Source organism: Pagrus major, chromosome 17 (genome assembly GCF_040436345.1).
Source record: "Pagrus major chromosome 17, Pma_NU_1.0".
Taxonomy (NCBI): Eukaryota; Metazoa; Chordata; class Actinopteri; order Spariformes; family Sparidae; genus Pagrus; species Pagrus major.
Window position 1 is genome coordinate 9,650,527 of NC_133231.1, and position 57,409 is coordinate 9,707,935.

At 40.8% G+C, this 57,409-nt stretch overlaps 1 protein-coding gene across 2 annotated transcripts; it reads right to left on the reverse strand.

Moving 5' to 3' along the window:
- Positions 1-7,957: 7,957 nt before the first annotated feature.
- On the reverse strand, positions 7,958-40,710 carry trak1a (trafficking protein, kinesin binding 1a). 2 transcript variants are annotated; one of them, XM_073484937.1, is made up of 16 exons: positions 40,564-40,710; positions 35,761-35,955; positions 22,499-22,575; positions 21,482-21,598; positions 21,153-21,253; positions 20,757-20,865; positions 20,289-20,367; positions 20,017-20,147; positions 19,789-19,863; positions 19,183-19,320; positions 19,013-19,089; positions 18,660-18,896; positions 18,186-18,514; positions 15,220-15,696; positions 13,767-13,869; positions 7,958-11,724 (listed from the first exon to the last, which is right to left on the reverse strand). In XM_073484937.1, the coding sequence occupies exons 1-16, from the start codon at positions 40,565-40,567 to the stop codon at positions 10,686-10,688; spliced, it is 3,288 nt and encodes a 1,095-aa protein (XP_073341038.1). In that variant the 5' UTR covers positions 40,568-40,710; the 3' UTR covers positions 7,958-10,685. The 2 variants fall into 2 exon arrangements, with proteins under 2 accessions (XP_073341038.1, XP_073341037.1); XM_073484936.1 differs by lacking the exons at positions 35,761-35,955; positions 40,564-40,710 and adding an exon at positions 26,673-27,201.
- Positions 40,711-57,409: the final 16,699 nt, after the last annotated feature.

Genomic DNA, 57,409 nt, shown 5'->3' on the forward strand with positions numbered 1-57,409 from the left:
TCGAGCAAATGAAAGTGCGGGATGTAAACTTTAATGGTGTCTTGCTTGGCTTAGTTGTAAAGTTAGCTATGTACATAATGTTAGTTAGCTTAGTTAACTAGCCTCTTGATGCATGCTTTCTTGGCGCTGCCATATGGTTGACAGGCATAGCTGGGTAGAAAAATATAGTTTAGGTGTTTGGATTATCTTGAGTGAACGGGGCATGTTTTCTGGAAAGAGACATTGCAATTGAGTTATTCAACACACTGAGCACTACGAGCTGAATGCCATCTGACCTGGAATACTTATCATTGCTGGGTTTTGTGACTTCTGGGGATGTCAAATAAAGGTCGTGGATATGCAAAGATGCCATGTTGACTCATTACACAACACATGACAGACCTGCTACAGAGGCAGACATCGTTTGGCAGCACATTGATTGGCAGCCACTGAAGAATCCTACTAATCCTAAATGCTAATTTCTCTGTTACACTGCAGAAGGAGATTATCATACCACATCAGGAGGTGTCCTCTGTGTTCTACTTTTTACTTGCTTCTATGCTGCTCACATTCAAGTTAATTAACCAGAATTTCAAAGTGGCTGGAAGTTATTCTACTTCTTTTCCATGTATAATTTAATTCAATTATTCCACAGTGTAGTGGAGGAGAAAAGCTGCAACATGGCACAAATGGTGCCGTTTTATCATGCTTTAAATTTTTTGTTTCTGTGTGTCATGTGGTTGTTTGGTTGTCACTTAGATTAGTATTAGTAAGTAAACAAAATGGTTTTACTCGGAGAAGGCTGGTGTTGTCTGGTGTCGTGTTTGTTTCCCAGGCAGACTGAGAGAAATGCAATTCTGCTTCATTTGACTTGATTCAATTTTCCGTCTCACAAATTCTAATAATCGGATGTAAATATTGTTAAAAATGTCACAATGAAATTGTAATGAGTGGAGCGGGGGAGGAGGAGAGGAGGAAGAAGATCGGCTGTACACGGTGGAATACATTAACTCTCATTTAGTTGTTCCTGCAGGACCTGCTGCTAATGGATAAATTGAAGATGCTTATCCTGTGCTCGTATTGTCTCAATACAATACAATATTACAGTGATTACATAAAAGCGTGAGAAATGCTCTCCAAAGATGCAGCAGTATTTTGGATAATGGCTTATGTTTCACTTCACACAATAGGCAACTGATGCACATTTTCATATTGAAGTCACAATTTATAAAACACAAGTGAACTGGTGGATCTATGACACAGATGTGTGTCATGGCTGAACTGTCAAGATGCAAAAATATGCAGAATATTATTATGACTTTATGTAAACACAGTGGCGTAATACACAATAATAATTTCACAGTTGAACAACGAAAACCAGACTTAATTAAAAAGCTACATGTGATTATGGGGGAATGCTAAGTGATGCTGCACAGCAATACCAAAGAGGTGCTGACTTTGGACTGGAATTGAAAATAAAGGAGTTGCAAACCAGCAACCACAATTTCCTGTAACAGACATGTTAATTCATTAACAGTAAAACACATCATTGCCCAGTTTATTATACTCTAGTCTGGTACAAACAAAACTAAAACAGAATGTGTCTACTGGCAATGGGAAAAGGACTCAACCAAAGTTGTCAACGAAACGCAAAAGTCTCACATATATGCACTGGTTTTAGTATTGAAATGGTGTTACTGGTGGCCACAGTGGCTGCTGTTCAGCTAAAGTTACACTGCATAAGCACCCAATTACAGCAACAAGTACAAACCAATTATCCAGTTATATTCCAGATAATCACCAGTGTGATGACAGCACCTGTAAATAATTGTTGTTCTATGTCTCCTTACTGTGTAGTTCATGATTTTAAAATACATGTTTATCAAATCAAATCAATTTTATTTATACAGCCCAAAATCACAATCACATCGCCTCAGTGGGCTTTACAATCTGTACAGTGAACGACATCCTCTGTCCTTAGACCCTCGACTCGAGTGAGGAAAAACTTGCCATATCATCAGCTACTGTTCATAATCAATGGTAATTATAGGCAGCAGATAAAGAGATGCGTGATAGCAGCAGCATATAGCAGAAGTGTCTTTTTAAAGAGGACAGGGATGAACAGCAGGTGTGTCACACTCAGCTGATGGCTTGACAAGTGCCTGGAGGACCCTCATCTTTTAACACGATTCAGGCTATTTGAAGGTGAAAGAGAGTATTAGTCAGTTTTACTTCTTTTTTTCTCATGTTATTGTGAGATTACATGAAAGTTTGGGCCCTGTAATCAGGGTTTCACTGCAGGTTTTAGGCCCTTTTCCCTTGACATTTTTACCACAATATTTGATGAGTAAAAACTCATTTGTATTTATAGTGGTTGGGATGTCCCTTCCACTGTGGTGGGAGAGTTGTTCTGATATGTCAATCAGGGGGCTTTAAAAAGCTTTATAAAGCCCCCTGATTGACCAATCATTTTTAAAGCTTTAAAAGCTGACCCATCAGCACATTCACTCTCTTTTACCAGCTGGCATCGATCCTTCATTTACTTTTCATTTTGCATCACCACAACTACACACAATGTTTTCATCCCGAGCATTACCTATTTCCACACCCTATAGTTTATTAGGTTTAGCTTTAGTTCAAATAACAGATTTTTGGTTTATTAGTGTAGAGTCTCAAACATTAAACCAGTTTAGAAAAGAGGAAGAGAATGGAATAAATGTTGATTTTGTGTCCAAAAATACTGTTTTTGTGTGTAAACCCACATGTAGGTACGTGCATAGGCATTTGTGTTTGTGTGTTAGACCTTTTTAAACAAGTTAATAAACATAAACAAGCTTGGAAATCATATAAGTATTGATTTATGGAGAGTAAATGTACAATATTCAGCAGTGAAGAGGCACTGTTTGCTTTGAGCTGATCTCAAAGATGATTCATAATTCTTCCCTCAATGCAACTGCAACCACCTTTAGGGATACAGCTAGAGTTGATGCCTGGATTAAAGAAAAGAACTAATGACCTCACTGACTTTTTGTAATCACTGTTTGTATCCTCTCCAGTAGCTTCCTCCCAAATCAATCCCACATCTTGAGATCACCCATGGTCTGCTGTGTATTCAAGACGTTTCCTGTTGTTGTAACCAAACTAAATCATTGGTTATGCTGTGCAGGATATTCATAATAAATGGCTGCCAAGGGGGAAATAAACAACTCATAAACATGAAACTTTTTCCAGCTGTTTGCTGCAGAAAACTTACAGAGTGAGAAACATAAAAGATTCATATCCTTACTATGCCAATATAAATATGAATGAGACAGAAGCTCTGAGTGAGGTTAACAAACATGAGATCTCATTATATTACGTGTGGATATGCATGGTGAGTAGAAGCGCTTTCGGGCAACAATATAAGAAGCAATATAAAATAATAATATAAAAGAATAATTGGTGTTGACCCTGTAGTCCAGCACAGTCAAAGTAAATGCATGTATTCATTTAAAACGTACTTATTTCAATTCAGAATTGTAGAAACTATCTCAGACTTCTTATGATCCAGTTTGTCATCACAAAGTCAGAAGCCGCATTTAGTGAGACAGGCTGAAAGTCCTCAAAGTCACTGATAAATATTGAGTCAGTCTATGCAGAGATGAGCAGATTTCTGTGTTTTCTTTAGAAGTAGCAGGAGGATGAGGATGTGTGTTTGTGTGCCATCTTCAAAATGTTAAAATCGGTGAATGTATAATGGAATTTCACTGACATAGACGTACAGATAGATACCATGAGAAGTAAAATGTGTGATCAACACTTAAACGTTAAAACTTCAGATTAAGTAAAATAATCTAACTTGATATATGAATATGTAAGAATTGACTATGTGTGAATGATATGTATGAACTCTGCAAGTTGACTGAATCATTAATGTCACCTAAAGAAACACTGAGTATCTTAAACATTCACTCAGATTTATTACTTCTGATTGTCCCGAGAACATGTTTCATTTGTTTACACAGGAGTAGAAAACCTGCACTTTAAACCCTACAGCTGGTGTGTGTGTGTGTGTGTGTGTGTGTGTGTGTGTGTGTGTGTGTGTGTGTGTGTGTGTGTGTGTGTGTGTGTGTGTCAAACAGAATGAGTGACCAAGTCAATCGATCAAGTAAACCTCCGAAGGCAGAACTTGCTTCACAGTTCAGAGCCACTGTCAGGAGACTGACGTCAGTCAGGAAAAAATAACAACAGCAAAACCCTAAAAAAAAACACAGTTCAGTGTGGAATGAATTCTCCAGAAATGTGTGAATTTGGAAAATCGAAAGCCTGTGCAGTGACTGTAGAGGTGAACAGTGCCGCACTAAAACAAGAGGAAAATGTCTCCTACATGCAGCATGTCGGGGACGGCCTTCCATTCCGAAACCCCTCCACTCCGAAACACCGCTGTTACGAATCCGACTTTCAAGTTCCAATTACTTCCCAATAGGGTCAGGGGTTCCCCAATAGCCTTTTCGGAATAGCGGGGTCTTTAGAAAAAATGGGAAGCCACGCCATTACGAAGAATGGAAGTCTATTTTCGGAACAGTGGGGTTTCGGAAAGGCGGGGTGTAACCCAGCATGTCTTGGTCTAGCTTTAAGCCTCTTTGGTGAACATAAATGCTAAGCTAACAGCGGTGTAACAACAGTCTTCTGCCATACTTGCAGCTCTGTGAAGCTTCAATTAGTCACAGCAGTGCTTTGAACTAAATGCAAACGCACACAAAAAAATCTAAATTGCATACTAACATGCTGCCGTCTACATATTCAGTCAGAATGTACTGCATACTTAAGCATGCCATTACCAGCAGACTGTTCACACTGAAGTTTACTCAAGTAAGAGTCATGTGACTGTATCGTTCACAACATTACCACTGTGAGCTACCATTGAATGAAAACATAATGTATTTTAGGGCAGTGAGCATGTGCAGACACAAAATCTACGTACATACTACGTACTATCATTACTTTGGTGTGTTAGCATGCTAACATTTCCTACTTAGCACTAGGCAGATCTTACAGATCAGACTGGCATTTCATTAGTTTTTTTTCAGTTATTTGGTCAGAAAGTATTTGAAAAATAAAATACATTTGTGACAAGCTCAGGAATGATCGACATCAAGGCATCAACATGTCACCTCCTGGAGAAAGACAGTTGATTGTTGAGTAATACCTAGATTTGGGCTTTGACGCTTTGGGTTGGCAGCTCAGGTCGGACACGTCAGTATTTTGACGACCTCATCCATCCTGTAGCTCAAGGCCTGAAACCAATGTCATGGTTATCCAAAAGTTGTTGAGCAATGTCACTTAAAACCATATATGGCAAACTCTAGGTCGTGCAGATTAGCAGATGTTGAGAATCTTCATAGAATAAGTGGAAACTTTTACTTGCAGGTGACGCTAAATGAAAAGTCAAAATAATTTCTCCTACATCATGGCCTCATCCCACCAGTTGGATTTATTTTCTCCAAATGATCAGTTGGCAGAGGAGCAGATGAATCTAAATCAGCCTTTCTTCAGAAATAACAGAAACAAAGCTATGAATTCAGCAGATTATCACAAAAGATGGGCACTGCCAAAAATGCAGAACGCGTTCAGTCTCCAAAGGCTGTGTCTGAGGTCTTGGCAGCATTTGGCCCAATTGCACAAGCTGAAAACCAGTTGAAGGATCGCCGCTGAAGGATGTTTGCTCTGCAGCCCATCATGCCTCAGCCTCTTGAGGACATGATTCCACATCCCACCAGTGAAGTGGAGCTGCTGTTTACTATTGCGTGCCCAAGAGTCTCCTCAGTGATCCAAGCCTATAAGCATGCACAGCGGCTGAAGTAGATGAGCCCAGGAAACATATCAGTTTAAAGGGCATATTCTGTCGATATGGTTCCTCTATGATGCCCACTCACTTGGTAGCAACAATCGTCTACAGAACTTTGTGGACTCATCGCAGCTATAATCTTCAAGTGTGCTGCATTCTTGTTGCTCCATCTGACCTTCCTCCACGGATCACAACATGTAACAGACGGACCAATATTAATCTGTACAGAAAATAACATCAGTAAACAAGCTGACCAAGAAATGCCAAGGGGAAAAACAAAAAGTTTCCTCTTCTATCATCTCATTCATCCTGCTCGTCTTCACTGTTCTGTCCTGACTCAACCGTGCAGAATGTTCTCATTTCCCCTGTGGGACCACACACACCTGCTGGTCCTCCACTCAGCATCGAAAACCATTTCACAACCACCCAGTGCTGCCTGCATCCATCTGTCCTCCCTTTTCATTTTTAACATCATTTAGAGTGAGAGCAGCAGTCTTGATGTCTGTCTGTACTTTTAAAACTTCTGATTTGGGAAGCAATTTTTACTGAAGAGGACATACTAATCCCTTTAATTTGATTTATAATGTATTTCCTTCGCATCATTAATATTAGTTTATGATTAGGCAGAGTGCTGGTCCCCACAGAGTGTCGTCTTCAGTGAGAAACCCTGCAGAAGAGACAGGATGGAGGGGCCCAAGAGAAAGATCTACTGAGCTTCATCCTGTGGCACATATGGGTTTGTTAGACCAACACTGGACATTTCATAATCTTTTTTGTGCTGGTTTGCTTTCTTTTCTCTTCTAGACTTTGAGTTGGCTGTGGTTAGTGTTTACACCAGCTGTCAGTTCTTTTCTCTGTGACACACTGCCTCCCTGTGGAATAGAGACGTAAGTGGAATCGCTGGAGCTCAAAAGTGCAGCAGCACTCTTTAAGTCTCCTGAGCCATTCAAAGAAGCCAACAACCACAACCAAAAAATACTTTGTGCAGTAACAGACATAAGTATTTTTTATGTGGCAGCCTTTATGTCCACTAAACTTCCCTCGGGACAAATAAATAAGTAATCTTGAATTTTAGCTCTTAGTCCTCATATAGTATTGATCAATCAAAATGTGGACAACTGACTTGCATAATATATGGTGCATATTTATAACAGTAGCCTACTTTACATTTTTAGTTTATTTTTTACCATGAAATGTCATTGTATACAATGTAACAAGTGTATAATTTCTAGTCATGGAGTACATCACATCACTGCTAAAAGAAAAGAAAGCAGACTCACCACCAGTGTCTTATTTTGATTTGCAGACTGTTATTTTTTGTCTCAATGATTGTCATTATTACTACTTTAATGAATATAAATCACTGAATATAAAAACGATTCATCAAAATCAGTTAAATGTAAAGGTTAATGCTTTTTAGTCAGTGTCTGTATCATGAGAATGAACCTGTGTACTGCTTATTTGGATCCAAAAGGAGAATAATGTAGCAGAGGCAAAGCAATTTCAGAGTGTAGGGTTTGACAATGGCTTGGAGGTTGGAAGGAGCAGTTCAGTTCACTGCACTGTATACTTGAATGTAAGCTCTCACAGGGAGACGGTGTTGTGATTGGAGAAGCACAGTGGTGGGGACTAACCAAGAAGGTTTCAGTGAATTTTATTCTGTATCTACTGTAACAGCTTGGAATCAAGTGTTTTTGGTGAATGTTTTTGTCAATGGAGTCTGGTAGCTTTGAGGAGAGAGGCTGTTTCTGGCTTTGGGAAGGTGCAGCGTTTCGCCCAATTGTTTTGGTCTGAGGTCCTGGTGCTCTAGAGCAACATCTAGTGGCAGTGAATGTCTCATAGGAGTCTTTAAAGGAGACCTATGATGCTTTTTTCCTTTCCTTTGGTATTTTAGGTTCTTGTGCATGTAAAAGACCTCAAAAGTTACAAAAAGTCAAAGTCCGCACCAACAGAAGCCCCACCCTCCAGTTGAAAACACTGCTCCTGAATAGTCAGTAGTCCCGCCTTTAATTCTGTGACTTTGTGACATCACACTGTCACCATGACAGGCATGTAAGAACTGGTTTAGCACAGCTGCTCTGTTGTTAGTGGAGCTGGCTCAGGCTTGTGTGAGCTGACCAATCAACACTGAATAAGGCAAACCAGTCAGTCTTCATGTATTTATTTTTTATTGACAGTACAGCCTGTTCTGTAGAATAGAACACTTCAGTCTCTGAACAGAAAAGTTTCTTTCCCGCTTTACTAAAAATAAACAACTTAATTCCCTGTATTTGTCTTCTACTGTTACAGTTTCTCTTTTTTCTTTAAAAAAGTTAGCATGACCATATGTGTTGTATACATTTACAATGTAATAATAGCACTCCTTCTGAGGTTAACACAAACTGATGAAGATAAATCAACATACTGTACACAAATATATGGCCCTACAGCAGGATTACTGTTTGTAATAACTTACATTCAGATAATTCAGTTAACACACAAAAAACAAGCGCACACACACACAAACACACACACCACTGCCTTCGGTCTCAGCACTTGGTATGGTTCATAAATACTGCAAATTGTTGACTGATTTTTTTTCTCCCAAATCTACAACTGTTATGAATTAATGGTTTTAAAATGGAAATGTTTCTGTGAAACCAGATAAACGTTTATCAGTTAATCATAATAATGAGAAATGATTCAAAATGTCCGTGTGACAGTTCAAAGTATAAATACAATCTGCACTCAAACATGTACAATGGACAATCAGTTATAAGCGTGCTTCTAATAATCACAAGTATTCAATAAATATATTTAATGATTATTAATCATCCCACTCAGTAACATTGCTAGTTTAGCCCCTTAATCATTAAGGATTTCATCAGATCACTGCCAGCAACACAGCCAGCCACTTCTATTCATTCACTGTCAGTCAGAAAAGCAGTCAGTGGCCCAGTCCCAACATCCACCTTCAGACTTTCATAGAAATGCTGTAGGAGGAATCACTTCACAAGGACATAGGTGTTTCCGTTGCCAGTAAAGTCATGTATTATGTATATATGGGAACTGTACAAGATGTCTCATGGGTGTTCCCGAGGATGGACACTGGAACTGGGTCAGTGATACTAAAAACTTCCCTTCAGCAACAAACTGTGATAAAAGTTCAGTCTCTTGCTCTAAAAACCAACATTCGAGTCTTTGACATTTACATTCAGAAACATACATGTTTTATAATGCCTTATATTGCTATTTTTTCACCCACACGCTTGATTTCCTATAAATTAAATTATATGGTGACAGTATGTATGCATGATCCAGGTTTACGTTGGCACAGCAGTCTTGCTTCAATAGGTGCAGGTGTCGTGTTCCCACCCACTCTTTACTAGGATGCAACTTTGGTTTTGAGTGACAGTTCAGGATGGCAGACTCTACTTCTGATGTTACAGCTCCCATTTACATTTTAGTTGAATTAGGATGTCATGCCTCATACACAATAGAATCAAATGACACTACATTGTTGTTTTCCACAGGTCTGCCTCTGGCATTCTCGTCACAGTGTTTTAACAGGTGTCTGTGTAGCTGGACCTGCTTTGTACTACTGTTTATGTGCTACATGTGGATTATAAATGAAGGGAACTCATTGACAGATGAAAACAAAAGCCATAGACACAAATGACCATGTGTGGGGACCCTCAGCAGGTTCAGATGCAAATACATGAATTTGTGCAATTATTCAGATTTACTCTCTCTACTGCATCTAAATAATAAAGTAATTCAACAAAACATATTCCAATGAGATACAGTATGTTAGCTGTTTTTAGGCACATAAGAACAGTAAGTCACAGCAGGATAACACATTTAAGCCACAATCTGGATTCTTTTTGTAAATGCAGATGACACACAAAGAGATGGGAAAAAAAAGAGAGTTGCTGGTGGAAACAAATCTCTAATGCCAACATCATAACTTCCATTTACTTTCAGTGCAATACAATGCAGAAACAAAAACGAGTAAGGGGTTAAGAATACTATAGCGGCCTGAATATAAGAGCACAATGTTTTGCACTTTGAATGAAACAAGGCAGACAAATTTATCATGTTTGCATAAAAATATAGTAAAATATGGGTAAATTTTTTTTTTTTTAGCTAAATAAAGGCTCTGGTAATAAGTCTGCCTAGTTCAGAACCAGCAGCCACCTTTACTATGGCTGTATCTTTCCAATGGAAGAGATTTTCTTCTTTTGCTACAGTTAGCAGCAATTAGTGGATACTCGGGTGATATCCTTCCCCCTATTGGTTGGCCAATTCTTACATACTGCACCTTTAAAGTAACATCTGCTGTAGTGAATGTGTAACTGTGTAGTTTGGAAATATATGAACCCCATTTTTTTTTTCATACATAATGTGAATTAAAAAAAACAGTCTTATATTCGGGCCAATACAGTACATTTGAAATTAATGTGTTGCCTTTTTTCATTAAGGCTGAGAAGCAAAATGAGACCAAAAGAGGATTGTGAGAAATCTTTGCAGTACTTTTACCAAATTGGGCCTTTTGATATTACACTATGTATGACACAGTATATTGCATATACATCATATACAATATAGTTATGATGGACACTGAGGAAGGCCACATACTCCATCATCATCATCATTAGTCTGGTGTGACAGTATATGGGTATAACACAGTGTAACAGTGTCAGCCACTTCTGGTTTATTCCATTTCATTCACTTATATTGATCAAACTCATGATTATCTAAATAAATCAGCTGAAGTCTGGACTGGACTGTCTGTACTCCACAGCTGAAGGATGTCTGTATAGTTATTATGATGGGGTATTTGGCTCTGTAAATAAATTTGTATGTGTATTGTATATCACATGTGTCATAATATCCTCCATTATGTCCCGGTGTCATGTTGGTCATCGCTTGTTGAATCCTGCTGTCCGCTGTTTGGCCTGGTGTGTCTCTGTACTATCGTGTGTGGTGTGACTGTTTCCAGTGCATGTAGAGTCTGTGGTATGTGTATGGCCTTCGAGACCAGTGTGTTGTTTGTTTGCATTTTGCCCATTTCCTGTGTGTGCGCTGCGTGTTGCATCGTATGCGGTATGAGTATCTCTGTGTTGGGGGGCCCCCCTGGGTCTTTCATGGCCATACTAGCTCCTACCATGGCAGGATAGCTACGATTCCTTCTCAGCCCTGCGTTCAAACCTGGTAGGCCCCCACCCAGTGTACTGTTTCCCAGTCCGGTAGATCCAAAGGGGGCCAATAGAGTACTCCCAGATGAAGCAGAGGCGGCATTAGGGGGCAGGGTTCGGAAACATTTTAGTTTGTCCACAAGTCGCAGCTTCAGCATCTCTGTTTGACTGTCATCATCTGTTTGCCCCCCTCGCTCCCTCTCTGCCTCCCCCAGCACTTCCCTCAGGATGGTACGAGCTGGCTTAGAGGCAAGAAAGGTATCGTGAAACGGCGGGTCTTCGTCGGAGGGGCTGAACTGAAAGACTGGACGGGTGCTGGAAGAGGAGGCCGATTTGGAACGAGGCGAGTTGGGCGGGGTGGAGGGCTGGAGGAGGAGGGTGTCCGGGCGTTTCCTCAGTCGTGTGGGTTCGGTCTCCAGTGGCATTTCGCTGATTCTCTGCGCTACAGGTGTTGAAGCTCCACTGGCATCCAACCCTCGGTCCCAGCTGAGTGGGTCATACACTGAGGCAGAAATCCCATGCTCTAGCAGCAGGCGCACCAGGCCTAGAGAGGTGCTGGTGGTCTTGGTGGAGTCCCTAAGGTTGGTGGAGGACTCTGCTAGTGAAAGTGAGAGGGACAGGCGGCGTGGGGTGCAGCTGGGAGTGTAGGAAGGTGTAGGTGGGGAAGAGAAGGGTATAGGAGAGGAAATGGGGGTATGGGTGCCGATGTAAGCACTGCTCTGACAAGAAGCTAGAGCTGGGCTGGAGACGGAGAGAAGGATGGAGGAGGAGAAAGTGAAAAGGGAAAGAGAAGAGGATCGGGGGGTAATGGGTGTGCAGGAAGCATGAAAAATAGCAGGGGTGTAAGGACAGAAATTAATATACATGATTTATCAAGTCTTCATACTTTGCTTTTACCAACTGCTCTGTTGTCTGTCACATATAACTTAGCATATTTTACGTGATAATTGCCGTCAGGAGGAGCATTAAGGCATTCTGACACATTTTTACAAACATTAGACTATTTACCACACAATAGGTTAATTATTAGCGCCCTGAGTAGGTAAACAGTGAAAAGTCCACTTTCTGGTCTTCATTAAGCAAATGGAGCTGAATCAGGTGTCAACAAGACCTTTATCTGGTCCATGGATCACATTGGCAAAGTGGTCATATACAAGAAGGATATCGTAACCCCTCTTTTGATTTAAAGCAGACCTTTGGTGTCAGATGTAACTGATCTCTTGCCAGTGCTGAGAACAGTTTTGGATCTGGTGTTGAGACAGCTGCTGTTGTCTGCTTCAGGGGTTTGTTCAGTCTCTGGATTTGTAAACAGTGAGGACTCAGGACTAGTCTGTTGAACAGCTTGTTGTAGATGCTGAATCCCTGGCATCGGATGCCAAAGACCAAATTCAGACAGGGGTTACAGTACGATCTCCCCCTGTATAAGACCACTTGTTAAATACACAAATCAGCAACAGCATTAAAAGGACTAACAGCAGGTGAAGTTATTAACATTGATCATCTTGCAATGCAATGCTCCACTGGAAAACCTTTGGTCCTGGCAGTCAAACACTGTCACAGACCAAGTATACCCCTTCATTACAACAGCACTACCCCATGGCAGTGCCTCCCTAGCAGGACAATACACCCTGCCACACTGCAAAAACTGCTCAGGAGAGGCCCGAGGAACATGACTCAAAGCTCAAGGCATCGACATGGCCTACAACTCCACAGATCCCAATTGGATTGAGCATCTGTGGGACATGCCATAACAAGTCTGATCCATGGAGGTCCTGTGTCAATGCATCTATGTCAGAGCCATGTAAGATCATCAGGTGGGCCTTCATGGATCAGACCTACGGCACATCTCATGGATGCTCAATCTAACTGGGATCAGGGGTATTTGGAGGCTAGATTGCTGCTGAGGTCTTTGTCATGTTCTTTGGACCAGTCCTGAGCAGTTTTTGGGCTGTGGCAGGGTGCATTATCATGGTGTCTGATCCACTGCCCTCAGGGAATGCCTTTGCTATGAGGGGGTGTACTCATTACATTGCATTGTAACAAGATGATCAATATCATGTTGTGGCTGATCGGTGTATACTCTTCTCAATGCAAGAATTAACACCCATGCTCAAACCCTAAAAGTTAGATTTGATGAGTGCTTGGAGACACATCATTGTGTCAGATGTTGGATTGTTAGTCAGGAACATGTCAACAAGGAACATTAGAGACAAACTGCTGACGTTATTCTTGTTTACACACACCCACAGTCTTCAGGATTGCACCCCCATGCAGTGCCTCACCCCACTGGGAGCACTCAATGGCTCTGCTCTACTCCGGCCATGACAACCATATGATACAACTCCACTTCATCTTCCTCATCACTTGACCTGCCAAGGCCAATCAGACAGCAGGGACTTAGAGAGACGGACGTCAGCCAGGTGCTGTGGTATCAAAGTGGCCCTGATTCAAAATCTATTAGAGGGGAATTTGCTCATTGGCTGAGAAACAGCTATTTGATTTATGGTTCACAATACATTTTTGTGCAAGTTATGATCAAGTTACACCATCTGTTACTACAGTAGGTGGTTTTTATGTAAGGCTAAAGCAGCTCCCTCCCCTTATTGTGCCGTTTGATAAAGCTTCAATGCAAAAATGGACTCCAAGAAGACAAATGACTCCATCTTGTGTTCATAACAGTGCACTACAGTCACATTGAGGACTAAACAATATTGCTAAAGACATTTAAAAATGAAATGCAGTAAAATGGTTACAAAAAGAAGTCAGATGTTTAAGATGTTTACCTTGGAGACACAGAGGTCAGCTGATCAGAGGGGTGGAGGATCCTGCAGGTGGTGAAGGTGTATGTAGAGCTTGTATGGGACATACACTTCCCCGGGAAATTAACTAGAGCAGAGGAGAGGAGGAGGAGAATAGAACAGACGACAACAGAATGTGAGTACCGAGACAAAATACCAGAAAACACTGTAGACAACAAAGTGGAGGAATTTAAGCCCCAAGCAGAAGCACCAGCATATGAGCGCCCTGATTTTAGAGATACTGCAGTAATACTGATACTGAAGGGTGTGCTCATACCATGAAACGGAAAGATTATTATATCACATTCACAGTGCTTGGATTCACTCTGAAAGCATGTGTTTTGGTCATTGCTATAGTATTTGTTCACATTTGTCAAGTTTCTAAAAACCACAGTCAGGTGCCAACATGAACATTGGCACAGCTTTGATCATTCCTGTTCATACTGGTCATTGAGAGATCTCTCCCTGTTTCCAAACACAATACACCAACACACTGAACTATTGTCTTTTATTTCTTTACTTAATATTGTGGGACTGTTCTGCTTGGTATGGTGGTTTGACATCTAAATTTAAGAGCAGACACAGGTGATGCAAAATATTATTCACTATTAATTAAATGCACTCCCTTGAACTCATGTTTAAGTGAGGAATCCAAAGTGTAGGAAATGGTTAAAGTGTTGGAAATAAGTGTTTGACATGTTTCTATTATGTCTGCAGTCCATAACTAAATATAACATCATGTGTGGAAGAAGCTACAGGTCAGCTCCACTATTAACCAGCAGTGGGTGTCATGTGTTCATGTGACTTGGACAGCTGCACTAGTAACACCTGATATGCTTGTACGTGCCCTCATACTAGATCCGAGCCAGGATATTTCTGCATGCGTTTGTGTGGTGCGAGTGTTGAGTGTCCAAATATTTTCTAAATTTCTATGAATCGCACTAAAACAAGATACAATTCTGTGCTGCAGGTCACCCTTTGAGATTGAGATTATTAGAATGAATTTATAATCATTTAACCAAAAGTTATAGACTGGAGAAGATGTGATGAAGAGGATAGGCATCACTGAAGAGTAAAAAATGAGTATGATTGGTTGAAATAAAGCAAAGTGCCGCAGTGAAAGAAGGCGTGAACTTAGAAGGGAGATGTAAGTGAATGAACAAAAATAAAAGATGTACTCTGTTCGGTTGGGGTTCGATGGCTGCACACATGAGGACTGTCTGCCGGTGGGACGGGTGGGTGTGCAGGTGTGTGCACATGAGCGTGATGGTGCAGGAAGGGACGTCACATTGGGGTTGTGAGATGTCCTGTGAATGCCCTCCCTAATCCCGCACCCTCCCACCCCTCCTCTTCACCCCCCCTCCCCTTTATCCCCATGCTCCAGGGTTACAAGGGATGGTGGATGCAGTGCAGTGACCTCAGCTAAGTGCTCCCTCACCAGGCTTACGGTCCATTGCGGCGGCCTGTAAGGCCTGGAGCTCCTTGAGGTCCACGTGCCCGTTCATCTCTGAAGATGAGGGGAGAGGAGAGGAAGAAGGGGAGGGTGTGGAGAAGGAAAGGGGCATGTTTGCAACATGTCCATCTTTAACTTGAATCCCTTCTCTAGCCATGCACATTTCTCCTTGCAGTGTTTCTGACTGGCTGTTGTCATCGACGTCTCCGATTTTGTTGCAGCAGACAGAGGGAGAAGAGGTAGACCGAGGCAGATCTGTGGGAGCAGGGCTCTCTCCTGACAGGCCAGTGAATGAGTCACATGAAAGTTCATCCTCCTCTGGTTGGTCCAGCTGCCAGCCGTCTTCCTGTTCCTCGTGCGCTAAAGTGCGGAAGCCCTTTGTGACCACACCGGGCCGATGATCCAGCAGAGCGCCCATGTGGGGTTGAGCCAGCTGCTGCCAAGCATGGAGAGTAGCAGAGCCTGGAAAAAAAAAGTCAGAGAAATGTTAGATGTTTGCATCTCATGAAGTTAGTGTAATGCCCTCAGAGGTGTCGTTAAATCTACCTATTCACGTTTTTCATACTAACATATAAGGACATTTGTTTATAATGCCTTTCGTGATTTCAAGGGCATATTGACAGTGTTAGTGAGTACAATCACTGAAACTTAAAAAGTCGAGTTCTACACTGTTATCTTTGGTTAGATCATATCTAAAACTTAATATGTAGTACTTAAGGTACAATTTGTCTGTGGTGTCAAATACAGCTTAACATGCCAACTCACAATAAGCTTTACATTCTATTACATTATTATATGCTGTATCGTCTATGTATGTAGACATTCGGACATAATATCTGTTCAGTAAATGTCATTCTATGTTTAAACATTTAAAAATAGATCAAAATAAAGTTCAGCTGTTTACTGGCAGACATTATATCATTGGGCACACTCACATACACAGTCACACAATCCATGTCACACATTCATGCACTTACACAGACAGGACGACAGGCAAAGGCATATTCTCAGATTGTCACTTCATGCAGCACATACAGACATGTCACATATACTGCAATGTCTTTCTGTTTTGTCCTTGCACTTAGTAAATTGTCTAATTTCAAGTCCAATGGTTGTTTTCTCATGACACATGAAGGGTCTCTAAGAGATGTCAGCGCACACACAAACCCATAAGACGAACACCAAAAGAATGAGAGAAAAGGGGAAGGTGAGAAAATTAGTATGATTTTATTCCAGAATTAATCAACAAAGAAAACAGACATGTTGAACAGAAAAATAAGTAAAGTGCAAAGACGACAAAACCAAAATGAAGAAAATTAAAAGTTGAACAAAAGAGGAGTGAAAGGGATGAACAGTACATTCTGTATGAGACTTTAGTGTAGAGACAGATTATATTACTGCCATACAACTGTAAGAATACTATTAAAATTCAGAATTTTATCATTTCTGGACTGTTGCATTTTTAAAAAGTACAGTATAGTCATCTGACGGTGCCCAGAATTATTAAATCTAATCAAGAAGGCAGAACACTATCACAGATAATCTGAGGTTACCAATAAATAAATAATAGTACAACAACCATCATTAGACTTGAAATTAAACATTGCCAGGAGTTTTTTTGTCAAGCAACAGGGGATGTTAACATTTCACATGCTCATTTTTTTTGTCTGTAACTTTAAAACATATTATCTGGGGCCAGATGCATACAATGCAGACTCATAATCACGAGCAAGGAAGTAATGGCTCCAATGAAAATTTAAAAGATTTTTTATAAATACTAGTTTATGTGTATTAAAAGGTGCCTGCCTAGTTTTAGTATGTACACCTCATTTATACGTCAGTTACAAGTTAGTTACAGTACAAGTGGTGCAACTGAAATTGAACACTAGGTGGCGCCACGAAACAGAAAATGTCTCTGTGATGCAACAGTTTTAATATTACATCCACTTGAGAAGCTATAGCTTTGAAAAAGTGATGAATGCTTTAAAGGCCACATTTCTCACATGTTCAATTTGGGAAAAAACATCAGGTTTAAGGCTGTTGTTTCTTTTTTGGCCGACCTATTAATGTTGAGATTCTTAACTGCTATGTACTTGCTTTGTATCCGTAAAAGTAGCATAGTGTGGATAAATATCTGACAGCAAACATTCACAATCCAACTCTACAAACTCCGCTACCAATACAGAAATAATAAAAACTTATAGTATAGTATCCTCTATTTAAAAAAAACAACAAAAACAATCGGTGTGGCATTTAAAATACCACAGACTGACTAATTTGCTGCAAAAAATAGAAGTGCAAAGTGCTCATCATTTGTGAAGTACTTGGGATAAATGTAACACTGGAAACATGTAATGTCTGTCTCTCCTAAACTAAAGTTGACATTAAGGCATTTTATGCAATAATCCTTTATGGTATGGTATATATTTTCATACCTGTTTAATCAGCTTTGAATAAAATATACAGCACAAATCTATATGTAACATAGTCGAGGTGTCTTTTTGACAAACTATATGCTTCAAACGAGCAGCACACCGCAGACTGTCAGGTGTTCTATAATTCAAACCAGCAGCGTGGCTGTGTGTGTCTGAAGTAAAAGGAGTGCTGCAGATTCAAACCGCCCTCCTGTTGTTCCAACACCTCCAGCAGGCCCGTGACTAACGTCAGCGGAGCTCTGAGGTGAGACTGTGAGCTCAGCTCCAACAAACTGGAGCTCCTCTGCAGGGTCTTAGGACCCTGTGAGGCACTCAGCCAGATTCTGGCCGGACTGTGGTTATGAAAAAACAGATACTGATTCTGCTGCTGGTTCTGGTGAGTGTACCTTTGGGGAGTATGTAGAAATAAAGGTTTTGAATTTCTCTGATTCTGCTGATGTTTCTGAGAACTTTCATTTTCATTGTGTGAGGCATTCTGAGGATCAGAGGACTCATGTCTCTGAGAGGAATAATCACCTTCTAGCGGCTTTACAATTTGCAGCTTCTCCGGCAGGTACGATCTGGCTGTGAATGAGTATCCCGACCAGATGCTTCCAAGGGAGGGATGCGAACACAGCGACAGCAGGCTTTCCGTCGGCGTCCCTGGGCCTCCGCTACTCCCTTCACCTCCCTTTTCATCCTCTTTGGCCAGGTAAGCCAGCTTCCTCTCCCTCTCCTCCTCGAAGAAGCGTTTTTCTGAGAGGTAGTTGTCGCGGCGGAGGGACAGACGCCGCAGGGCTGCCTCCAGGTCCCTGCTGCCCGGGGTTCCTGGGGTACCAGGGGGGCGCCTGTTTGAGTCTTCCGACCTGCGGACATTGATTTTTAAAAGCAGAATGCATCTCTTTCTCAGTTTTGTTATTTTGTGAAGCTCGGTTGGTAGATTCTAATAAAAAGGCAGCAGCTAATGTATAAAAATCTAAAATGTGTGTTGCAGAGTGGATCTGTCCGTACCCATCGTCTGGACTCTCCATGATACTGCTGGTCCTGTTGTCCAGGAAGATCCCACTTCCTTTCTCGCTACCATATATGGAGTTGCAGCGTGGCGTGCCCACCCTGCTGGAGCGCCCTGAGGTGAAGCATGATGTCTGGTTGGAGCCTGGGATGTTGAGGGGGGAGGGGGCCTGCGATGAACGCTGACGCATCAGGTTCAGGTTTTTCACTGTCTGGAACACTCGCTTTGGTTGTAGTCTGGAGAAACATGGTGATATAAATATCCCATTGACCATCAACCGGAACATTTCAATATGACGTTAGACCAAATGATTAACAACACTTTATCTCTGTTTTCTATTAAAGCCTGATACCTCTGCTCCTCTACGTCCGGATCATCCATCTGCAGTTCCTTCCTCATGGTGCCCTCTATTTCTGCTGCCAGAGAGTCCTGGAGAAGAAGGCAAAAAAAAAGTGTAAATGGATTTTGCAGCTGATGGAAGCATGGAAATGCTGACTGATATGTTCATGAATATTAGCTCACCATCGGGAACAGACCCAGAGAATGGAAACGCCTTGATGTGCCGAGTGGTAGGGTTTTATTTCTCAGGTTCTTGAGCTCTTCCTGAGCCTCATGAAGCATCTCCATGCACTCTGCGTACTTGTCCTGTAACTCTCTCAGCTGGAGGAAGGGAAAAGAAAGATCAGGAGACAAGGATAAGATGGAAAGAAATTGAGAAAAAAAAAAAGAAAAAAAAAAACCCAAAACTGCTACAACATGCACATGAAGCTCTGTTTTCATTAAGTTTCCATTAGGAGATTATACTTCTGAAGCAGCACATAACACGAAGGATCCTCAACATGCTGCTCGGTTTTTAACTATGTGTTTTATTTATTATAGGTTTTAGGAAATGTAGTTACTATAGGGTCTATTTTAGTTATTACACTGTTATTTATTCTGTACGCTGCTGGACCTGGGTAACGAATTTCGTTCCTTCATGTTTTTGACATGTCGAATGACAATAAACTAATCTGAATCTGAAACAGGATTTGGTCCAAGGCAAACTCTCTTGGCAACGTATTTATTGAGAAGAAGCTACCACTCCAGAAAATGATGAAGTCACGGTCAGTGGGTTGTGGATCACCTCACCTCAGCAGTGAGTTGTCGCTGGGCGTCCTTGGCTGCACCCAAGTGCTGAGTCAGCTCCTCATTCTCCACGGCATACTACAAACACGCCAGAAAAACAGGACAGATATGAAAACATTGTATCCAATGTGCTCTGGTAGCATATGCTATGTTGCACTGAACGTAGGCATTAATTAGACAAACAGAAGATATTTGAAAACAGTATGAGAGATGTCAGGGGGTGTTTCTTACCAGCTTGGCCTTCTTCTGGAGGTCTACTATCTGTGAGAGGAGGTGTGTGATCTCCTCCTGCTGTCTGGAGGCGTCGTCACTTTTTCTGGCCAGCTCTTCTGCCAGAGTGGAAATCTGCAGGTTGGAATTACCTGGAAACATCAACAGGACAGGTGTTCATCAAAAGTGGGAATCTGTCCCCAAAAAACCTGCCTCTCTACTTAAGAGAGTGAGACAGCAGGTGACAGATACGACATAGAGCATAACATGACTCCAGTCGGTCCAATACTCACGTAGTTCTTTGACACAGTCATTGACAAGTTGCTGCTCTTTTTCCTCATAGGAGATAGTTTCTGTCTCCAAATGACTTGCCTGACAAAACAAAACAAAAATAGACATTACTAATCAATAGACCAGTACAAACCCCAAAGCAAAGCTTCTTCTAAAAAATAACCAGAAGGTCATGTTCACAGTGGAAGACATTCTAATGAAAACAAATTAGCTGTCATGCTAAGCTAACCTCGGCACATTTACATTGATTTTGTTAACATCAGTGTTGATTAATGAGCACTGTCTCATATAAATAAACCAATAAATAAATGCGACAAATTAGATTTAGATTCTTATTCTCGGTTTGAACTTTAACATCTCTAACTATTACATGGGTTTTTAATCCTTTTTGGATAAAATATTTACATGCTACATTGACTGTAAAAATATTGTACGTGTATGTTGGCTTATGTGCATGTGTGTGTGTGTACCTCAAATCGCAACGATTTGTTTTCTTCCTCAAGATCTTTGAGTTTCTTCTGCAAGGAGTCCAAGGGGAAAAAAGTGGGCGTTGATACACTGGTTTCAGTGGGACGCACACTGTTAACACACACACATTAGAGAAACTTGTCCATCAGTAGGTCAATCAATCAGCCATTACTATGCTATGAAACAGTGTGAAATATATTATTAGTCTACTACTCTGTCACACTTTACAAATACTAGAAATAGAGATTCATTAAAACAGCAATGAAAAGATTGTTTTTTTCTAAGGAAAGGAGATTTCATTATCAGCTCCAGTATAAAACTGCACTGCATAATTTTCACCTAGAATGGGGGAAAAGGTGATGAAGATGAGGAGAGGAGGTGAATGAAAGGAGACTTACGGTGTGGAGGTGGTCGACTCCCCCTCACTCTCCTCAGCAGCGCTGGTATAGAACTGTAACAGCTCATCTTTCATGGACAAGTCATGACGCAGCTGAGAAACCTACATGTAGAAAATGTGAAGAAGAGTTAAAGAGGACAGAGACAATAACAATGACTTTGCACATTCTGAGACAAACCCATCCACCAGTATGGTCCTATAAAGATGACAACGACAGATATACTTTATTTATAAAGATATCTTCCAAACACTGTCACATTTAATTACCATCAAGCGCACACACATACACACACACACACACACACACACACACACAAACACACTGTGTACCTCCTCTCGTATGTGCTCTACTTGCTCCTCCAGCAGTTCGTTCCTCTCACTGAGGGTTTTGTTTTTCTTCAGCAGTGACTGTCCGATGCGAGCTGCTAACTCCAGGTCACGCTCTTTCTGCACAGACACAAAGGGTTTTTTTTAGTCTTTTAACAGCAAAACAGCTGAAACATGACAGATGTTAAAATAATTATACCCTTATTTGCTGTCTTGTCGTGAGTTGAGAAGATAAGATTGATACCACTCTTGCCCAAGGAAAGAGCCAGGCTAGCAGTTTCCCCCAGTCTTTATGCTAAGCTAACTGGCTTCTGACTCCCATCTTATATTTAACAGACAGATATGGGAGTAGTATAGCTCTTTCCATCACCCTGTGCAAGAAAGTAGGTAAGTGTTGTTCCCAAACTGTTGAACTATTCCTTTAGCATGTTAAGTGCTAATTTGTCCTCTATGCAGCAGAGGCACATTTTAATCAACGAGGAAGGAAAACGTGGATGTGTGTAGGCAACACAAAGTCCACACATATTTAGACCAGGCGGTTCAGCTTAGTGTGAACTAAGAGAGAATATTGATGAATTGTCAACCAAAGGAAGTAACATCTTCACAGAAATGGAGGTCAGCACAATGATGTCTCATATGGTGACAACAGTTATCCGGTCTGTTTGTTAATGGTGTGATATTTTTTTACACCATCATTAGTCAAGAATTGGATGGCTGGCTGGCTGGCTGTTAAGTTTAATGATTCATTTAACAATGAATGGCAGCATTCTATCTTCACAGTTTTTGTATTCATGCTTGGAGAGAGCTGGCTGATCTGATGTGGTGGATGACTTATATTTGAATATCAGCTGCATAATAAGTTTTATGATGTGGTTCCATCAAACTTCATGAAACAACCTCTGTTTATACAGTCAGACCACATAATACCATTTGACCAAAGTGCCTCACAGCACTTTGAGCATGTACTGTGGTCCTTTGTGTTTTTTCTACTTTAGCTGATTTTACTCGTCACGATCTTACCTCTTCAAGTAGTCGAGTGACGGCATCAATGTCACTGTAGGTCTTCGTCATCTGGCCCACTCTGTCAGCACACAGTACTGCACAGAAACAAAGAAAGAAAGAAAGAGTCTTTAAGTCTCAATATTTAATTCTAGAGTGAAGATAACAGTCCATGCGCTCAATTTTAAATCACAGGAGCTGGGTAATATGGCCTGAAAGTGATGTGGCAATACTTTTAGACTGTATTGTGATACACGATATACGGTATGTGTTAAAATTTTGAAATCAAAAGTACTTCATAAATGCGAGGACTGGGCGACAAAATCAAATATGACAATATTTTTAGACCAAATCCTTCAGTATCGATATTGCGACATTGGTGTAAGGATGACTATTCATACTTTCACAAAATATGAACACAATGAGATTCCTGATAAATAATCATCAGTTATATTGATATAATGACTAAGTGGGCAAATGCAACTATTAGAACAAGTAGAACAGCCTGCTAAGTTGAGAAAATGACATCACTTCAATGCAGCCTTTAAAACCAGGAAAACACAACACTTTTGCCATATCAAGATATCCAAAATACATTTTGGTGAGCTTTCAACTATAGATGGCTGAGAATATGTTGCAAGAGCTTACAATGTGTTTCATGCTCAGACTTCTGTAATTTGCAATGTCTGTAGGTAACTAAATTCAGGGGATACATCTCAGCTGCAACATAATTTAAAGAGTATCAATATTTGTTAAAAATATCATTCCAGATGATCCATCTCAAGATTATACAAGACTCTCAGTGTTTTGAACACACAAAGCTGCTACGTGTTGGATTTCATGAATCAAATTCCTAAGAAGTTCACACCCACATACAACACCTGATGCCAACCCACCTATTCAAAAACCTTCCTGCCTAGTCATCCAAAAAAGATAAGATATTGAAAGGAGACATAATAAGAGGGGAACACCCCAGCTACATGAGCGCAGGTTCATTATCCTGTCATTGGCACACCAAGCTCTGAATTCAATTAATCAGCTTGTAGTCGAGACTAGTATTATTTACTCAGAGGTCAAAATTCAAACAGAGTCTTGTTGACGGATTACAACACATTTGACTGTACAGTATGACCCTGTGTGTCAGCAAAACAGCCATGAGGGGCATTCTGACACAAACAATGCTATTTTCTCTGCTCATTAAGAGTTACTGGTTTCCACCATTGAGTTTCGTTGTGGTTCTTGATTTGTTGCTCAATTTGAGCGTGTGTTACACTTCAATGTAGATAAAATAACTTGGTGTGGATATCACCACTGAGTGAAGGTGTTTATTTTTTAACAGTCTTATTAGTCACTTTTAACACTGTCAGCTGGAGAGAGAAGGTGGCGTGATAATGTGTGGAGGTGTAATGCCAGGGACACTGCCAGATAATATGATGCAAAATATTACAACACGGAACAGTTTAATTATTTCACTTTCCACAGAAATCAGATTTCACTCGAGGCAGGTTAGGAGGAATACAGACAACAGTGCTCATTCAGAGGCCTCCCAGAATGCAAAACAGAGCTTGCCAATGCAAACTACATATTTCCATGTCCTCATACAACACAGGCAGCGTGCGGCAGCTGGAAACAAAGACACAACTAAGGCCTCAGCTGGCTGTGCTTTAGTTAAGGAAATTTCCCATCATTACCATCCATTATTAAACAAGTTGCTCTTTTCTCTTTCAAGGTTGAATGAGCGTGCATGACACTGAGCAGCTTCACAGAGGTAGTTTGTCGGATCAAATAAGGCCACCTCAACTTGTTTGTGGTTAATTTTGTACCCCAGACTTCCAAGGTGGTGTAGGATTTCAATAGTTTTCCTTTATGAACCCATCACGTGACAACAACCCGACAACTCTGGATTGCAAAGACATGATGCGTAAAGAAATTCTACTTGAATGTGAGTCTACACTGAACATCTAGAGTCATGCTTGAGGAACAGCAGTACTTTGAGCTAAAAAATACTAATGTCAGCATGCTAACATGGTCACGCTATCATGCTGCTTTGCAGCAATACAATGTTTAACATGTTTTCCATCTTAGTTTAGCTTGTTAGTATACAAACATTTGCTCAATTGCATGAACACCTCTAAGTTTTGCAGGTATTTGGCCATAAACCTAGTTGTCATGACAATTCACTTTAGACTGAATGAACTACAATCCATCCAGTAGTTGTTGATGTCTTCTGGACTAAAGTGGTGGACCGACTGACACTGCCAACCATAAAGCTAAGATACTGACATGGCTCAAAACAAATTGCACAATAGTCATAATTCAGGCAGTTTGATCATAAAAGCCTTTTGGGTTGTTTCCAACTTTAAACATTTAGATGATAATAAAAATCTACACAGGCTCACATTAAAGACATGCAGATATTAGCATGCAATAAAAATAAGCTAGTAAAAAAAAAAAAAAAAACATTCACACACGCTGGAAAAACTTGGGTGTGTTGTTAAGGCACTGAGTAACAGAGGGAACAAATCAGCATAATAATAACCAAGAAAGATGTGTGTATGCACGCACACACACACACACACAAAATGCATCACTTATATCACGTTACGTATATATTTGCTATCTGGCCTACAATGTGATTGTACACTTGATAGCACAGGGTGCAGCCGGTTTACCTGTCATGCTTTCTGTGTGTGTGTGTGTGTGTTTGTGTGTATGTGTGTGTGTGTGTGCTTTCTATTGAAGAACATGTTAGTTTGTTTCCATGGTAACGCCCCACCCAAGTTGGATTAATAATTGGGTACAACTAATGGAAGCTCATATACCAATAGAGAGACAATAGCCTTCTACTTGTTGTTGCTATATAGAGATAGTATCCAAGCTTAGAAGGAAGCAGAGTTACTGAAACACATCAGATCAGTTTTAATAAAACAATAGCATAGCTATGACCCAATGCAAACTGCCTCTTATCTGTAGTACAAAAAATTCCAGCAATTAGGTGACATCATTGATCAAGGAATGGCAGGACTTCCTGCTCTGTCAATGAGGTCAGGCTGTTAGTGATTTACTTTATTAATCCACTTTGGTCAGAAATGTGTGGTGAAGGAAAAGGTGAAAACACAGGTCAGAGAAAATATCTGTAACCTGGATAAGAGCTGTAACTTAATACTGGAAGGCGATCGGGATGTTTTCTTGGTGTTTTGTACAGACAGCAGGTAACTTAAGACAGACGGACTTGCTTGCTCTCCCTCCCTCACAACAGACATAATGTTAAAACCTCCCTTTGTAGATAAGTTTGGCCGCTCAGAGTTCTGAATTGAAATGTCATTAAAGCTCAGTATGAACCTATTAGCAGACTTCTGGTTTTCTGTCTGTCTGCTTTGCAGCAGGGGGGCTGATGGAGCCTGAAGTCTGGAGTTCTGGCTCCGTCAGCCCCCGTGTTGCTACTGAGGAACAGACAACACACAGGTTCAACTGCAACAAATGCCAAGACAACAGAGAGAGTGGCGTCCTTGTTGTTCAAATCAATACCCCAAACAAAGCCTGTGTGGTACGATGTAATATAATCTAAGGGCGTAGGACTGAGTATCATTTCCTTATTGGACTTGATATCTAGGTTGATATCATTCTGAACTGCATGCACATAATTTCTCTTCTCCATGCATATTTTGTAATAAAAACTCACTTTTTAGGAGTCAGATCACAGAGGAATTCTCCATTGTACCTGCATGATACAGTAACTTTAGTTTATGTGCACATCTCTCAAAATGTATGAAGTTCTGTGTCATCATCAGCCCGTCTGTCTTTCGAACCACGTCAGTGAAGAAATTCTGAATGGTTATTCAACCATGAAACACTTCCCTAAGTAATCAAACACAAGCTAGAAACGTAAATATCCAGTATGAATCTTTGTGCAAATATAAAGTGGCATGCTGGCACTTTAAACAACACTAAAATGACAAGAGCCAAGCCCATATTTGAACTTGTCAACTCAGCAGACAGATGATCTGCATAGAGCAGATACACTACAACAACGCCACTGCCAACAAGTGACAATATGCCCTTGAAAATGTTACACAAAATATCCAATAATCAACAAACTAATGAATTAAATATGAACAAAGATCCAAAGCACTGAGCAAGCTAGCGCACAGACTACCTAGAGCCCAGAAGAAGAGCATAGAGGACCACAGACTACCTTCACACAGAACTTGTTGCACTTCATCCATCTCTTCTTCCTCCTCCTGCTCTGTGCTTCCATGACTGGGAAGACAGACGAATTCCTCTTCCTCCTCTCCTTCTTCTTCTTCTTCTTCTTCTCCTTTTTCCTCCAGCGTCGTACTTCCATGACTGGGAAGACAGACAAATTCCTCTTCCTCCTCTCCTTCTTCTTCTCCTTCTTCCTCCAGCATCGTACTTCCATGACTGGGTAGACAAACACATTCGTCATCCTCCTCTGTCTGGTTGGAGTGCTCCAGTTCGTCCTTGGTGCCAGCAGCTGTGAGCAGTGCCATCTTCCACTCTGGCACTGAAGCTAACAGCTTAACCACAAAGCCTGCAGGTGCAACGCCATGGCTCCTATCAGTACTGTGTGCTTTAAACTATGGATCAATTCCTGATCTGTGTGTGCCTCTATGTGAAAGTCTAACAAAGTGTTTGTTCGAAGAGGATAGTCAGAGTGTATAGTCTGTCTCTCTGAACACTCCATTGTACGTGAGTGTCAAAGTCTGTGTGTGTATGTCTGTTGAGAAAATAATAATGTCTGCCATGGGAGTTTCTGAAAGTGTGTGTATCATTTGTCCCCGGTGGTAGCTCAACCAGATAACCTGACTCCTCCCCGTCTCCTCTGTGACTGGACAGTGAACGGCCTACTCTACTTTACCACAGACAGGGGGGTACACACAGACACACACTTATAAGGGAGGCTGTCCACAAGCTATTTAAAGTCATAAAATTAGGTTAAAATAGTTTTAACACAACAAATGACTGTATTTAAAATAATCTGTAATTTTTTTTATCCCTGTGATCCTCCACCTCTCAACTTACTATCCATTTATAAAAGGTTGAGAAAGTTCTGGATGGCACCAACAGGATCAAATCAGAGCTGAGAGAGACACCTGTTTCTCAGGTAGGCTTGAAATTCAATGAAAGTGAGTCATTTTCACAGCTCCCCTCAAGTGACAGTAACTTGGTACAGTCCTGTCCGGCCTCTATGGTGACAACAGGGCAGAGGGAACAATAACAGAGCTGCACCTGTTTCCAGGGTGGGGCCAGTCACAGTGAAACCCTTTATACGGGACATACAGTGAAAAAGATACATGCAGTTTAATGACTGCCCTGAAAACAGTTAACTTCATTTGAAATTGAATAATTATAACTCACCCCAAGTATCTTTTCTGCTTTATATTCCAGTAAAAAATAAGTAATATTGGTACATTCTAGACAACAAAGATGTTATCTATGCCAGGCCAATATCAGTCAATAATATCGGCAAACCGATATCTCGGTCGGGCTGTAATGTTTACATAAACATTGACTGGAGTGAGATGAGTTGGAGGGCTCCAGCTCATGCTGTTATAGAGACACTACACTCTCACCTCTTAGTACAACAACAGCCATAAAAAGTGACTGTACACCCTGTGTTCTCTATGAACAGCACAAACCAGGTGAGAGCTATGATAAAAATGCTGATATCATCTTCTACATTCACTTCATTCCTAAAGTGGAGACGTACAGCAAGCGGATGTTGGAAGAACAACACGGCCAGAGTTTGGAATCCACTGAGCTAACCACTTGGCCGATCCAGATCAAACAAGAGTAAAGAGAGTAAAGTCCAGTGATTTATTATTAGGTGAACTGCAGTGAAGGGAATATTGACTTTTCTTTCCGCAGATCCTAAAATACTTATTAAGCTCCAATTCCAATGCAAACTATTTTAAATACAGGAAAAGCTTTTTTCAAACCACTGCTTTGAAAACTGGCACTGTTAGTGTCAACTTTAGGCACAAGAAAAGACAGAACTGGGTCAAGCTGATTAGACTGTGCAGCACGTTCAACAGGAGCTCCTGGAAAATGGACACAACAGGAGAGTTGAGTGTTTGTAAAAGGTACATACTGTAAATAAAACAAGTATTTTCACCCTGCAGCATGTTTTGTTTGTTATTCCACTTTAGTTAACCATTCAGTGTCAAAGACTTCCTTGTAGATTATAACCTTTATCACATCATTCAAATGGGACAGTTGAGGCTGAGTGGTAACACATCAACAGAAGATCACCGACACGGCTCAAAAAAGCCACTAGGTGCTGGACCATGTACATTATTCAGTACAGTATTTAGTGGTGTATGAAGAATGCTGTTCCTAGTTTTGAGAAATTCACACCAGAACATACCATCATGCTTTCCAGACTTTACTGTTCACATTCATGAAGACATATAGGAACTACCTGTCTATACTGTACGGTAGTGTCCATCAGAGCAGGGTTAGTGAGACCCGCAACACCCAATTCTTTCATAAACGAATATGGGACGAAGCGGCTAATGTTCTGCTCATTAGACACTGCTCAAGTGTTATAATTACTGTAATTGGTGGAGAAAACTGATGCCAGCTCAGGACCATTCTGCATGCTTGAGTAACTCCACTCAATGGTCCTATGGATGCAGTGCTGCAGGCAACAAAGGAGTCCTGGACAAACACCACTCAGTGCTTCTTTCTCCTTCTCCCATTGCTTTTCTGGTCACATTCACTCTTTACACTCCACTTGTTTTTCCACTTTCCCTTTCACACACCCTTCTGTCTTTTCATCTGGGTTGGTTGGTCATTCTCTGTTGGTGTGCTTTTCGCAGTAGTTAAAACCAAACTGGGCAAGGGATTTTTTACAAACATTGCAACGGTTGCATGTACAACGCTGTTGTAGAAATCCACCTGGCTAAAACAACAATTGTCTGCTCTCACTCAAGGCTCCACATCTCTCTTCTTGTGTCCTTCAAGCCTCTTGGATTTCACCGTTTTCCACAGAAACTGTAGCAACATTACCAGCAGAGGGGAACTACTATCTACATACTTGTAATAATCCAGAATTAACAATAAACAGATACATTTACTTCCATGATCTTTGCTCACGCTCAGCCATCCTCACAAAACCTCAAGAAGTAGCCTAGCTTAGAGCGTAAACACAACACACACGTTCACATCCAGTACATTAAACCCTCCAATTGGTTCAGCCCCTGGCTTACAAATTATTACAGACCATCATAATGTTGAGAATTTATTTTTAAATCTTTAAAGAGAGAATCATGATGCATTTAAGAATCAATTTCCCCTCACTTAAATGCTTTCATCTTTTTTGATCCTTTAACTATCCTATCACACAACATATCCATTCATCCCCTTTCCCCCAGCCCTCTGTCCTGGTTGTCCTCCATCCGTGCAGCCATTTGTTTTGAAGGCTTTTGAAAGAGCCAAAGCACATTTGGCAGGCTGCTATCGACCAGGGTGCCTGAGAGCAGCATGGAAATCATTGGGCTAAATATAAGCCAACCTACTTCCACATCCCTCCCTTGCATCTCTCAGAATAACACCAAACCAGCTGAATTCTATTTCTGCCTCTACACTCCACCAGAAGATTTATCAAAGAAACTTCACCTCCGCTCTCGTTTGGTTATTTGATCATTACAGCATCAAGCACAATTGTTGTATAGCAGGATATCAAACCTGGGTTAGCTGCCTCAGCTCAAGAACGCTGCAGACGTTTTAAGCTGCACAGCTCACATTGGGGATGTGCTGAGGCGTCTCAAACTGTTATGTAAGACTTTCGACAGAGCATCCCTGAACCAAATGCACAGCATAGTGCACATAACAACCACATTGATGGATGATATTTTCTCCCTTTATGGAGCAGACCTTCACATTAAAGTCATGGCTCATTTTATAACGAAATGTACTGATGTCATACACACAAAAAAGAAGCTGCCTTGATGATGGTCAGACAGAGGAGGGAGACAGAGCCAGAGGCAGAGGCAGTGCCAACAGGCTGGGAAAAAACCAGCACCTGCTCTAACCTGCTGTTAGTCACACATGTCACAGGAGCAGGCACCATCATGTCTCAGCTGTGTGTGTGTGGATCAATGTGTAGGTTTATTAGGTTTCATACTGTAGCTACAGTGAGACAACACACCAAGCTGTCGTAAGAAACTAGGGTACACTGCTGTTACATAATTGCACATCACTGCACCAGACTCTGTGATCAAAGGGACATTTTTGAGCTTCGCAGCCATTTTTTAAAATTCATTATAGTTATTTGTTCCTCCTTTTTTGCTTTGCTTTAGTCAGTCTCAAATCCTACTAAAATGGCAAAATCACTTTCTCTCAACAAACTTATTTGAGTGAATCTCTCCCCCTTTTTTTAGCACACATACACCCACAGCTAGTCACATAAGCTACTCCACTTTGGCACTTTTTTTAAAAGCCACACTGACTCAGCTGCCAGAGCACCTGTTACAACACCTATGGTATCCTGCAGCCACAGCTTTAATGTTGCTGTGTTTGTGCTACCTGGAACATCTGCCATCATATTTTCTCATATTGCCAATGCTATCCCACAAGGTCACATTCTCTGGGTTGTCTATGACTAAAAGAAATCAGTTTAAACTGACTCCACTATGGGATTAGTTGGGGGATAATAAAGGCATTTTCATGTTATTATCCACTTTTTCTATTATACTGATGGGGGGGAATGTCAACTTATTCACCCACCTTGTTGAATAATGGCCAATAAAGCCTAATCCTGCCACTACCTCTCTGTCCTTTAACCTCAGAGTGTGTGTCAGAACAGGAGACATTATAAAACCTCGCCACCAGTTACAAAACAGTGTTACAACACATATGCTTGGCATTATCGAAGCATGTCTTACATTTATGAACTCTGAAACAGATCATGATTGATCTAGAAGACATCCACAATCTACCTTCAAGGTAAATGGCGGAGACTGCAGAGTATAATGCCCTCTTACATCTGTTTCTAAACTTTATATAACCTCATTGACGGGCAGATCCACGCTACGTGAACTTTACAATTGAGTGATGTAGTGAGATTGCAGAGATGTAGAGATGAAGAGATTGCTGTGCTGATTGGACAAATTACTTCACATGGCTCTTCTTTGGGTTATGTGTTGTAAATAATGCAACATGAGCTACAGCTAGTGGCGTGGCAGATGAGGAACTTCAAAATTGAGAAACAAAGATTGCAGATTTAGATTATGGATCATGACTGCGAGGTCACCCAGTCGTGAGGTGCAAATTGGAATCAGCTTCTTTATAGCACATTATACAAAAGTTGGGATCTGGATCGATGGCACTGTGCAGACAACAGTTCGCTTGTTAGGTCAGTGTAGTTTCTAGACAGCTTGTGTCTTCTTTTATTACTGTCATTTTATAGTGTACAACAGCTACACCAAAGCCATTCCTTCCGTTTGTTTTTCTGTCTCCCACAATTCAGTTAAAAAGACAGTACTATAAATATCTTACCTGTCTCTACATAACCAGTAAAATCAGTGGCCTTAGTTGATACTACTAGTCGTAGGCATCACTACATCAAACTCTAGCAGCCTGTTGTCTTACCATCAGTACACTCTTCATAGTACCAGTCCAGTTCGTAGTAGTCTGCCTTGACAAACCTCTGGCCTCTGGCAAGGCCTCGTCTATTCATCCTCACTGCTCTGACTCACAGCTGTATTGTTTCCAGCGTCCCAGCATGCTCAGAGACAAACTAGTTACAGATAGTGTCCGTTAGGTCAGTCCAGTTCTGCTATCCCAGCATGTTTAGCAGTTACCAGCTGGCGCACGGTCGTTATTGATGACAGTCTGCCCATTCTCATCATATGTCCTTTCTGTCCTGCACTCATTAGCAGCAAACCGTCAGCGTGTTATGCTCCATATTTGTTGTGGTGCCGTTTCTGCCTGTCATCTCAATGAACCGTTACTGGCATCATCAGTTGTCAGCAAAAAAGAAAAACATTGTCAGTATTGTCCCTTTTCTCCATCGTTAATTCTTAACGAATTCAGCGTCAGTTGGAACCTGCCATCTTCATCAATCTGTGCCATCCCTCTGTTCTTGTCCTCTTTCTTTTCTGTCCATCAGTTTTCATCAGTCACTCCAAAGCTTCAGCAAACGTGCCAGATTCTAACCTCTCATGTCTCCGTCCATTTAAAGCTTCCCGTCAATTTATCTCCTGTGCCCCTGCCAGTGTGGTCCAGTCTTCCTGAGATCATATTATAACCAAAGTCTTCTCCTGTTGAGCAAGCCTTACTCAGTCACAGCTCTAGCTCTGCACATGGACCACAGCATCTCTGACAATGACTCAATAAACAGAGATACAGAGAGTGAGAGAGAGCCAGCAGCAGCAGCAGTCACGAGTTTTGCAGCAGAAATGATGATAATCATGACACAGTGGGGGTGGGCGGGGTTAAAGGATTCCTGCAGCCAATCAGAGGGAGCAGCATCACTGGCTTACTCCCACCCTCCACTTGATGTAAGCATCTCTCCCTCCTCTCCTCTACTTTGTCCTTCTGTGTGGTTTCTATAGTAACAGGCTCAGACTCAGAGGCTGAGCAGCATGCAAAAGCTGCTAGCAGGAAAGCAGTGCAGCGTTGGCAGGGGTGACGTGGCAAACCCAAAAATGAATGAACGCTGAGGGTATTCGAGGATTGGTCGATTTAGGTGGGGTGTGATGAAATAAGCACATGCACAGTGCATGGCAGACAGAAACATGTTGTGTCATCGGAGCAAAAGGAAAATGCTAAATAAGGTCAATTTCAATGACAATATGAGCAAAATCCAATATCAAGCAGCTTGAAAGTGCTAACAGAGACAGTGAGGATGCATATTATGGAAAGATAGAGCTCAATATATTTTAATGTTTGCAGAGTGAAGCTTGGCCATGACATAATAGCTAACAGGCTAATGGCAGACTGACAAACTGATGCTCAATAATTCTACTGCTAATTAAGTGACTTATACACAATTCAATGTTAACAAGCTAGAGGGGGTCACATAACGGCTCCAGATTTTACTTGTGTAATGCAGTGAGGTTGCATCAGCCCCAGACCACAGATTCAGTTACATTTCATCATTTCTTAGTACTGTATAGGATGATTACATATATACTAGAGCTGCACAATATATTGTTTCAACACTGACATTGCAATGTGTGAATGTCCATTAGTCACAGCACAGTATGTGTAATGTCATGTAAGGAAAATTAACTCCGCTTTCACATTTTAGATTTTTTTTTTTGTGTGTGTTTTTCAGCTTTTAAGTTAGATGTTAAGACTGCAGCATCTAATGAATATGATGAATAATGATAATCATTAAAAGGTTTCTGGTGGAAATTTGGGATTTTATTCATATCGCAGAAAATAATGTCAGTTATTGCAATATCATTTTTTCCCCCAAATACCGTGCAGCCCTAACATACAGAATAATCATTATATAATTAAATATCTAGATTTTGATAAATAGAAATAAACACTCAAAAATATTGTTAAATCTTTGGGCATGTTAGCATTTGCTATACCAAAAACAGATGAAATGATACTATAAGAAGAAAAAATACTGTCAGTATGAAACAGTTGTCTAATAAAAAAGGTTACACTGGTAACATCTGTGTATCACATACGTCTAGAATCTATTTCTAGGTAAAAAAAAATAATAATAATAATTTTAAATCTCTTTATCCATATTGACCATATTGATCCATGAATTGATATTTTTCATATAGTTGTCAACACTGATACACCAGCTGCATAATTGCTAGAAGGGCTGTGGGAACATCCATCAATCAGACAACACGTCTTCTCTGTTTAGTGAGACATGTGGGTGTGATGTCATCACAACATGAAGTTGCTCTCTATTGGTCAGTTACCTCTGTGTCATCATCTCCTCCTCCAACATGTCCTTCTCATGAAACAGGCTATTAAATACATCCATAACCACGTGGGTGATGTAACAGTGGGCAGTGGAAGACCATTAATTCAGAGTGCCATTAAATCATTTAACCAACAGGAGCTGATATCTGCTGGACAGGTAGAGATGAATGTTGGACAGGACAAGAAGGTTCATAAAAAAATGCTGTTTTAAGATGGTTATTATGTGGTATTTTATCATAGAGAAAATATCCCTAGATCTCAATACAGCTCCAGTGAAACAAAGCTTTATGAGCAGGATTAAATGACCATCCCTGCTCATTCAGGACCCTCAGGGTGTCAATACCTGGCCATCTGTTTGAGGCAATAATGAGGAGCAACATGCCTCCGGTCGAATCGAGGATAACTGTGAAAATGAAAAAAAAAAAAAATGTGTGGAAAATACAGCTGATAATAAACAGCTCTTACAGACTACCTCATACTGTCCGTTATGTAACATGACCTTGTCGTTTCCTCTCAGCCTGTCGGTCTGTGATGAATGTCACGACCAAAGTGACCACGCTGGCACAGGTCATCAAGGTGAAGTTACAGTTCTTGCGTAAGCCTATTTATAAGACACTTGATCTATTTTTAGAAGCGTCTTTTTTACCCTGAGTCACAGATCAAGCCGACATGAATTACAACTGAATTATTGATGGTAAAAAAACCCACTTAACGTTCCCTCGGTTTGCCGTGTGCAGTGTGTGCACGTGTTTTACGTCAGCCTGTGTGTGTTTATTAATTTTGTACAAGAGGGTGTATGTGGTTTACAGCTGGCATAGATGTTAACCACAGGGCAGCACTTAGTGAGACAGGACAAAAGACACGTGCACTACAGAGGGAGAGTGCTAGAGGACGCAAAACGTCAACTAACAGACAGCCAGAGAGAGACAGACCCATCAGATATGTTTGTTGTGGCAACCATGGCCAGCTGTCGCGACTACACTCTTACAGGCAGATGGTCATCTCTCTTTCTGATTCCTAGTCGCTCAAGGTCAGTAAAATTAAATCTGTCACCTCTGAATCTTAAATCCTCATTGTCACTCTTTAGTAACAGTTTCCTAAAGTCTAAATCCAGAAAACTCATTTTCTGTCTCTAGTGTTTGATGCCCATTTAAGAAGGGCGAGTAATACAAAGCAGGACAAGTTGTCTTTGTTTGTCTGATGTGGGACCAAAAAACGATTAAATCCTTCTTGCTTTAACAGAATTAAATATCTGTATTAGAAAGTAAAATTCTTCAACAATCATCATCATCTTCATAAGAAAACTGGACACTGAATTTCTATATTGACTCATCTTAGACAACAGTATGCGATGAACTTACAGAAGTACTTGAGGGTCTCCTCTATTTGTTCAGTGGTCAGGTCGAGGGCGGCATCGGGTTCCACCAGCGGGGTGTGCAGCCAATCATCTTGCTCGTAGGCAAAGATGGTGTCGGCCCTCAGCTTGTAGACCGGCAGCTGTTCTTCCAATAAGCTGATGATCTCAAGCTCCGGCAAATCAGTACTGTTACACACATCTGCAGAGAGAGAAAGACAGATGTTTGTACAGTGTTTGTTCATTTCTATGGCAAAAAAATTCAAGATTCATGATACATAACCATAACCTATTAGCAGTGCACAAAAAATATAATTTCTGGGTATTTGTAACATAAATTAGTGGATCTCTCCTCACCCTTCATTGTCCACCCAAACAAGACTTACTTTCATCAATTCAATGAACTGAAAGCCTATAATGCCCTCTAGTGTATAACTGAGGAACTTACCCACCACCACTCAAAAAATGGAGACCAACTGAAGGTCAGGTTCATTTGTATACATTTGCATCCTCAATTAAATGAATCAAATGCTTACTTGGGTTTGAGCTAGACATTTCATCCCCTGTGTGTGTTAACTGTTTCACAACCTTATCTGGATACTGGCCGCATAATGCTTTACTTACTTACTTTAATTACTCAAAAAGAAAAGATAGTAATGCAACAGCAATGCAAACCCAACAGCATGTCTTTGTCTCTTTTGTGTCTATAGTGCCTATATTAGGAGGGTTTTTGAACATATCAGATTCTACTGTAATTTCTGATAATAGAGAGTTCAATAATGATCTCAAAGGCACTTCAGAGCAGAAAATGAAGACGATTCTGTAGACTGTAAACAGCTACTGCGTTGCAATCATTCATTTGATTGCATTTCATTTTATTAATTTCACTTAATTTCTTTATTTAAGACTCTCCGAGAAATCACTGAGGGTGACCTACATTTACAATGTTGCTGAGATTACACCATGGAAAAATACTAGACCCCGACTGATACTTGATGTTTAGGGCCGATGCCAGTACTGACATTAGGAAGTAAAAATCAGATGCAATGATCCATCTAATGTGGTTATAACACTTGTGACAGAGGCATGTAATGAAGGCAGTTGTATAAAATGACATCAGTGCACCTCAACAGTAAACTTTGTTTGGGAATTTAATAATTAAAAATTACCTCAAGAAAAAAAAACGTTTCATTACGGCACATACTGTATCAGACAACATATAAGCCAATACAGAAATATCTGTAATAGGCCAATAATAACGGCAAACCGATATATCAGTCAGGCTCTAAAAAATACAAATATACAAATCCACAAACATGGGAAAAACAACCATACAGATCAACGAAACAGTTAAAGCAGTAACGTTTACGAAGAACGAAGATTCCTAAAGTGTCCAAGAGTCTTTAGTTTTAAGTGTCTTTGCAAGAGGCATCCCAAGAAGTCATCTTTGACATTGTAGCTAAACCAGCCTACAAAGTCTCTGTCTCTCTTTAGCAAAGTCAACAGCGGTAAACCACAGAGAGCCACTTTGTGTGCTGCTGTGGAAAACTAAATAATCTTACCTAAGCTTTCAGCTATGTGCCTCCCTGTTCACACATCTTTTCAGTGTGCTATTAAAAGGGATCATCCATTTAGGACTCCAGTGCACAGAATTGAGGTTTTAGTCACTTTTCCTACAGAAGCATCAAACTGAGAAGCTCGTGAATAGACAGAATTAGCCGACATGTGAGAATTAACATACAGTAAAAATGAAAGTCCTTTGTTTCTCTGCCCTCCCTCTATTTGTGGCTCTGTCGCTCCCCTCTGCTGTCTGTCTGTCTCTCTGTCTGTCTAAATGTATGTCCCTCTAACAATGCTGCCTCTCACAGTTTGCTAATCCAGACTGAATGACTGACTGTGCTGAAAAAGGGAAAAACACACACAAGCACACACACACACACACAAGCACACACACACACACACACACAAGCACACAAGCACACAAGCACACACACACACACACACACACACACACACACACACACACACACACACACACACACACACACACACACACACACACACACACACACACCAGCTGGGGAATCATTTAGGGAGCACAGCCAATGAGGTTTAAACACAGATGTACTGAATTGCATTTCCTCGCAGTGTCATTAATAAAGGGACATTACGGTGTGATGATTCCCAGAAAAAGATATTTAATATTGTGTCTGGTTGATCAGACATTTGTGTGCGAAAACAACTGATCTACAATCAGATTTTCAACCTAAGGCTGCACATGTGAAACAATGCGGAAGAAAGATTTACTGGTCCTCAACCTGTGGCTGTTCTAGCATCCTTTCCAGCGACAAACCCACAGTGTGGCCTGAGGCAGAGGCACACACAGGCAGCACCGTGTGAGTGAATGTCAACAGTAAGTTGTTGGATATATGCTTTCATAGCAAGGTTGCCAATTGTTGCTTTTTCAATAATGTGTTTAAAAATGATACAATATTGTATACAACGTATACGATAATATTGTTTACAATGTTCTCAAAAGTACCAAAACTATTAAAAAAAAAAGATCTACAATCAGATTTTCAACGCAGGTCTGCACAGATACTAACATTATTATAAATGTGTTAGTATGTGCCAAGTGTCTTTTTCTGTACCAACATTATGCAGGTAGTTAAAAAATGATACAATTTTGTGTGCCTACAACTTTTTTTTTTTTCTGTGATATCAAAAGTTATTATTGTTGATATTGTGACAGCTATATTTAAAAGGTGTACAGTTATTGTCATTAATGAAAAACCAAGTGGCTCATGATACTGCCATGTGATGCTGATGAGCTCAGTAAGTTGCCCCAAAGCATTAGCAGCTATCTTATCTTATCTTAATGTTAACATTAACCTCCAACATGTAAGAATTAGCTACCAAGCTTTTTACCTCAGAGCACAGCTAACGTTAGCTGGCTAGTTTGTGCATTGGTTAGATAACATATCTGACACTAGTAAACTGAATTATGTTGTACACTGTGACAGCTGTCATTAAGCATTATAACATTGCATGTATCCTAAATTAGTTTGACTCGTGACTTCATCTTCATCATCATGCCAACAAAAACAAGCTATTTGTTTGAAGCATTATTGGTGCACCTATTACAAAAAAAACATTTTAATCTGTGGATCTAATGTTTCTGCCTCCGTCTGTTTTGATTCTGTAACACAAAAGCAATATTAACAACACAAAGAATGTCTGGCCTAAGGTGAGGAAAACATTAGAGAATAGTGATAATAATGTCAATAACTGTTATTAAAAATGTATTGGTAAGTGTTTAGTGACATTTTCTGTGCCAGTACTATAGAACCAGTGCAGGTTGTTAATCAAAAAAAGAAAATATAGCCTTTTTTTGTGTTTTTGTGACAACATTACTATGAACGATTCACTCCAGCTCCTAAAATGAGCACTGGTAGGACATGGATGAAGATAATAATAGCACAAACACTTCTGTGCTGTGTCTGCTGACAAAAGGTCAATGGAGACAGTAAAAAGTGTGTGTATGTTGTATTTAGTAAAACAAACGTAACAGTTACGTAACTATTACTTATGTTATTTTAGCAAAATTCAAACAGAAACTTTGCAGAAAAGTTGCAAAGAGCAAAAATGTAGAACTGTTCAAAGTACAAAGTAATGAGGCTGTGTGTAGTTAAGTGTTGTTGACTTGTCGTTCTTTATTTCCATTTCTCAGACTTTCCTTGGAGACAATGAACTGTATCACATGATCTCTCGTACAGAACAACAGTGATGACTAACAGGACAGCGTTACATTGAGCAGGAAAGCTTTAACTTAATGGATATTTGGGATCAATGAACTCAGTTTAAATCTGACCAAGAGAAATTCAAGTCCAAGTTCGACGCTCAAAAGTAAATATAGACTGCTGGCACACAGAATACAAACCTGCAGGGTCACACTGTCATTAGCAGCAGCTAATAGGCACCAGAGCAAGAAAGTTCAAGTTCAAATGTAAGAATAGGTCACTCTCACACTGTCAGACTCGGCAGTAAACACAACAACATGTGCAGAGTCAGAAACATAGAAAGTCTCACGATAAAGATCATTCTGTAGCTTATGGACACACACTAATAATAAAGGACAACTGCACAGAACTAAAAACAACCAGAGTTTAATCAAATGGGCAAAACAACAAAGATCAAGCAGAAGTGCCAGTATTTAAAATTAACTTACTAACTGCATTTTGACCCACACAAGGACCAAAACTGCACTTATGTCAAGTATAACTACATGTACTATCACTGAACTGACACCTAAAATTAGGTCACCTTAGAGAAGAGGGGTATCTATACAGGAACATGGGCTCCATAGAGTCATACCCACCACACACTGTGGTTGGTGTGGATAAGAGTTAAGAAATACTGCTACACAGAATAGGACAAATCAAGTGCAACACCTCTTGTGTCAAACATGGTTACCTCCTATAAGTTACTGCTTTTAACCTTTGAAAACCAAACCCTTAAATTGTGAGAATGCAGACGTTGTAAGGTTTAAATAAAGTTTGCATTTTCAAGCTAAGCCTAAAATAACTGGTAGAGGCAAGTCCCTGAAGCTCCCTTCACAAAGGGAGAAGACAGCTGAGTGATTCACAGATAGACAGGAAGTCAGACCAAAAGACAAACAAAGAGAAGACAAGGAGATAGAGGAAGCGAGAGAAACACTATCCAGATGTTAGCCAGGCTGTCATAAACTAGAGACCTAGACTAGAGACCAGCTGAAACTGGCAGAAAACTACGCCGCGCACGGTGTACTCACTCATGGTGCCTGAAGCCCAACAACCACCGACTCTCCTGCCCTCCAATCACATTTTCCACTGGACGAGGAGAGGGCAAGGTCGCAAGAAAAGACACAGAGAGGAGAGAGAGAACGAGTGTTGGGAGGGCGAGGGACAGGAAGAACAAGAGAGAGAGAGTGCTAAAAGTTTAGGAGTAGAGGACGACACTGGGTGTAAGAGACAGAAAGAGAGGAGGGAGGGTGGGAGGAGAGACCCGAGCCAAACTGGCTCGTCATGCCTGACATGCCAATGACGGTATTCACATGGACCGCCCCTCACTTGCTCCCCCTCTTTCTCCCTCTTTGTCACTCTGACAGCCAACAAACCCAGCTGGACTTGAGCTGTGCTTTTTTTTTTTTTTTTTTTTTTTTTTTTCTCTTTTTTTTTTTTTTTTCTCTTCTTTTTTTTTTCTTCTTTTTTTTTCTTTTTTTACTTTTTTCTTCTTTTTTCTCTTCTTTTTTTCTTTTTTTCTTCTTCTTCTCTCTTTTTTTTTTTACCACTTGGGTCCGATCAGCCAGGCGGGTCAGCCTCCCACCCCGGTCGCCAGATTAGTCAGGCCGTAGGATCCAAAAGCACCTGGGGGGACCCAGGACCACAGTCCAGCAGAGGACCCAGACCAGATGAAGTCGGGTACCGCCGGGGCGCCCATGCCGGCCCCCAGGCCCCCCCGAAGAGGAGGGGGGCAGGGGGAAGACCCATACGCACCCAATGGACACCCCCGCCACACCACCACCCTCCCCCATCGGTTGAGCCCAGGAGTCAACCCAACCCGCAGAGCCCAGGAGCAGGCAGACAGGCCGCCGAAGGAGCCCGGGCCAGGGCCAGCCAGCCAGCGCACCGGAGCATGAGGGGGGCAAGGCATTTCCCCCCATCCCCCTAGTCGATCCAACCCCTCAGTCCCGCACAGCCCCGTGTCCCACAGCCGAAGACCAGACCCCCGGGGCACAGATGGTCCCCCCGGTGACGGTCGTAGCACCCCTCCAAGGCCGGAAACCATCCACCCCCAGGGAAAACCACACGGCGACCTCCAGGATAGATGCACCCCCGCTGGCGGCAGCCAAGGACCAGGTCCAACGGGGGCCAGGGCTGCAGGGAAGTAGCACAGAGACCGGGGGGGGGGGGGGGGGACACCCGGGGCCCCCCATCCCCCGGGCACCCCACTGTGCAAGGGCAGGCAACCCAGGCCCCGCCATATTTGTGTTTTTATTTATTTTATTTTATATGTGTTTTTTTTTTTTCTCTTTTTCCCCCCCCTAATTAATTCTTTTTATTTCTTTTTGATTTTGTTATTATTCTAGTGTGGTGCATTAAAATAGAAGGGCAGGAAGGGTGACGGGAGGAGGGGGTTGGCAGAGTTGCAGTGCACCACTGCACTACAGCCTACCCCCCTTTTACGCCTCCAGCACCTAGCCCAACCCACCCCTCTAACCCTGTTGTGTTCCCTACTCTAGCTGTGTGACCTATTCTTGTGAAGTGCATTAAAAATAGGAGTACAGGGGAGGAGGTGGGAGGGGGGGGGAGTGACACAGCATGACTGCTCTACTGTCTGCCCCCCCCCCCAATCCTGCCAACATCTAGCCCCACCCGCACCCCCATCCCTAATCTATATGTGTTTAAATATGATTTTTTTTTTTTTTTTTTTTTTTTAAAAAAAGGCAGGGCCTGTCTTTGCCCGCCCCATCCGAGGGGTCCCGTGGGGCAACGGTACCCCAGCATCCCCCGGACCCCCACCTCCCCCCGCCAGCCCCACCCCACAGGCCGAGCACCGCACGGCAGACAAGGTCCTCTACCTCCGCGCGGGGGCGCCGTACCAGACCGGAGGCACCGTCCGGCGCTACCCCGGGGATAGTGGACACACAGCCCTGTATGGGGGACACGATCCCCAGGACGAACCCATCCGGCCCCAGCAGCCGGTCCCCCAGCCATGGGCACACCAGGCACAGCCGGACAGGAGTGGGTCAGATACCACCAGGGAGATAGGAGAGGAAAAGGGGGGCCAAAGACCATGCCCACCCTTCACCCCGCCCTCCCCCACCGCACCGGTACGCCACCGGCCGCCCCGCGCCCCACCCACCCGTCCAACCCGCCCACCCACACCGAGCCCACCGAAACCATGAGACACCATGGACCCCACCCTGCAGGAGCAGCAGTAGTGCGCAGAGGTATCCAGGAGGGAAACCAGGGTCACTTGCCACCGCCCCCCCCGCCCCCCCGGCCAGCCCCGGGGCCGAACGGGCACCCAGCCGGCACCGCAACCCCAAACGCACACGGGCCCCATCCCCGACCGAGGGTCCAGGTCACCCACATTGCAATGGGCTTCCCACATCCATGCCTCATCCAAACCAGGAATGAGGCCAGCCACCTACGCTGAATCAAACCCATCATATAATTACCGCATGTTCCCCCCCCCCTCGTCTAGACTACCATGTGTATGCGTGTGTATGTGTGTGTGTGTGTGTACTAATTTGAGGACATCTGTTTGTATGTGTGGCTAGTGACTGTTTATGTAAGGTGTCTTGGAATTAATGTGATTGTGGATGTAAAAGGAGGTCTTTATATTAAGGAAGTACAAGGTCAAATCGTTATTATACTTAGTAATCGGCAATTTCTGTGGTTCGTTGGAAATCAGTTCATTGGGGATATTAATTTTGTGAGGACTGGTGTCCATGCAGTTTCGAAGGACTCTAGTGTTTTGTTAATTACTGCTAATCTTTTTTGTATTGATATTTGGTCCATTAGTAGATTCTCCCACATCTTAATATTGAGATTATTTTTTGTTTTCCAATTTAAGAGGATAGTTTTTTTAGCTATTATAAGGGCTGTTGTGAGAACCGTGAAGTATTTATGTTGTGTGATTTGAGACATGTCACCTAGGATGCATGTAGTTGGGCACAGCTGGATGTTGTATTCCAAAATACTAGACAATCTACCGATGATTTCCCGCCAGAATTGATAGACCGGTGTGCAGTTCCAGATTGCATGAAAATATGTGTCGGCTGTGTCTAGGGTGCAGGTAGTGCATTTGTCTGTATCGGATAATCCCATTTTATATAATTTTGCCACGGTGTAATGAGTCCTATATATAACTTTATACTGTATTAGTTGTAGGTTTTTACTGATTTTGTTGTTGAAATTATAGATACAAATTTGATTCCAAAATTCAAGATTTGTTTCAATTGAGAGATCTCTCTCCCATTTCGATATAGGAATTGACAAAGAAATGTCGGCCTGGTTTAGGATTGCATATATTTTTGATACTTTTTTATTTTTGTTTGTAATATTTAGAATTCTGTCAATTGGTATAAGTTCTTCCTGTAAGTTAATATGTTTTTCTAGGATTGGGTTTATTATATATTGTAACTGTGTGTATTCTAAAAAGTTTGGGGTTATGCCAAATATCTGGGCCAATTTGGTGAGACTGATGAGAGTGTTATTCTCAATAATATGCTGTAGGTGCGTGATGCCTTTTTTCTTCCAGTTGGGAAAGTTAATTGTTTTCTTTTTAAAAGCCAAATCAGGGTTTTTCCAAATAGGGGAGCGGATTGACGGGGCTATTTGATGAGAGTTTGTGATTTGAACAGCTTTCCACCAGGCTTTCAAGGTGGTTGCTATTGTTATACTTTGGAAACACTGGTGTTGTTTAATTTTTTGTGTGATGAATGGAAGATCGGCCAATTGAAGTTCACCGCTGAGTGCTTGTTCTGTATCCAGCCAAGAGGAGTTATCTCTATTGTGCCATTGTGTTAGGTATTTCAGTTGACTTGCTAGGTGGTAATGCTCGAAGTCTGGAGATTCAAGTCCACCATGAGATTTAGGTTTTTGTAAAGTAGAGAGTTTAATTCTTGCCGTTTTATTTTTCCAGTAGAATTTGGTTATTGCTGAGTTAATCGATTTGAACCAGGAATTATTTGGAGTAATTGGTATCATTGTGAATAAGTAGTTAATTTTTGGGAGAATGGACATTTTTATTGAAGATATTCTGTCTAGTAGTAATAGTGGTAGGTTAGACCACCGGCACAAGTCCTGTTCTATTTTTTGTTGGAGAGGCGAGAAGTTTAGGTTAAACAAATCAGATAGTTTGGGAGAGATATTAATGCCCAGATATTTGATATTTCCTACTCTGAGTTTGTGTTTATTTGCTAGTGCTGCTGCTTTTTTTCTTTCTATGTTGTTTGGTAGCATTGTGGACTTAGACCAGTTAATAGAGTATCCGGATACTTTTGAAAATGATGAGATTATGTTAAAGCAATTTGGGAGGGAGGATTGGGGGTCTTCTAGTAGGATTAATACATCATCTGCGTATAAAATTATTTTATATTCTGCTGTGTCTGTTTTGATCCCTTTTATGTTTATATTTTCTCTGATTGATGCTGCGAGAGGTTCAATGAATAATGCGAAGAGGGATGGAGAGAGAGGGCAACCCTGTCTAGTCCCATTGAGTAAGGGAAAGTTATTTGAAATTAAACCGTTAGTGAATACAGTAGCCATTGGTGAGCTGTAAAGTGCCCTAATCCATCCACTAAATGTCTCACTGATTCCAAATTTTTTTAGTATTAGGAATAGGAATGTCCAGTTTACTTTGTCAAAGGCTTTCTCCGCGTCTAATGATAATATTAGACTTTCTGTTTCTTTTTGTTGCGATAATTGCATTAAGTTAAATAATTTCCTGGTGTTGTCAGACGATTGCCGTCCTTTGATAAAACCCGTTTGGTCGGGGTGAATGAGATTCGGTATAACACACTCAATTCTGGATGCGAGTACTTTACTAAAAATTTTAATGTCTGTGTTAATTAGTGATAGAGGGCGGTAACTTGCTGGATTAGTCGGGTCCTTCTCTGGTTTTAAAAGTACATTTATCATTGCTGTGTTCATAGTTGAAGGAATTATGCTTGATGCTGTGAATTCTGTAATCATACGCATGAAGAGTGGGGATATGGTTTCCCAGAAGTGGTTGTAAAATTCAATAGGGAAACCATCAGGACCTGGCGATTTATTATTCGGAATTTTACTGATGGCACAGTAAATTTCTACTGGTGATATGGGTCTATCTAAATCATTTTGTGTTTCCTTATCGAGTTGTGGTAGTGTAATTGAGTTAAGGAATTGATTAATTTCCTCCTCGCTTGGGTTGAGGTCTGACGCATACAATTTCCTATAAAAATTTTTAAACGCATTATTAATGTCATTATTGTTGTGGAGAGAATTACCTGTAGAGTCCTTAATGCATGAGATGGTTGTTTTTTCTTTGTTTTGCTTAAGAAGGTTAGCTAGGTATGTAGTTGAGTTGATGTTTTGAAAATCCTTGAGTCTTAGTCTTTCAAGCTGAAATTGGGTTTTTTTATTGATAATATCGTTTAGTTCAATTTTGAGTTTTCTGATTTCACAAAAGAGACTTTCTGTTGGTTGTTTAGCGTACATGTTTTCCTTGTCTACTATTTTTGTTTGCAGGTTATTTTCTCTTTGTGTTTCCTTCTTCTTTTTGTAAGATGAGAAAGATATGATCCTACCTCGTAGTACTGCTTTGGCAGTTTCCCATAGTATTACTGGTGAAATGTGTGGTGTGTCATTTGTTTCCAAGAAAAATTTCCATTCTTGTTTAAAGAATTGGTTGAAGTCTTCGTCTTTTAACAATGATGTGTTAAATCTCCATCGGATGGAGGGTTTTTGCTGTACATTAATGTTTAGATTAAATGATACTGCGGCATGATCACTAATAATTCTTGGATGGATTTGTGTTTCAGTGATAACTCTTTGAAGCGAATTACTAGTTAAGAAGTAATCAATTCTTGAAAAGGTGTGATGTACTTGTGAAAAGAAGGTGTATTTTCTTTCTTCCTGATGGTTTATCCTCCAGCTATCTCCGAGGCCGTAGTCCTCCATATACTGTTTCAGGGTCCTTGCTGATTGAGAAGGTCTGGGCTTTCCTCCCTGGCTTGATCTGTCTAAAGGAGAGTCCATCACAGTGTTAAAATCGCCACCAATGATAATTTCTGCACTTGGTAAGTTGTTTAGTAAAGAGAAGAGTGTATGAAAGAAGTCTGGGTCATCCTGGTTTGGTCCGTATATGCTGGCTATGGTTAGTTGGTAATTGTAGAGAGAAATGTTAATAATTACGTACCGTCCTTCTGGATCTGAAATGGTTGTATTGTGTGTGAATTGTAATTTACTGTTAATTAGGATTGCTACTCCTCTTTGTCTTGAGTTGAAGTTTGCATAGAAGGCCTGCGGATAAGTTGGGGATCTAATAACTGTATTTCTTGAATCTATAAGATGCGTTTCTTGCAGTAGGCAGATATCTGCCTGAAGTTTATTTAGATGGTTTTTTATTTTGATCGTTTTTGCCTGATTTCCAATACCACAAACATTCCAACTTATAAGTTTAACCATTGTGGATTATTGTAATGTTCCCAAGTACTTCCTTGTATGTATGTGTATGTGTGTGTGTGTGTGTGTGTGTGTGTGTGTGCATGGTAGAAGGTGAGATTATATGTAAATATGTGTTTAAAACAGGACAAGTGTACGTGTACATATGAGTGTGTGAGAGCTGTGCTAACTAAACACACTCGCCCTCTGTCTTACTATCCTGCTTCATTGTAAACACACTCTGTGTAACAGCAGGCCTGAAGCTGTTCCCACTGTTTTAATGTCTTTCTAGTTGCCCCATTAGACAGTCCCTCTACGTTACACTCTCACACGGAGAGATACAGACCTGATGAAAGATACTATTTGATTAAAGAAAGTATATGCATGTGTAAAACTGGCAGAGCAACAGGTCCCGGAACAGATTTAGCCCAGTTACAGCAGTAATCACCGCCTGTACAACTCGAGCAAAGCTGCAGGAGAAGAGCTGCCAAAAACCCACTCAGTGTGTTTTTCATGTAATCCCACAGATCCCAGCATGTTTGGCACGGAATGGAACCTGATATGAGTAAATCTGTTCCGCTTGTGTAAAAAAGGTCTTACACTAATCACTTTATAATTACTAGTTGCTAAATTTCTAGTTAATTTAAGTGGTTTGGGAGTTTCACAAGACATAGAAACTGGTACTGAGAAAGGAATCAGTGATCAAAAGATTTATTAGGAGTAATTATTGAATGGAAATTTTGCTTGGATTTATGCAGCACAACTGATGACTTGTCTGCTAAAACCAATCCAGAGAAACAATCAGACACCGGTGAAAGGTATTTCTGGACAATAGCAACAATTTCAGAACTTTACATCACTCTGTCCTCGAGGTTATTCAGGTACTCTCCTGGTGAGAGGATGTTTTCAATTTCATCTAGAAACACTTTATGATTTCAACTGATTTAATTCATGAATAATCACATTTTGGATCATTTGAATTCACTTTTTTCAACCAAATACTTCAATACATTTCACATGGAGCTGCAGCACAACACTGTCCAGAATTAGACTGTGCAACAGTTGAAAGCTGTCACTGGTCACAGCAGAGGTACGCACATGACCTACAGCCGAGTACATCAACATGGTCAAATATCACTGGAAGCCTGCGAGACCTGCTGTACCGAGGTGTTCAAATGTCACTAAGCATGTAAATCTCAGGTCCAGTTTGATTTGGAACGGGGAAAATAACAGAGAATGAAAAATAGTTCATAATATTTGCTTGGCATTCTGTTGCCCAATATATTCATTGCACCACTTACATAAGAATGATTATTTTCTACTGTGTTATCAAAATGACATTACAGAGCCTGCCACACTTTGGTGAACTAATAGCCTCACTGTGGCCTGGACTCTGAGTCAGTCCAGCACCTTATATTACAAACTGCCAGATATGACAGCACTGCTGGTTACAACAGCTAACACTGAGAGGGTGATGAACATGTGATTTTAATGCTTTATGATTGCTCAAGATAAACTCATGTGTTGGATTTTGTCGATCAATATCAAGATGGACATGCTTTTTGAGCAAAGCTGACCATTTGAAAGTCCTTTCTTCATATGGCTGCAATTTTTTAGATTTCCCCTTGTGTTGTATGAGATGGAGGTAAGAGCTGGAGACAATTAAGTGAGGAGGCATGGACATGACAGGACATGTGGCCGTATCAGATATGTAAACATGCAACGTCACGTGCGAGCAACACCCCTTTCATGAGCCAGAACGACAAAGAGAGAAAACAAGCTACTATTGTGCACTCCTTTCTCAAGTTAATTAAATAATGTGATCATTATTATGCAATGCAGTGGAAATGTTTCTGCAATGAACAAACTAAAACGGTTCTGCGTATTACTTCAAGTATGCAGCCAACCAGTGTACTTGCCAACTTTTCACGTACATGAACACCGTGGCACTGTGTCCATGGCAACACTGTAAGTTAATGTGTGAAACATACATCTGGCAAACTCTGAGTTCACTTAAAATACTGCAAAATGACTGCACTTCTCCAGTAGAATCGACAACGCTGACACACGGACTGCACTGGGTCAACACAGTTTAAATCGGTTACTTATACGTATATGGTACTTTGCTCTAACTCTACTGTGTGTGCGTGAGATAATGCCAACAGTGAACAAGAACCAAGAACATTACAGCACAATGGCTGTGCCCGCATGCGTGATTGGATCAGAGTCAGGCAGCAGACTCAGCAATTTGGATTCTACTCTGTTCGTCCACTTACGTAACTTCACTCAAGTTCTCTGTCCTCCTTCTCCTCTCTGTCTGAATGTTTGTTCCTGATCTCACCCTCCTCACCAAGCATCCCATAATTTTCACAGTTACTCAACTCTTTGCATCACTGCTGGCTGGTAACCACGGAGAATTAACCTCACGCCCAGGAACTGTCCAGTGGCAATGAGCTGCTCTATTCAGCTCTTTGTGCTCATTCAGCCTCTAGACTCAGTGAAATTATACACACTCACACACTCACACACAGGAAGTGTTCAACTAGTGAGTGAGGCAGGGAGACCTAACAGACAGAGGAAGATGAAGGACAGAAGGAAGAAAGAATGTTAAAATGTAACAGATTATACATCTGTCAAGTTTGTTATAGTATTCCTATCATACCAGCAGATGGCAGCACTGACCTGACCTCCTCTACCAACCTGCCCTTATATGACTTCAGTGTTGAGGACACATGACTATTGTGGATATTACCACAACATGTCATTTCATCATTTGATTTTGCAAAATACAAGTGTTAAACTGCTGGTTGTTGCAATCACATGTCAGCAATCTGCTTCTGTTCAGTTTGTCCGATTCTTAATCCAAGGTTGAAATCAAGAGTTTAATGTTTTGTCTTTGTAAATCACACGAGTACTTGATGAAAAACAGACTTGAAATAACAAGCAACGTTTGTGAACCTGGAATCTAAATATAGTTTCAGCAGCGGAGAAAGAGAGAAGTGAAACAGTGACTGTAATGTTATTCTTCTCAAGGTGCCTATTTTGCGATCAATCAATTTAAAATTGTAAATATTAAAGACAAGCTCATACAGGTTCTGCAAATGCCTCTTAAAAAAACTGAAACTAATGGGCTTCAAAAAGCCTATTGTAACTGACTACACTATACTGCACTCTACCTTGTTCCTTTTATTTTGTCCACCACCTGCTTACCTAAGCATGGTTGAGCAGCATGCATTATGAAGTAGCCATTATTGCACAGATCCAGTGACCATGAAGAAAGCTGGCAACTCTCAAATCTACAAGAAAACACAACATTCAGCAGATGATTGTCCTAAAGATGCTTCGGCATCATGGTGCTGAAATTAAAGCTAAAATCAACAAATCATACTATAGTTTCAAAGCGCTGGGGTGTCAGTCAGACTTTTCCATGTCAATTTGTGGTAAGTAAGCAGCAACCACCACTGCTGAGTGGTGATGTCAAGGGGGAAGAATATGAAGATGCAGTAATGCTGCCGAGACATCTCTTAGTATGTGAAGTCGGTAAACCACTGCCCTGTGCCAGCTGTAGCATTGGCGAGTACCAACTTTTGCTAATACTACTTGCATAACGTGTGTAATAATCGTCATAAATTATCATAACTTTTACGTAACTAATGTACTTGCTTTAACTGAAACCATGATCTTTTCCTTAAGTAGTTTTGTTACCTAAATCTAACTAAACAACAACGGTTTTACAACATTAACCACTTGAGAACAAAAGTCGGGTACACCTGTCAATGGTACTCTCCATCATTTATATTTGTCATTTTGGGAGTCATTTGCAATTGACCTTTTCATTAGTTAAGGTATGAGGACGTGTTTGTTTCCTCCAGTCCTACAGTTTCCTCCAACTGGTAAACTGACAACCCAAATTTGCCTATATGTAATGAACCTTTACTGGTGTAGGCTCCAGGTGCAGGACCTCGGGAGAGGATACACTGGTTTGAAAACTGAATAGATGGATGGATGAACAGTCGTCTTTCAGAAGCTCCAGATATGTAATGCTTTTCTTCGTGGCTGTTATGGGTTAAGATTAAAGGGACTTTGGCAATAATACAAGGAACTGAGATAATTGTCAAGGGATGTAGGGTGAGTGCTATAGGAAAGGCCCTTTTCCTGTTGTTTGTGTGTATAAGAAACTCCCTGAACTGACTCCTTAGGCTGGTGCTATACAAGTGCTCAGCCACCCTTATGGCCTTGCTGAAGTGGCTTTTGACCAGACTGAATACAGCTCCCTGTTCCCTCTACTGGACCAATCCCTACTGTTCCTTAGGGTCCTAAGCTTCTTGGTAAACAGTGGCTTAGCACTGTTGCACTTTACAGTTGTTTTTAGAAGTCCAAATTAGCCTCACCACTTATTGCAATGGCCATGCATTGTAGTGCTGAACGCTCAGCTCTGCCCAGTCATAAAACTCTGATTCTAAAAGATTTGTCTCTCTTGGTTTTGTTGTTTCCAGGGCGGGACAATCTAGACTGCTGTATGATTAGCACTGCGAGAAAAACATTGAATCAATATCCATTAATCTTTCATGCATTATCACTTCAGTTGTTAAATGTGTCTGCGACAGCACATTTTAAGTTGTGAGCACTGGAGACAGGACATTAGAGTCCCTCTGCTCCCTCAGAGAGAAGGATGAGCGGGTAGAGAAAAAAAGGAAAAGGGGAGATGAGTGAAAGAGTTAACAGAGGCAGTCTGCTGGGAGCTCTTTCCACAGGCTGGCTTCTATACAGCACTGAGGTCCCCTGGAGCTGCTTCATTGACAGGATGTGACATTAGCAAGGGTCACAGAGAGGGACTGTTTCTCACAGCTGCACATGCCTCACTCTCATACCCCATCTTCTAAAGACTACAGTGTTCTTTTAGCCTTTAACCATTAGAGATTGTGGGCTGTTACTAGTGTAAACATTTAATCATGTTTGCTCTGAGGTAGAACTTCTTTGATACACAACTCTGTTGTATTGAGTCATGTAGAGAGCATTTGTGACAGGTGAATTATGCATCTACTGCTGATTCAACACTGACAAATGGATTCCAGGAAGTTTTGTCGACCTTTGGTTATAACATATGCATGCAACATTACCAGTAATGGTCTCTGCATCTCTGTAGGTGGCTGTGAACTCCTGCAGTGCAGCCGACAGACTTGCTTCACTGACATACTCCTCCTCTTCCTCCTCTTCCTTGCTGACCAGTCGGAGCCCTGGGTCGTAGAGCCGAGTTGTGTGTTCTGGAAACTGTTTCGGGGGTGGGGCAGAGGAGCCGGTGTGGGGAGGCAAGATCTTCGGGTCCAGCTTGGCGCTGAGTGGTTACCGATTTAAAACAGCCATGGACAAAACTTGGACTTGCCAAAACAGAAATCAGGCAAAACCGAATTAGATTTGTCTTGAGTGCATTATTGGATTTGAGCTGTTAAACCAGGTCAGGATGTCTCCAGCATAGAACCAGAAGCACACACTTGGATGCACAGAGGTTATTTTCACTGCATACCTGAAAGAGAATAGAAGAGAGACAGCAAAAGACGAGAGGATTTAGTTTGCATACATTTTTCTAAATTAAATGCAAAATACAACATTTTTAGTTGAAAAATACATAAAAATACAAAAGATTCCAATTATGTGTGGCAGAAAAATAAATGAAATGATACAATGATTTAATTGAAACACCTCTCTGTTTTCCTCACTCACACTAAGACAAACAGTGGTATTTATAGATACAGTGTCACACTCATCTGATTGTTGGCTGACTGGTTCATAAACAGAACACAAGTGTAGGTAATTATAGACACGGTGTTATCAGTTTATAAGGCATATAATCTAATCCAATACAGCAGTCCTGTCACAAATCATGTCTTTGAGAGACTTGCAACGTTATGTGCTTGCTGACATGTGGCAGAATGAGTCAAGTCTACTCTGAAATTGCATTAGACTGAGCAGTCAGTGTTTCCGTCTACTAGGGCTGCAACCAATGATTATTTTCATTATTGATTGATCTGCTGATACATTTCTTTTATTAAATGCACAGTATGTAACTTCTGCTGCTACAAAACAAAATAACCCCAAAGATATAATGTCATTATTGCAAAGCTGTTGTGAATAACATGTGACAGGTGCTCCGAATGATGGTGCTCTTGGCTCAGTGTATTTTTTAACAGAATGGAATAGCAAAGTACAGTCACTTAAAACACATAAACCTCAGTAGATCTAATGAAACATGATTGTCCAAGTACAATAAAAGATATATATAGTTTGGTAGAGAAACTATACAATATAGCTGTAAGAAATGGAATTAGAGTACAGGTATAATTGAACTGTGTTTGGAGCTAAGTTTTCTGGATGAGTATTTAACAAGGCACTGTGTGAACTGAAAAGAACAACTAATAAGCAAATAAATGTCAATGATATAAAAAAAAACGCTGCTGATGAGCTAAAAGGCGTAACAAAAGTATAACAAAGTCAAATCACTCAGCAGGCTGCCAGCCCAGCATTAAAGAGGAACTTACTATTAATAGTCACACACAACCCTCAAGAAGTGCTGCTTGCTATGTTGACTTACTCTCTATCATCATTATAAACACAGCTGTGTTTTTTTATCCTCCTCTTCTATCTGTATTCTGTCTATATACTATCCTCCTTGACTGTATTCATCTACACTCATCTCTCTATTTCTCACCATATTTCTTCTTCCACCACAACCTCCTCTTACAGACAAACTGAGTCAGATACCAGTGCCTTGTGGGAGTAGTTATTTAGGTCAGAAAGTTTCCATTATCAAGGACAACCAAATGCCCAAACACTGTTGCTAATGACAACAAACCATACAGTTGTACAGCAGAACATATCTTTCTAACGACTGAAAGGAGGGCACCAGGGGTGAACAGTTAATCAAAATATTAATGGAAATTGCAGTGTGGCCAACTGGGTACCAGCCTTAAAAAAGTTCACTTAAATTGTTGTTTCTTCATAACACCCCCATAACATCAACCCTTTTCAGAATTACAGGAAGTGATTAATAACTTGTTTTTGTAAATAAAAGATTAAAATCGTTTTATCATTATGCTGACTAAACAGTACTATATTTCCAAATCAAAGTTGAACAGTACCATGATCAACAGTACCAGGATCTGATGTGTGATGGCTACAACAGTCTCAGCCTGTCCTGTCCTGCCCTCCAGCAGGGCTCGCAATAACAGGGTTGGGTTGCGTTTGCAGGAAGTGAAACATTTCAATGGACACAATAGCAACAGAAGTCTCTCTCCTGGGGAGAAGGTGTGGTTTTCCACTTTCTTCCATTTTTTCTCTTGACATTCCAATTGAAAAGTTTCACATTGTTGGTTTAATGCATGTTCACTTGTACATGCACGTTTTTTTGTCCTTAGTCTAAAATGGCACCATGCTGTGTTTCTAACATGTAACTTATTTCTTAACTACAGTAGGGCACTGGAATAGACTACATATAGCAGATGATGTCAACAAACAAACAAAAAAAAAAAACACGGATCATGACTGGAAATTAAAATTAATGCCTTATGGTGAGTCATAAGTACAGTAAGCTTTAATTTGTGTGACTTCATTTTAGTTTTGGTCTGAACACGTTTTTGTTTTTGAATGACATACTCAAAGAATAATGGATCAAATCAGTCTCTCAAACAGTCTAATTTGTTCTTAATAATGACCACCCGGAATTATCATATGTCCATTCAAACTTAGTCTGGGAAGAGACTGTCAAACAATGATGTTCCCCTCCCAGACTCCCACTGATGATTTCTCAATGCATCCTGTTAATCAGTTACTCCTGACTGTTCTTTAAACTGCAGCAATATGGACATTACGACACAGACCACAACTGTTCATTCTCTGCTCAGAAAGGGAATCAGAGTTACACCACCCAGACCTCTGTCAGTAACAACGCTGAAAACTTTTTCCAGCCACAGCAAACATCAACTCCGTGAAGACTGAGTCAAAGCCCAGCTCAGTGTTTGTTTTGAGGAGTGTTCCGACTTCCTCAAGACCTTTAGATCATAAGACCTGGTCATCTCCCTTAAACTAGACACACACAAAACACAAAAGCCTAAAAACTGGCCAACATCCATTTTCAAATGTATTTTCAATCTCTGCATCGTATCTTGAATGGGTTTCTTTCTAGGAACAATAGGGCCATGAAACACACCTGATACATAAAGACCGATCCACTCAAGAGAGGTTCAGCTGTTTATACACACTCTAGTGAAATTATATATCCATATCATCACACAATGAATGATGCTTGAATGAGAAAATTTGTTGTAATGTAATGATACTATCACAAATCCACAAATATGCAGTAATACATGCAAATAGAAAAAGGTGGCGATGCGCAAACACATTATAACAAATGTTATTCCTCGTGGCGAGGGGAAATTCAGGCTCACACAGGAAGTGCGAGTTTTAATGTGTGAACCCTACAGCAATGATCACAACAGTATGCTTGATGCTCTGTGGCAGATGTGACAGCAGCACCTAAACTCACAATAGTGCTGAGGTGGGTGGGTTTGTGTGTTGTCCTCTTTTATCACATTCAAATCAAAATCCATGGAAAACAGTCATATATATATATATATATATATATATATATATATATATATATATATATATATACACATACACACACTGTATACTGTATACTGTATATAACTGTAAAATGAAGAAAGAGCTGAAAGGTTTTTAAATCTGAATTAACATTGTGAATTTGATCATTTTTTTTATAAATGTATTCTGCCTGAGATTTATTGTATTATTTGCTTTATTGTATGTCTGTACCTCGGCACCATTGTAAATGAGGGATTTAAATGAATGAATGAATGAATGAACGAACCGTATTAACTTGTATGTTTTGTGCTAGGATCTGTCCTTGTAGAGCTGTTGAGTCAGGGACTGAACAGTTACAGCAATTATTACAGTTATTATTACATGAATTCAGTTTTGCAGGATTATGATTTATCTTCAGGAGATTGATCCTCTCTTGCTGTTGTACGAAATCTAATTCAAAAAACAAACACACAAAAAAACAGACTGGGCATAGAACAGTGTGGCTGCAAATTCAGTTACTAGATGCATGTTTGATATTACACCCACAAAGTACCATCTGTTGATCAACTGCCAATCAACCGCAAGAAAATAGTTTACACGGCAGCCTACAAAGAAATATGTGGAAGGGTACTTTTGATTATGCATATACATCCAGCAATAAAGCAATTATCTATCTAGTAATTGACAGAACTCAGGAATACACCCTACTGCACTTTTCCAATTAGTCCACTGTTGAATATCTATTAACCAGAAGAACTTTTACAGTTTGTAGCAGTTTATCCTGAAGCGGGCCTCAGTACAGGACAGCACAATTATGGGCATCTTATTAGTTAGCCTATGAGGGTTTGCAGCCGGTTTGCCCGAATGTTTTAAAGCATTACTCTGCCTACAGCTGGGTGCTATTACAGTCAATTCATCAATTCACAAAACATGCCTCTGCAGCAGTTTTTAGCAGCTGAGTGCTCGGGTCAGTCCTTGCTGGAGGGGATTTCCTTACTTTCAACAGCTGATCATTTAGAGCACTTTGACTTGGACTAGGGCTGGACTTCAGCCATTTAATGAGTGTGTCTGTATGTGTCCCGGCTAATGGAATTGAAAAGGACATGCTGATGGGTAACCGTTTCCAGTGGTCATCTGTCTGTGTGCACTAGCTATAAGCTGGAGCTATAACACAGGAAACACTGTACTCACAAGCTACTTCCCCTGACTGTTGGGGGATGATTCGTGAGTTCAAGAATCTCAAATCACCTTCAAGAAATATTATAGACACTTTCTTTGTCTTCTTTGGCCATATTGCGATAACATTTCAATTATTGTGCAGCCCTAACATAGAGCAAAATATTGCGTGCATAGGAAAATGTCTTCTAGTATATATCATATCATAGTATTTACATAAAGTGTCAGTGTCTGTTTAACAACATAACTTACAGTAAACAGTAACTGTTAAGTAAAAGTGTTTTTGTGGATTTAACAATACAACTTTTCTTTTTGAAAACTTAATAGACGTTCTAACATCCACCAAAATTGAGTGAGGTTGTAAATGAAGGTCAGAGCAGACTACGGCCTTCTGTTCAGCCTCTTTATGATCAATGGATCCGATCAATATACCAATATCCTCTGTTTGACCTCAGATATAATCAATCGGTAAAAATTTCACTCAAAAGCAAAAAAAGAAGAAAAAAAAAGACTCATGCGTTGAAACTTAGAAAACAAATTAATAATACAGAACTGATTAAAGAACTGATTTGATTACCCTTAAATTTTAACTTTTTATCAGACTTTTTTCATGATATCGAAAACATTTTAGCATTCAAAGTTCAGGACAAACATTGAGTAAAGAAATATTACTAATTCATTACAACT

What these genes read in the sequence shown, in the direction of transcription:
- trak1a (XM_073484936.1), bottom strand. Translation starts at nt 26,988, where the DNA reads ATGGCACTGCTCACAGCTGCTGGCACCAAGGACGAACTGGAGCACTCC. An exon ending in CTCTGGGTCTGTTCCCGATG is followed by an intron (nt 19,090 to 19,182) that starts GTGAGCTAATAT and finishes CTTCTTCTCCAG; the next exon opens with GACTCTCTGGCAGCAGAAAT. An exon ending in AATTGTAAAGCCGCTAGAAG is followed by an intron (nt 15,697 to 18,185) that starts GTGATTATTCCT and finishes TTTTTTTTCCAG; the next exon opens with GCTCTGCTACTCTCCATGCT.